Source organism: Suncus etruscus, chromosome 8, assembly GCF_024139225.1.
Source record: "Suncus etruscus isolate mSunEtr1 chromosome 8, mSunEtr1.pri.cur, whole genome shotgun sequence".
NCBI classification, from domain to species: domain Eukaryota; kingdom Metazoa; phylum Chordata; class Mammalia; order Eulipotyphla; family Soricidae; genus Suncus; species Suncus etruscus.
This window is the reverse complement of record NC_064855.1, coordinates 71,492,271-71,564,359: the sequence shown is the minus strand read 5'-3', so window position 1 is coordinate 71,564,359 and position 72,089 is coordinate 71,492,271. Positions and strand designations below refer to the sequence as shown.

General features: G+C 37.5%; 1 protein-coding gene and 1 non-coding gene across 2 annotated transcripts; one reads left to right on the top strand and one right to left on the bottom strand.

The window, feature by feature from the left end:
- The first annotated feature begins 9,592 nt into the window (after positions 1–9,592).
- On the top strand, positions 9,593–9,699 carry LOC126017006 (U6 spliceosomal RNA). The gene has a single exon (XR_007498685.1). It is a non-coding gene; the product is annotated as a U6 spliceosomal RNA (small nuclear RNA).
- Positions 9,700–18,997: 9,298 nt separating this feature from the next.
- Positions 18,998–47,683, bottom strand: OLFM4 (olfactomedin 4). Its single transcript, XM_049778496.1, has 5 exons — positions 47,534–47,683; positions 35,696–35,848; positions 28,809–29,021; positions 27,795–27,960; positions 18,998–19,800 (listed from the first exon to the last, which is right to left on the bottom strand). Exons 1-5 carry the CDS (start codon positions 47,681–47,683, stop codon positions 18,998–19,000), a joined length of 1,485 nt encoding a protein of 494 aa, XP_049634453.1.
- Between the last annotated feature and the right edge of the window lie 24,406 nt (positions 47,684–72,089).

The window sequence follows — 72,089 nt, the reverse complement described above, 5'->3', positions numbered from 1 at the left end:
GCATCCAGAGCAGGAACCTGTGTTCTGTCCCATTCCCACTCACATTTCCATACAGCTTGACTTTTCTTCAGCTTGCCTTGGTTTTTCCTTACCAAATGACTCAAATTTCTACTTGCTACTAAATTGTCATGGGAAAATAGGAACTTGGGTCTCCTTGATGCTTCCTAAAACAAGAAAGAAAAAATTATTAAAAGGGCTGGGATGATAGTTCAAAGGGCTGGAGCACATATATAAAGCTTTAAGTTTGGTCCCCAGCAACACAAGCCATCCCCCATTCACTCCAACATCATCACTGGGTCAAGGTAGCATAGCATCAGCCTCTGAACACTTTTGGGGAACAAAGGATAAAAAAGACAGTAAGAGGGGCCGGGCGGTGGCGCTGGAGCTAAGGTGCCTGCCTTGCCTGCGCACGGACCGCGGTTCGATCCCCCGGCGTCCCATATGGTCCCCCAAGAAGCCAGGAGCAACTTCTGAGCGCATAGCCAGGAGTAACCCCTGAGCGTCACAGGGTGTGGCCCAAAAACCAAAAACCAAAAAAAAAAAAAAAAAAAAAGACAGTAAGAGGGAGAGAGAGAAAACAAAAGAGATTGAAATAAAGAAATAACATAAGAGCTGGAGAGATAGCACAGTGAGTATGGCATCCTCTATATCTCCTGAACCCTCCAGAAGTGATCCCTGAACACAGAGCCAAGAGCAACACCTGGGCACTGCCAAGTATAATTCAAAAACATAAATAAATAAGTATATAAATTAATACATATATACATACAAAGAGAAAATAAAGTGAATATTTTCATTGAGGAATAATGATTGACTGTTCAAACCAGAACCTTCTGAGGGGAAAATCTCCTGTTAATTCTTCTACAGGACAGTAAGCAGCTATCAGATTGGCTCCGGCTGAACTAGATGTGTGGGAAGAAAGTCAGGGAATCAAGCAAGTTCTATTCACAGCTCTTTCCCAGGAAGCATGTAGCTGAGTAGCTGGGGGTGGTATAGGTGGTTGATGTCTTTAATAACACCTAAGAGAAACAAGAAAGAAAAAAGCTACTACCATTGGAGTAGTCAGAGAAGTCAGCAGAGGTCAGTAATGCAAGTGTTGGGGTCGTTATTTTCCTTTTCCTTAGTCTGAGAATTGGCCGGGGTGTCCCTCTCCATCTGTAGCCCCACCTTCTCGATATCTTAAGCTTCTTTGTTCACATTGTCTAAGGAAGGTGTGAACAAAAACCATTTTCAATAAATTCTCTGGGCCAAAGATATTTTGCATTTGAACTTTGAGTAGATCCCTCAGGCCCAGTAATGACTCTGCCATCTACTGGTCAGAAGAAGTCAACCAGTCCTCTGGTAAGAGGTCCTTTAGAGGTGAAAAAAAAATCGCCTGTCCTTTTCTTTGCCAGCAAGCTTGAGGAAAACACTCTAGCACTCAAAAATACTAATTCCCTGGGATTAACTGGCTTTAGGATTTGTCGATTCGGGATCAATGAGAGTCAGAGACAGAGTCAAAGGCATGATGTTTCAGGCTGGATTCCTCAACCATGTAGGAGTATCAAGAATCCTTTCTCCAGTGGGCAACAATAAAATGTCTCTCCTCTGCAGGCCATGATGAAAAATTGTGGAAACCAGAGCTTTGTAACTGGCTAAAGCTATAGTCAACTGACACAGGAACAAAGCAGAGTTCTTCCTCACTTGGTGCATAGAATATGGAGTCTCCTAATGGTCATTTAAATACTACTCCCATTAGCAACATCACTGTAGATCTACAACCCACCTATGATGTGATTGCAGCTGTACCTTCTCCAGGGTCCATTGAAGTTGGTGTTCTCCATCTGCTTCAGTAAGATTGTGGAGAAATGGTGTCCCCTAGGTATGCCCCATCAAGACAGGATCAAGAGGGAAAGGGCATAAGAAGGCTACCATGTGATTTTTGTGAAAGTCGACATTCACAATGAACCACCATTCTGTTGCCGCCAGACTATTTTAGTTTTCTGTTGGGAGAAGAGAAGTTCTCTAAATGTTTTATTCAGCAGGAAGTAGAAGACTGATATTATAAACTTTCCTAAATTAATTCCCTGAACTTATGCTGCTCAACTCCCTCCCCACCACCCCCAGGGCAGCTCTGCTTTCACTCCTTGCTGAGCTCCTGTTAGACATCTGCTGCCAGGTTCCTACAAGCCTGATTTGGGGGTATGGTGGGTGGGGTGTCAGGCAGAGCTGCCTTACCCTGGATCATTTTGAGAAAAGCAATAAAACATACTGTGTGAGTGAAAAGGGAATCCTATGCCACAGGACTTTCAGAGATTCTCTTCAGGAGCAGTTAAGAATCCGTTGAATGCCCTAGGTGTGGGGTAGAGGAGAAGCAGGAAGTTATATCCATACTCATCCCTCAGGTGTTGTGGATAAATCATCACCTCCTGGCAGTAACTGATCAAATGATCCCCTAGATCAATCAAATAGCAACTAATATTTCAGAGGATGATGAATAAGGGAAAAAGGGGTAAGGGATTCTCCAAGTTCTGAAAGTTTCTGGATGGTTCCACAAATAGTAGAGATTCTTACTGTTATCCTCAAAGATGAAACTGAGAAGCCCAAGCCTAAATAGATTCAGCATTTCTATCAGAAGCTATCAAATTTTAAAAGTCAATTCAGAGTAAATGCTGTTGGAGAGGAAATTTATATGATATGGTCTGGAATAATCATTACTGGGCATAAAGATTTTTAAAAGTGTATAGTGATGGGGCCAGAGAGATAGCATGGGAGTAGGGCATTTGCCTTGCATACAGAAGGACTGTGGTTCGAATCCTGGCATCCCATATGGTCCTCTGAACCTGCCAGGAGTGATTTCTGAGCATAGAGCCAGGAGTATCCCCTGAGAGCTGCCAGGTGTGACCCCCCCAAAAAAAAGTGAATAGTGATAAGGATTGGGGAGGGGCACTGTACAGGTATACTGAAAGAAGCAGCACCAGAGACAATGGTAGCAGCTTGTAGAGGGATTAAAGCATTGGTCATCCAATGAGGTCACTATGCTGTAGGTAGTCAATTGGTCTTGGCATTGACTTCCACACTCTTCTGTATCATATCTCCCCTGTATCACTGGGAAAGAAAGTTAGACCTATATTTCCCAATCTCCTGAGTAAATAAACTCAGGATTTATTAAGGCTCAATGAATGAGATTCCCTGATGCTCATTTTGAAAAATGGAAGGCTTCCCAGGTATGCAGGTGGAGAAGTGGGCACCAGATAGTGTGTTGGCTGCAAATGGTTTTATGTTCCATTGTCAGGAACCAATTTTGTGGATGTGGAGATGACATCACAGATAATGGCAAGTTCTATTTCTTGACCTCTGAAGGGTTGACAGGGGTGTGAACGTTTTTTTTAGGGGTGTGACCTTAGAGCCAAATGTTAGATGGCACTGTATATTGATCATGTCTCTAGCTTTTCTTAAACATTTTTCAGCACCTCATTCAATTAATTTCTCCTTGAAATACCAGAGTAGTGAGGCTGACTGATTAGTTGCTCAGCACCCTTTCCCTTCTGCTTTGTCTCCAGTAACTTTTTGCTTCCCAACCTTCTTTGTAACTTGATAAGAACCTATCATTATGAACTCTGAGAACCATTGTATATCTCCTATAGATCACTAATACTCCCCCCCTACTTTCCTGTACTTTGAACAAAGACCTTGGAATTACTCTGTGGGTAAAGTGAAGACACAAGATGGAATGGAATGGAATGGGGCTGGACCCCTCTAATACTGTTTTGAAGAGAAAGTCTCTCCCATCATGTGGCATTTCTGTTGTGTGAACTAGGACAGGAGCAAAATGGTGAATATATTTTTTTCCACAACAAAGTGAAGGGCAGTAGAGGAAGGAAAGCACTTTTTGTCTTAGTCACTGCGATTGTGAGATTTATTTCAGGGCATTCAGCAGTACCCCCTTTAAAAGAAGTCATCTCTGGCCCAGCACTGTTGTCTGGTAACAGCCACTAAGGTGAAAAATAAAACAAATCACAAATGATACTGACATTAAACCATTATAGGTCACAACTCAAAAGCACACATGAACTGTCAGAATCCAATTTAAAAGTGAGGAGATTTTCCAGGCTTGGTATAAATTTCCTGGGTGGAGGTTCAGAAATCAAATTCCTTTGACATCATATACATCTTGGCCTCTGTCCATCATTATAGCTCATCCTCCACTACCATCCTGTACCAAGTTACATACAAACATTCTAAGTCCAAAAATATGGCATGGTGTATCTTTACCATTTCAAGACAGGGCTGAAGTCTGGAAATTGTAATCATAGGTTCCATGATGCCCAGGGGTGGCACCCAAAAAGAAATCCCCTTCCCTCTAAAAAGACCAAAGGCTATCTTTCTCTACAATGGACCTTAATTTCAAAATCTGTTTCCTTTGAACAGGTTCCAGGAGCAGATGCTGATCTCAGAGACAAGCAGGCACAGCCCAAGCTACAGATGTGAGGCTTGGCAACTGAACTGACAACTCAAATAGCATCTCTCAACCATGAGCCAGGCCAGCTGGGTTCTCCCATGGCCTGGGAGCTTGCCTTAGAGTTGTGCCTGCCATTTCATTTCTGATGTGTCACAATTTACCCTTTGTTGTTCCAGAACATTCTGGTACATAGGAGGCTAATCATCCTTTACAGTGAAATGACTGTTTGAGATAATGGGGTACTCAAACCCAGAACCTCCCAACATCATTGTGAAGAGTAGCCACACAATTGTACTCAGTCCATATATTGTCTAAAAATGGACATCCATTTCTCTAAAACTGGTTCATAAAGCAAGAAGAAAGGAAAAAGACATCTTTTATTTAAGATGGAAATGTAAATAAACCCTGAAGGATAAACATATTTTTGATTTTATAAAAGTAGAATAGAAGGGCCAAAGCGATAGCATGGAGGTAAGGCGTTTGCCTTTCGTGCAGAAGGAAGGCGGTTCGAATCCCAGCATCCCATTTAGTCCCCTGTGCCTGCCAGGGGCGATTTCTGAGCATAGAGCCAGGAGTAACCCCTGAGCGCTGTCAGGTGTGACCCAAAAAACAAAAAAGAAAAGAAAAAAAAGTAGAATAGAAATACCTATCGATGCTCTGAGAAGATTAATGTATTCATGGATTAGAGCAAAGCAAAGGAAAGAATTAATGCCTTCAATTGGATCTAATGAAAGCCAGCACTAGGCTTTCAGGACTTAGAAGAAAGGCAAAGCAGTATCAAGTTTTGCTGTTCCAGTCAGTCATTGAGTGTCCCAACATGGAAAACAGCCATTGTAAAGATCAATGTTAAGGTTACAGGTGCAGAGAAGATTTTCTAGCATTGGCAACTAACTCTTGGCAACCGAGGTCAAAACAGTCCCTGCTTAGAGTCATTACTTGTGATATGTCTCAGAGGAGAGAAAATGAAAATGCTCACATTAAAATTCTAGCATATTTTGTCAGCCCAATGGGCCACAGGTTTGGGAGTGAGAGGAAAACTAGGAACATTGTTGGTGGTAGTGTTGGATCATAGTATGACAGAAACTCAGCTATGAATAGCATTGTAAATACTAGTGCTTAAATAAACTTTTTTAAAAATTTATATCTCGGGGCTGGAGAGGTGGCACAACTGTAGGGTATTTGCTTTGCATGTGCCTAACCTAGGGCAGACCGTAGTTCGATTCCCCAGCTTCCTACGCAGTCCCCCACACCAGGAGAGATTTCTGAGCACATAGATAGGAGTAACCTCTGAGCGTCACCGGGTGTGGCCCCAAAACAAACAAACAAAAAACTTACATCTCAATAAAACTGATTTAAAGATAATTCCCTTTTGATTTTTAGGTCTATGTCTGGGTAGAGACAGGGACACTTCAGTCCCTCCCATCAAGCACAGCTGGTCTGCCTTCGGGACTTTCGCAGCCTCCTTCCGTGTTCCTGCACCAGGCCTGATCAGCTGATTCCAGCAGTCAGTTCAAGTCTATGTCTGGGCATAGAGAGGGACCCTTCAGTCCCATCTGTCAACCATTTTTCCAAACCGCACAGACACAATCGCGTCCACGTGAAGACATTTCAACTTATATCATATAGTTGCAGACAGACTGGATCTAGCACTTTTTTCTCTTAGAAGATAAACAGTTCAAAACCCAGCTGAACAAACCAATGAACTAGTTTTCAATATTATTATCATACATAGATAACCTCCCTTATTTAGGAAAATAATCTCTAAAGCAGATATACTTCTAGCCATCTTTTATACAAACAGTTCAATAGATCATTTTATTAAGCACCATGAAACCAGCATTCCAACTCACCAAGTGCAAAAAACAATGGGGAAATGAAGGAACTCAACTGCAGTTGGGTATATGAAGAAAAATACTGGCAAATTTTCAAGTCCACCAAAATGCCTGAGCCTAATAGATAAGGACCTAAAATCAACAATGAATGTTTTAGCAGAATAAATCAAGGAGTTACTGGCCTGCAAAACTAAGAAATCTATAGATGAACAATTCAACCAACTCAAAGAAGAATTCTTTCAGAATATGAGATAATTGGGCAGAGCAATAGTACAGCTGTAGGATGTTTGCCTTGCAAGAGTTCGATCAAGGACAGACCCGGTTCTATTCCCAGCATCCCATATGGTCCACCAAGCCTACCAGGTGTGATTTCTGAGCTCAGAGCCAGGAATGGCCAAAAAAATAAAAATAAATAAAAAAACAAAAACAAAAACAAAAAAAATAGCATGAAATAATTTATGCAAATGGAACTGAAGGAATTAAAAAAAACATGTTAGCAAGCCAAAACAACAGAAATACACAGGTGAAGAATCTCATAGATGAACTTGAAGACAAATTACAAGCCAGCAGTGATAAAGAAGTCAAAATAAAAAGGAGAAACAAAGCATTGAAAAAAATGTTAGGTACTTAATGAACAAAGACAAAAGAAATAATCTCCAAAGTATAGGATTCCCAGAAGGGGAGGGAAAAGGGAAAGGGGAGGAACAAGTAGTGGGGGAGATAATAGCAGAGAACTTTCCTACTCTCTGGAAAGAGGCTGCTGTACAAATCCAAACTGCAAAAATAGTGCCAAACAAAATAGATCCTAACAGAAAAACACCAAGACATATAGTAATCCAAATGGTAATAAACAAAGAAAGAGATGGACTCTTTAAAGTAGTAAAGGAGAAGAAAAACCTCAAGTATAAAGGAAAGAACATAAGAATAAAACCAGATCTACCAATTGAAACAATCCAGGCAAGAAAAGAGTGGTAAGAAATATTTAAACTACTGAATGAAAGAAAATTTCAACCTAGAGTCCACTACCCAGAAAAACTTTCATTTACCTGTGAGGAAGGATTAAAAACATTCTCGAACAAAAAAAATCATAACATTCACTCTAACATAACTGACTCTAAATTACTACTTAAAGATTAATTACATAAAAAATATCCATTGTAACAACAACAACCCTACACAATTTAATGGTGTAACAGCCTTTCTGTCAATAGTTTCCTTAAATGTCAGTGGGCTAAGCTCTCCCATCAAAAGGCACAGAGTAGCGGATTGAATCAGGAAACAAAATGAGGCCATCTACTGCCAGCAGGAAACACACTTAAGAGTTTAGGGTAGACACAGGCTCAGAGTAAACGGATGGAAAACAATTATATAAGCCACTGAAAATACAAAAAAAAAAGCTGGGGCAGCCATACTTTTATCAGACCAAATTGCATTCAGCCTCAAGAAAGTACTTAGAGATAAAGATGGACACTACTTATTGATCAGGGAAACAATAGATCAAGAAGTACTAACTTTGATCAACATTTATGCACCAAATGTAGAACCAGTAAAATAAGTAAGTCTTTTGCTCACAAACCTAGAAAAACATATGAATGGAAATGTGATAGTAGTGGGAGATTTCAACATGCTACTATTGCCACTAGACAGATAGATCCACTAGGCAGAACACTAGCAAAGACATAAGAACCCTAAATGAGGGGGGTGCCAACTGATATGACTGAAACCCAAGCACAATCATTTTTGTAACCAAGGTGTTTAAATAAAAAATATTTTTTAAAAATAAGAGCCCTAAATGAGAAACTAGAAGAAATAAGACTAATGGATCTATACAGGGCCTTAATCCTCAAAAAGCTAAATAACCATTCTTCTTAATTGCACATTAAACCTTCTCTAGATTAGAGCACATTTTAGGACACAAGTATAGCTTACATAAAGTCACAAATATAAGAATTATACCAAACCGAGTGATAGCGCAGCAGTAGGGTGTTTACCTTGCATACTACTGACCCAGGATAGACCTCAGTTAAATTCCAGACTCCTATATGGTCCCCCAAACTAGGAGCAATTTCTGAGTGTATAGCCAGGAGTAACCCCTAAGCTTCACCAGATGTGGCTCAAAAAAACAAAAAAGATAATAATTATACCAAGCACCTTATCAGACCACAATGCCACAGAGATCAAATTGCTTGTAAAAAGAAGAGGTAGAGAAACTTAACACCAGGAGACTAAACAACATGATGCTCAAAAATAGCTGGATCAAAGAGAAAATCAAGGAAGAAGTAAAGAAGTTCCTTGAGATAAATGATAATGATGTTGCCAAAATCTATGGGACACAGAAAAGCAGGAATTACATAGCAATACAAACTTACATTAGGAAAGAAGAAAAAGACAAAATAAACAACCTATGTGGACACCTTAAATATCTGGAAAACCAACAGCAAAGAAAACCAAGCACAAGCAGAAGAAAAGGATTGATAAAACTAGAGCAGAAATCAATAAGATGGAAACAAAGAAAACAATACTAAGAATTGATGAGACCAGGAACTTGGTTTTTGAAAATATAAATAAGATAGACAAATGGCTGGAAAGATACACAAGGAAAAAAATGGAAATTACTCAAATAAATCTAATTAAAAACGAAAGGGGAGAGATTATAACAGAACCCAATGAAATCCAAGACATCATGAAAGCTTATTATGAACAAATGTACTCAGTTAAGCTAGAAAACTTAGAAAAAATGAAGAGATTTTAAGGAAAATATAATCTCCCGATATATAATGAGGAGAAAATTGAAAGCCTAAATAGGTCAAACAAAAGTAGGAAATTAAAATGCTAATTAAGAAACTCACCAAAAATAAAAGTCTGGGACCAAACGGGTCTACAAGTGAGTATCATAAAATATTCAAAGAAGAGTTATTACTAGTGATCTTTAGACTCTCCCAAAACAATGGAAATGGGAATCTTTCCTAATACCTTCATGAAACTAGCAGCATGATTATTCCCAAAGCTGACCAAGAAAGGAAATTACAGACCAATCTATTGATGAATATTGATGCAAATATTATTAACAAAACTCCTTAGCAAAGAGTCCAACAACACATCAAAAAGATTATACATTATAAACAACTATCCCAGGGATGATTCAATATAAGTAAATCAATCAACATCATACACCACATCAGTAAAAGAAGGATAAAAACCACTTGATCATATCAATCGATGTAGAGAAAAAACATTTGAAAAAATTTAACACCCATTTATGATGATAATCCTCAGCAAAATAAGTGTGGAAGGAACCTTCCTCGAGATAGTAACAGATGTGCTCGTTTCAGCAGCACATATACTAAAATTGACACGATACAAAGAAGATTAGCATGGCCCCTGCACAAGGATGACATGCAAATTCTTGAATCGTTCCATATTTAAACAAAGATAGTAACAGATATCTATAAAAAAAAAATCCCCCCGCCAACATTATTCATAAAAGCAAAGAACTAAAGCATTTCCACTAAGGTCAGGTACTAGGCAAGGTTGTCCACTGTCTCCACTTTTATACAATTTTTTTAGAAGTTCTAGCAATAGCAATTAGATAAGAGAAGGAAAGCAAAGAAATCAAAATTGGAAAAGAATAAGTAAAACTATCTCTATTTGCAGAAGGCATGATGATATACATTGAAGACCTTAAAGAGTCCACCGAAAAGCTCTTATAAACAATAAACCAATACAGCAAATTGGCTGGCTACAAAGTCAATACACAAAAGAGAATTGTAATATAATTGCAATATAATATATTGCAAATAATGGCTCAAAGGAGAAAGAGATCAAAGAGTCTATACAATTTAAAATAGTGTCCCAATCAAGTACCTAGGAATCAACCTAATAAGAGAGGTGAGAGACCTATATCGAGAAAATTTCAAAACACTTCAGAAAAAATTGGGGCTGGAGCAGTGACACAGAGCAGTAAAGTGTCTGCCTCCTGGCACTAGCCTAGGATGGACCAAGGTTCAATCCCCCAGTGTCCCATATGGTTCCCCAAGTCAGGAGTAATTTCTGAGTGCATAGCCAGGAGTAAGCCCTGAGTATCACCAGGTGTGCCCCCTCAAAATAAAACATTTCAGAAAGAATTAAAGAAGACCTAAGATGAAATGGAAAAACATTCCATGCACATGAATTGGAAGAATAAATATCATGAAAATGATCATGTTACTTAAAATATTATATAGATTCAATGCAATAACTATTCAAATTCAGACAACATACTTTACGGACTTAGACAATCAATTATAAAGTTTGTGTAGAACCACAACAGACTAATTATAGCCAAATAATTCTGAAAAACAAGAAACTGGGAGGCATCTCATTAACTAATTTGAAGCCTTACTACAAAGCTATAGTTATCAAAACAGTATTTTATTGGAACAAAGACAGTCTCTCAGACCAATGGGTCAGAATAGAATATCTAGTGACAAACCCTTCAAGTATATGATCAATTAATCTTTGACAAAGCCAAGAATTTTAAATGGAACAGTCTCTTCAGCAAATGGTGTTGAAACAATTGGATAACTATGTGTAAGAAATTAAAGATCAATCCACATCTTACACCTTACATAAAAGTCAACTCAAAGTGGATTGAAGACCCTTGAGATTAGACCTGAATCCATAATGTTCATTGAGGAAAACATGGCAGAGTACTCCAAGACCTAGACCTCAAAAAAGTCTTCGATGATAGAATGCCAGTGACAAGAGCTATAGTATCAAACCTAAATAAATGGTATTGCATCAAACTAAAAAGATTATGTATGGCAAAAGAAACACGGGCTAAAATTAGAAGATAGCTAACTGAATGAGAGAAAATTTTTGCACTCAACACATCAGATAAAGGTCTGATATCTAGGATATACAAAATACTCACAAAGGATTAATTCCACAAAACCTAAAAAAAAAAAAACATCAAAAATAGGGAGATAAAATGAATAGTCACTTCTCTGAGGAAGACTAATAGATAGCCAACATGAAAAAATGTTCATCATCACTTATCACTAGGGAAATCTAAATCAAGACAACAATGAGATATCATTTTACACCAGTGAGAATGGCACATATCAAAATTACAGGGAACAATCTCTGTTGGTGGGAATGTGGTGAGAAAGGAACTCTTCTCCACTGCTGGTGGGAATACTACCTAATTCAATCTCTTTGGAAAACAGTATGAAGGATTCTCACTAATTTTAAAATTGAGCTTCTATATGACCCAGCAATCTCTTTTGGGTATGTATCCCCAGGACAGAAAAACACGCAGTCAAAAGATTGTATGCACACCACTATTCATTGTAGCACTTAGTACAATAGCTAATATTTGGAATCAGCCTAGATGTTAATAGATGAGTGGATCATGAAGATGTGGTACATATATACATTGGAATACTACATAGCTGTAAGGAATGATGCAATCGTGCAATTTGCAGCAACATAGTTGGAATTAAAAGATATTATTTTAGATGAAGTAAGCCAGAAGAAGAAGGATAAATGCAGAATAATATCACATATATGGGGTAGTTAGAATAACTGCACAAAGAAACAATGGACTAAATGTTCGTATAGCGAGAAGGAAACAAACTGAGTGGAAGAGGAGAAACACAAAAACTTATATTTTCTTTTATACTTCAAAGAACTGCAGAAATGAATACAGATATTTAGATTGAGTAGATGTTCAATCAACTGCTCTTTATAATGTCTATAATAATGTTCTAATGCTTTTATCCACAGAAACAGGTGCAGAATGCATTTGGAAGCCATGGGCACCCACTACAGTGCTCACTATAAGAATGTTTTAGTGTCTTAACTTTAAAATGTATATAAAAACTCTTAAATCATTTTGTTCACAGTAGTGCTTGGAGATATAAATTTGTTTTCCTAGTTTCACATTATATTAGACTCCAAATACAGTGCTCATTATGATAATGTCTCGACAAATATTCTAATCTATTTATTTTCCATTCGATTATGCTTGCTAATATGATCTAACGTTTATGTCCACAGATACTATTGAAACAGGCAACTGCATGCCATGGACTCTTGCTACAGTGCTCATTCATATATATGTTTTTTGCAATTTATTTTCAATTAAAGTTAGTTTACTATATTATCACAATGCCCATGTTTTCAGTTTTTTTTTTTCAGGAAAGAACCTGGATGCTCAAAACCTGTTAGACGTTCCTTCATGGTAGCCTCTGTTTACAGTGCTCATTGACATACTGCTTAGTATTCTAGTCTTGAAAAATGTATTGTCTTAAGAATGATCTATGTACATTCTAACTTAGGAAACCTTTCTTCAGCAAAGTTTACCTTCGGTGATGATGATTTTCCTAGGAATTAGAAAACCTGTCCATCTGAATTGCTGACTTTATATTTTTTAAGTACTCTGACCCATTCCACCTGGGTTGTTTTTTTTTTTAACTATAACCTATAAATCAATCTTCATTGTATGACTGAGTGTGTGTGTGTTTGTGTGTGTTGGATACCTCTATGTCTGTTTAATGGCCATCTGTATTATACTTAATGTCTATGTTGTATATAGTCCTTACCATTATATATATAATTTCTGCCTTCCCTCTTATCACTTTACAAATCCTTTTCTATCCTTTCATTCCCTCATCCCTGATGTTATTTCTTCTTATTTAACCCTTTTTATTCTCAGTGCTTAACTCCTCAGGAACAAATATTCCCCCACCCCAACTATGTACCAGCAGGCTCCCAAAGCGAACGGACAGCCTCCAGACTTGACTCAGTCCAGCAAGAAGCTGCCACTACCACTGCTGCTGATTTGCTTTAGGCAGCCCCTTTCTACCACTTTCCTTTGTTTTGGACTATTGTTCTTTACTGGATTCAGATTTTGAGAGACCCTCAGCTTAAGAACATTTTCATTTTCTTTTTTGTTTTGTTTTGTTTTGTTTTTCTGGCCAGCCCATTTGATGCTCGGGGTTACTCCTGGTTAAACACTCAGAAATTGCCCCTGGCTTGGGGGGACCATATGGGACGCCAGGGGATTGAACCCCAGTCTTTCCTTGGCTAATGCTTGCAAGGCAGACACCTTACCTCTAGTGCTACCTCGCCAGCCTCTTGAGGACATTTTCTAATCCAAGACTATATATATATATATATAAACTGTGAGCAGTTTTTCAGACTCCACAACACCATGTAGCAGTCTGAAGCTATGCTTCAGGTTTTATCCCCTCAAACTATTTCAAAAGACTTAAAGGTAATATATATATATATATATATATATATATATATATATATATATATATATATATATATATATATATATATATATCCATCTCCTTGGACATTTATATGTCCAAATATACTTTTTAAGCATTATCTAAAAATGTTCTTTATTCTAGAGGGTTCCTAGGAAAGGAAACGAAATACCAAAGATTTGGATGATAACACTCAAATAGATCTTTAAAGTCAGTCTTTATGGACATGACTTTCCATACTGACTCCAAGCCGAAATCACAAACAATTCATATATATTTATTGTATATAGCCCCTGTCATGTATTGCCTCTCCCCTACCCCTGTGTCTCCTGTATTCCCTCATTTTTCAATTCTGATCCTTTATCATCCCCTAATTTAACCCTCTTTACCCTCAGTTCCTAACTCAGTAGGCACCAAGATTGACCTCCTGCCCCAACAAACCACCTTCCAGCTCCTCAGTGAAAGACACCCTCTGGGTCCCTGTTCTCAAGCATTGGCAAAGAACTACAACCAGCATGCCTGCTGACTCATGCTAGATGGCCCCTCTCATCCTCACCAAATCATGGACTGTTGCACGATACAGGAATCAGCCTCAGCAAAACTCCCAGCCCAAAGACACTATATGGTCTTGTAATGCAGAAAAGCATCTCTCAAACTCAATCCAAGGCCTATGAATCGAAAAGTACCTTGGCTTTTACTCCCCACAAGAATATATCAAAAGACTTAATTGGGAGTCTTGTATTGCCTATGGAAGCTCAATACTTGTATAACAATACATCTTAAGATGTGTATTCCTAAATATACAAGTAGCCTCCTCCACCACTTGTTTTATTCAAATGCCTTTTCTTTTTAACTCAGTTTTATTTATTTGTTTTATTTTAATATATACATTTTTTCTCTATCCTTACCATTTTTGGTGCTGCTTGGTACAAAAAGCCTTGACTGGGATAAAAGTTCAAAACAGAACCAGACGACAGAGACTGTGTGTGCAGCCTGTCATCCTTACCCAGAATTGCACCAGCAACACAGTATGACACCATACGCTTTTCTATGGGCACAGTAAAAAAGGGGGAAACCATAGACACAGAAACAAGATCTTATCTTCTAGGGATAAGAACTCACTTTTTATAGCAGAAGGGTGCCTTCCATCCTGAACATGTGTCATGTGGATACAACCAGTCCTCGGGAGATTGGACAGTGTTAGTCCAATCTGAAACCCCAGATCCCCGACATAGAAATGATACAGCTCCGGGCAACACCACCAGGAACTAAGCTCCATTGGGAGATTTATAACACTATTCTGGCACCAACTTGTGCCTGTTTTGATATGACAACAAGGAAAGAAAAACGACCTAAGACCAGGCTGTCCTATCACATCACCTAATATTAAATGGAAATCAGAAGAGCTATCATTCTTTAAACTGTGAAAAATAAGAGCACCAACAACAGAAAACTGACTTTGACAACTGTGACTGAACAGAGACTACCTTGGGACTAATAAAGAAAACCCTACCCTAGGCTGTAGTCCAGGACACATAAAAAACAACAACAACAAGATGTCTTATTGCAGAGGTCCAACTTGGACAACAGAGACTGAGTAGAACCTTTGGATCCATAATATCCTAGGCTTTGGCTTCGGGACTGAACAAAAACAGGGAGCAAGTGTTACAGAAGACTGAACACCACAACAATGATGGATAGGAACCTCTAGAACCTAGAGACTCTATCCTAGACCCTGACCTATAATATCCTAGGCTTTGGCTTAGGGACTGAACGAAAACAGGGAGCAAGTGTTACAGAAGACTGAACACCACAACAATGATGATAGGAACCTCTAGAACCTAGAGACTCTATCCTAGACCCTGACCTATAATATTATAGGCTTTGGCTTAGGGACTGAACGAAAACAGGGAGCAAGTGTTACAGAAGACTGAACACCACAACAATGATGGATAGGAACCTCTAGAACCTAGAGACTCTAGCCTAGACCCTGACCTATAATATTATAGGCTTTGGCTTAGGGACTGAACGAAAACAGGGAGCAAGTGTTACAGAAGACTGAACACCACAACAATGATGGATAGGAACCTCTAGAACCTAGAGACTCTAGCCTAGACCCTGACCTATAACCTGCGCAAACACCAAAATCGCTAGCTACAGTGGCTTGATTTTCTCACACACAACAAAGAGGAAGCTTTCCTGGCATCACAAAAAAGCCTTTGGGATGGGGTAATATATAGAGCCAGGGGTTGATCCCATGATGGTATGCTTCAAGGATGGAGAAACCCTGAATCTCTTAGGCCACGGGAATTCCCTTTCTTCCCCAATGCTTACTGTGCCTATGCCAAAAAAAAAAAAAAAAAGTGGGGGGAATGCCAAACCCTACCACTCCAGCACCCATATTTTTTCTTTTTTTGTTTTGATTTGTTAGTTTTTGACTTTATTTTCCTTCTCTTTTTTCTTCCACTTTTTCTTTTTCACGTTTGTGGTTATTATTTAAAGATTTTATTTTTATTTTTATTTGCCGGGTCCATTTTTTCCTTTTTTCTTCCATTTTTCTTTTTTTTTTCTCTCTCTCTTCTTTCTTTTTTTGGTAGTTGTCACCAAATTGTTTTCTCCCCTTTTTCTTATCCTTTTTATCTCCAATGACGGTGGAATGGATGCTCAATCTACAACAAGCTGTAAAATGGAGACGAGTTGCACTAGCATACTGGGGGGTAAAGGAGGGAGATATGGGATGCATACTGGGAACAGGGTCAGAGGGAGGACAGCACTGGTGGTGGGAATGCCCCTCATTCATTGTCACTATGCACCATAAATGATGCAGTGAAAGATTTGTAATGCAGTTTGGTCACAATAAAAATTTAAAAAAAAGAAACTTGGGATGTAGATTACTTTGTTTTATCTCATATTTATTCATTTTTCTATAAAATTAAGGGAAAAAAATATAGAGGCCAAAAGCCAAGTGGTTTCAGGTACACTGATTGTGAAAAATAAAATGACAGAACTAAATATCCAAACTAAAATCCACAACAATAGAATCAAAAGACCCAAACTATAGCAATCTAAATTTTAAATGGGCCTGTTATATTGGCAGATGTGGGGACAAAGGGCGGTGGTATAAGATGCATTCTTGGGAACATTGGTGGAAGGAGGTCAACAATGGTGGTGGGAATGGCCATGATTCACTGTATATCTGAAATCCCAACTATGAAGGACTTTGTAGATCACATTGTATTCAAAAAAATAAAATTTTAAAATAAAAATAATGCACTTTTTTTTCCCCAAAAGGGGTGCTGGAGGATGCATCTGTAGCTACAACTTCCTTTTATATAACTACACTGCAGTAAATTCTGAAACCTGGATCCCTCAGTCCTTCAAACTTCCCTGGGGCATTTTCTGCTGGCAGTTAGTGCCTTCTGATGACCTCCTCTTAAGGGAGGAAGGTTCTTTGAAGAGAATGTCAGGCAAAGTCTTTTTAGTGGTTTAAACAAGATGCTGATTACTAGGGTTACCTTGGCTTCCTGCCTCCATTACTGCTTCTATAGAGGTCATCTTGAAAATTCAGTAGAAATGTTCATCTAGAAAATTGCCTACAGCCAGATTAAATATAACATCATTGTTTTTAATTTATATCTCACAGCATACTTGTGCTCATCTTTATATATTCTTGCATTTTTAAGGTCATACCTGTCTCTAGACTCAGCTTTGAAATATAAGGGGAAAACTTGTAAATATATATATTAAATATATATATATATTAAATATATATACATATATATATTTAAATTCTAAAAGACTAAGTATTCCAGTTTAGTCTGTTTGTCTATCCAGTTGTAGGTCACCTGTCTCCTTAGCATTCTGTTTGGTGAGAATTTATATGTTCCTCTCCCCAGTGCAGCTATTTGTTTCCTTTTCTGTCCAAGACTTCCTGTTTAGGAAGATCTGGAAACTCATATCCTTTGTTAATAGCTCAGTTGGAAAAGGAACATAAGCCACCCAAATATAATTTAACAATGGAAATAATCAGGTCAGTCATGCTAATTATAAATACATAAGGTCATATCCCAAAAGAAAAGAATGCTGTCTCATAAAACAAAAGCTGCCAGAAAGAATGGATTGTAAAGCGAAATTAAAACAAAGGAACCATTCCCAACTTAAAAAGCTATTGATATTATCCACTATCAAAATAGGAAGTCCTAAACCTGTTTGTTTGGGAATGAGTCATTCTCTGTACCTCACAGCAAGATGTAAACTACCCTATTAAGAGTTTTTAAAAAAATAATTAAAAACATAAATAAGACAAAAGACATCAATTGCTTTCAAAACATATTTAATCATTTAGTAAAAGGGGAGGAACACATATTTAATGAATCACTTTTATAGGTTAAGACTCATGGAAGTCAAAGGAAAACAGAATAAGATCCAGGTGATAATGCCATAAAGCATAGAAACATATACCTGCAAGATTTCAAACTGCACTAAGAATTACTGGGCATTTTCTATGTGTTTTTTTCTGAATTTCCTCAAGAAAAGTTAAAATTTCATTTTTTAAACATTTTAGGCTTGCACAAAAACAAAAATTACATGAAACCACTGATCTAATACAGGTCTCACTATACCTTAAGGGTTTTTATATATAATCAAAAGTGTTATCATTTTATCACTGTCATCTTATTTTTCTTGTGGTCTCAGACTCATTTAGTAAGTTTTACCTTAAATATTTCTTTATTAACTGATTAAACTTTTATAAATGTAGAAAGCAGGAAAGTAGATGGAAAACTAGTTCTATGTATGGTTTTAATTTTCTAAGCTGTACAAGCATTCTAAACTAACTCTTGTATAAATAGATAATGGAGAAAAGGAAAAAAATTAAATGCCTCATCTGAAGTGTCATCTAGAACTTATTTTCAATATTTAAAATGTATAAAAATGCTTTTCTCCCCAAACTCAGCATTTTACAGCGATTATGCAAGCTTGCTAAATTTACTTATCTGCTATGTGTAAGACAGCATGCCAAGTACTAGTAAAAAAAAATAATACTACCATCACCACCAACAAAAATTAGAAATGTAAGCTCACAAAAATTTCAGTTATTAATCTGTCTAACTAAATAATCAGATGAAATTCATGGAGAAGAACTTTGAGCCCTCTACCCTGTATAAGAAATCCACAGAGTCCATTTTAAGTTTCTTAATACCTATATGTCACTTCAGTCAAGGCTGTCTTAAACTCCTTGCATCATAGCTTGCATCATACCCTCCTACCCTAGAAAAATCTGGTTTCAGTAAGGAAATGCATTTTAAAGGTAGACTTCCAGAAGTACTCACCAAATCAAGGCAAATATTCTAAGTTTTAAAAGTAGAACTATGCTTCCAAATATATATATATACTTATATATATATTCTTGAATATCTAATGTGCAGATAAAATTTTTCAATGAATGTCTGTCTAATTCTTAAAATCTAAAATGTTTCTGGGTAAAAACTAAGGTCAAAATTTAGAAGGTAACCATCATTATAAACATAAAGTTTATGGTCAAAAGGATGATAGTTAATACTCTGCACAGTGCTCATTGCTTTTCCCATCATGATGCTCATTTGACCTTCTTTCCCTGTGTTTGTGTCATAGTAGTAGAAAATCTCTTCCATTGTGGTATTCACAATACGGGTGGCATACAAAGTCCCACAAACCATGAAGGTATTAGAAACAGATGGTTTAAATTGCTGAGAATGCCAAGTGTTTAGCACTTCAAGAGTGGTGTCATTGAGTTTACTTATCACTATGTTACCAGCAGCATATTCAGTGGAATAAATCACCCAGAACCCAAACTCATCTACAGCGAAGTCCATATCTTGCCACGCAACATTAGCATATGAAAAGCGGTTATTAAAGACAGCATTAGGGAGAGGTTTATTAAGAGAAACTTTGTTGGTGGTCAGGTTAACACTAGCAATGTTCGGAGTGTTATACCAGTTGATATACATGGTATTGTTGTAAACTATTGTTCCAGCACCTTGACCATATGTAACTTCATACTGATGAGAATATTTGTACACAAGTAAATCATTGAATGTTTGATAGAGTCTGTAATACATGAAATATCTCGCATTTGTCTCCAGAGGTGTCTCCCAATACAACCCTTTGTCTGGATTCTGGGGAGAATATTCTCGACCCCAAGCACCATATTTATACTGATACCCTCTCCAGTTGATTCGAACTACATGTGGATCGCTGATGTTTGCCACAGCACCATGACCACAGCTCCCTAAAAAAAAGAAAGAAAAGGGCATTCTTATAAAAAAAATCAAAGACAGGCTATTTACTTTGTTAAGAACTAATGAACCTTTTGATATTGTTTTGATCAAGATTTAATGATACAAGGAATGCTAATGGAAGAAAAACCAAAACATTCTCAGGGGTTCAGTTGAATAGAAAACTTGCTGTCAGTTGTAGAGAAAACTAACTCTATTTTCATGCATTGGCTTTTAATCTAGCAAATGGGCATAATGAAAATGTTAGGAATCATATTTAAAAAGGTTTAATAGCCCAAAAAGATTAAAAGACTAGGTATATTTTAAAATCTGTTCTTCAATCAAAATCCATTTTATAGATACTGTTTTACTTTTCGCAAAAGGAAATCATGAAAGCAAGATCATGCCAGAATAATGCCTGCTTGGTTAAAACCAGGAAATCCACAAGGTTCAGGTAGAATTATGATGTAGAAAACCTTCCTAAACAAATCCTTAAGTCCTTCATCTTCTGCCATTCCATATCAAGATCCTATGGATCTGTTTCAGACAATTCAGAGCGTGTTTTTTAAGTTTTAAATGAAGATCATTTATAGATGGATTTGGATTTCAAATTTGAGGTGTCATAGAAGTTACTTTAGGCCAATATTTCTTGCTCAGTGCCAAAGTATCACTCAGCACATAGATCACTTAGTGTTCAACTCACAGCAGTAATAAAAATGTGTCTTGTTGTCCACAGTCTCCTGAGCCATTAAATAATTTCCATTTACTTTGACTTACCCAAAGACACTCATTGTCACAGTGTGCATTAAAAGACAGGATAAAATTCACTTGTCCACTGAGTCAATGCTGCCTCTAACATTTAGGTGAATGACTAAAGCTGGAAAACTAACTTTTCATATTGTGATCCCTCTGGAAAAGTCTGCCAATCCAAACTATTTATCAGCTATAAAGAATAAAATAAAATGTATCCAGTATTTTTTATAACTATCTAAAGACTTGAATACACATTTTCTAAGCTCTTAATAATGCCCTTAAAAACTGGTGAAGTCTTTTATTGGGTAATAAAAAAATTCCAACTTCAAGTACAATGAGGTCATTTCCCCTCCTCCAGTAGCCTGTAGCAGAGCAAGTGAGGGAGAGGACAGAACCTGAACTGTAGGATCCAGCTTTTAAAATGCTTGGAGGGAATCAGGCAGCCATGCACATGAGGTGAGCTAGAGCCTAAAGCAAAACTCCAAAGAATTACCAGAGTTTAGCAGCAGTACACTTTGCAGGCATGTGGGAAGATACAGGTAGAACTTTGACCACTAAACCTCTGACTATGGTCAATATGAAAAAACTCATTTCTTTCCTTGCTAAATTCTTTCTTTCTCTTTCTCTTCATACCAGAACTGCTCAAACCATTACTAAAAATCCTGCCTTTATTTTTTCATACTGCTTGGGCTTTTTGATTCGAGAATTAAATATGTGCTCCTTAAATGCTTTCATAAATCCACAGTTGGTGGGAAATCAGCCAACCATACAACAGGTAGAGAAATGAAACCACTCTGTACCCAACCTCAAATAATTTTGCATATCATTAAGCAGAACACAGTTGTGGGTTTATTTTAATAATTCATGCACCATTTCATAAATAAAAAAGCAACGTGTGTTCAGTCAAGAGACTACTTTCCACTAAAGAAATAATAAATACAATTATAAATTATTATTTCTTCTCCTAAAAGTGATCTCTCAGATGAATGCTTGTTTGCTTTTGTTTATGAAACAATGCATGAATTATTAAAATAAAGTTAGTGGTGTGTTTGGTTTAATGATAACAAAAATATATGAGTTTCCATATGCTACAACTGGATTTTCTAGTTAAAATATCTTTCTGTGAACCTATTTATTCAACTACATTTGACTCTCAGGATATGAATGTAAATTACTTTTTCTTGCAAGTTAGAAGATATAAAAAACTCTTTAATTGACTATGGGCTTCATAGAAAGAAAATATTCAATCAAAAGGAACTACATATTTAAGGAACATTTATTATGAATATACTAATTAAGGCATAATTATGGGTTAAAACTAGTAAACAATTCTCACTCTTCAATGTAAAAAATTCTTAGATGTGTAGTAAAATAGAACCCTTAAAATTTACAACTACTATTATTACTATTAATAATAATGGTTCATCTTTTCATTAGTTGACCAGGAAATTGAAATCATATCTGGTTAAGAACACTAAAATTTATTTTCTTATATTTATATTTTTGGTTACAAGCATGTTTGTGATTGGGTTTTAGCCATAAAATGTACACCCTTCTTCACCAGTGCAACTTCCCTGCTTGCAATGTCCCCCAATTCCCTCCTCCCCCAACTCCTGCCTGTCTTTGAGACAGGCATTGCATTTCTCTCTATCATTATCATAGTAGTTGTTAGTGTAGTTATTTCTCTAATGGCACTTACCACTCTTTGTAATAAGAGTTTAATAAGGTTGGTCCTAACTAACATTTCATAAAATTTTAATTTCTTGCCTCACCTCCCAACAATTCATAAACAGTCTCCTGTCCTTTTAGTTATCCATTCATTATCCTCTATCTCTTTAGGGCCATTTTTAAGATCCTGACTAAAATCAAAGGAAGTGAAAAGGGAGATAAAACATTGTCATTAATACAGATGTGGGTACATGAGTGACAGCCCAGTAAAAACAAAACAACAACAACAACAAAAAAAAACCAGCACTATAATGGACTTTCCAGAATCCTGCTGCAAACCTAGAAACAACGTTGAAGTTGACCACCAGCTTGGTGTTTGCTGTTCATCTAGACCAGCCAGAGTTCCTATTACCCTTAACCCATCTACACTGAGCTCGCAGCCTTCATTCAAGGTTTTAGAATTACTCCATCCCTACCAAAATTTGCTTTGTCAATGTGAAAATAACTCATTGCCCTCATGCACTGAGAATTACAAAAAATAAAATCTTGTTGCAATTTCTGATGAGAATATATAACACAGACCCCCAAGAGCAAAGTACCCTTTTAACCACTCCACAAGCAAGGAGGCAAAGATAATCTGGTGTTAATTAAATTGTGAGTTGGCTTTGCCTTGTCACACCAGGAATCACAGGTGCACTTCTCTATTAGAGCATTTATAGAAGACAGTTGCTCCAGTGAAAATAGTGCCAGACAGATTCCAATTCAAATCATGACTCCAATGTTTACTAGCTATATGAGTCTGGAAGTTAGCTGTGCAAGAGACCTAATTCTTGAATAGATTACTTAGCCTTCTGTGCCTTAGTTTCTTTATGTAAAAATAAATATATTACTTATTTTGAAAGATTATTAGAAAGAAACTATGGTAATGTAACTCAAAACATGGTAAGTTTCCGCATTCTAATCACATATTGTATTACACTAGAGGGCTTATGTGATTGGCTTATTTCCTCTACAGTGATTTTGGTATTTCCTGGTAACCTCATTACTCAAATAGGGCCAGTCACATATTAGTGCCAAATTATGTTTGTGGAATATAGGAATGAAATACTAATCCTCATTTATAAAACATTAGCCCTCTACCCTCCTACTTATCTAAAGTTTCCAAAAAAAAACCTTGCTATTCATTCCACAGAACTTAATGTAAAGAAGCCTCCCCCAAAAGTACCACTAGTTGGCAGTCTCTTCAACAAGCATCTCATTAGATATTGCCATGATATTTTGAATATATCCTAGAAATCCATGTAGGGAGACTTGAGAATAATCTACTTTGACTTTTTAAGAGTGTTGTGGTTTTTGCTTTAAGTCATATGTTCTATGCCTACAGAGATAAAGCTATGAGATGAAAATCCACACTCACTGATGGCTGCCTTGCTTCCCAGGTAGCTAGATCCAGGCTGATATCTCGCATTCTCAAAAAGTGGGTAGTGGGGGTGGGGACGACAGACAGCCTGTCGGCATGAACCACAGCAGCCCAGTACCACATATCAAATCCTCCAACAGAAATGGCCCAACTTTCAGACTGAAATCAACTAATAAGTAAGCTAAATCCTCTCACATGGGATAATACTACAGAGCTAAAAAAAAAAAAAAACAAACAAACTTTGGGATTATTTTTTGAAAGAGATCTGGGTTGAAGTCCTCCACCTACCAACCCACTCCTCTACCAGAAAAAACCAGCAGCACCCACCCAGTGCCACCATCTTCCTGGCAAAAGCTGTCTGGCTCCTCCACCAAGCTCTCAAAGAAAATAATGGCTGTTGATATTTCACAGGTAGCACAATTCAGACTGATGCCTCTGTGGCATTCTCAGAGAGTGATGGAGGGACGGGTGGGCAAATTCCCCTTTCTGCATGAACTATAACAGCTAAACAACACACTCCACACCCTCCGATAGCTAGAGCCCAGCTATGTGACTTAACCTTATTAAATTTCCAAGCCACCAAACTTGGTTTAGATCTATAAATGCTGGACCTCAATATTTTATAGTGATGTCCACTCAATATTGTAACAGGAAATCTGACAAGAAAGTTACACACAGTAATCTACCAAGCTCAGAAAGCTTAAACAGTAACACAGATATGCTCAACTGGCACAACCATAGCCAGTAAATCCTTAGATACTGACGTTAGTAACACCATGGAGAGCTATAACAATCATTTCAAATTGACCCTTTTTGATCTAAGTTTTTATAATTTTATTTATTTTTGTGTATGAAGTAAATGTTCCTTCATGGTGGTGGGCAGGAAATTGAAGGCACTGGCGAAGGGAAGGTCACACTGGTGGTAGGATTGATGTGTGAACATTTAATGCCTGAAATGACTGTATGATGAACAACTTGGTGAATCATGCTGTTATGATAAAATTGGGAAAAAAACAGAAAATGCACTCACTCACGGGGCAACTAACTTAAGTCAAAGGACAAGATATAATGGACTAATAAAAATTCATCAATTAAAAGAGTCATAATAAAAAACTAAAGAGTAAATGATTCATATGCCTCCAATACTGATTTTTTTCCTACTTATTGGATCTGGCAGCTCAATCCTTAACTTTCATGCCCTAGTCAATCATAAGTCACTTGCTGAGTACCTACTGTATCTGAACAGAGCAGAGCACCTCCAAGCACAATAGTGACTGACCCCAACCACTGAACTATCACATTTTGCCTAAGTGTAGTCCTTTAGATTCAGGAAAATCAGAGAAAGGTTAAGTCATTATTTTTCCATAGAGAAAACATTTAATGAGCACAAGGCCAATTATTTCAGATTAGCACATTCTATGAAATGGAAATGGAGCAGAAAAGGATTCCATTTGCAGCATAAACCAAATATAAAGCACATTTTATTGAATTCTATATACAAACACTGGTTCTAAGAGCAAGCTGACTACAGGGATAGCAAGCTGCAGCTACAAGAGAGGGACCAAGAGAGTTCAGAATTACTTTAGAGCTAAGACTTGCACAGTCTTTTTGTTCTGCAGTGAAGAAAAGCAGACAGGCCAAATTTTAAAGTCCCATAATAGTGAGTAACTTTAATTAAAGTCTCCACAGGCTCACAACTTTGTGGTGCCTGGGGATTTTTCCATTTCTGCATTATCAACCAATCCAAAACAGAAAGAGAGCAAGTGAAAGAAATTGATTTAAAAACATGACAAAAAGTCAGTTTAATATAAACATCATAAATATAATATGAACAAAGTTGGAGGAGGGCCAACTGGTTTGGCAGAGAGCCATGAACAGCCAAGGTTGTGAGAAAGTGAGAGGAAATCTGGGTCCAATTTACTTAAACAACACAGCTGGGCTGGAATAGTTCATAAAAGTCTAAGTGTGAAGACCTAAGGGAAAGTTCTAAAAAAAAATGTCAAACAAAAATAATCCCCCAATTTTCCTTGTTTTCCACCTAAACATTAACTAATGAGCTTTATCCCTCCACTACCATCCTCGGTCACAGTCACCCAATATGCCAGGCATGCCTGGCACTTCATCTATAGCCTTACAAACTAACACCCTAGGTGGCCTAAAAGCAACTCACTGCTAAGATTCCCCTCCTCTGAACATGATGATCTTGCGTATGACAATCTGAAATTTTCTTTCCTGTTCTAATATGTTCTTATTCTTAGGGACACACAAAAAATAGTGCCAGAAAAATACGTTTCATGAAGCACATTAGCTGAGGTTAACAAAGAAAAGAGAGAGGAAAAGAAAGTGGGTTGAGATTATCAAGAGTTGGCATTGCATCAACTCCTACCTCAAGGGGCTCTCAGAGGCCCAGCTGCATAGGTGTTTGTTCCCAGGGCTCGTTCATATCATTAACCTCACACTGGATTTAGCCTTTGAGGACTGCAAAGGACAGAGCATGGCCTTTGCCCTACACTGCCTCTGCATGTCACACTATGATAGATCCCCAACTGCAGAGGGAGAGAAGAGAGAAGAGAATTCTCTGAACTCCACCAAGAACTATGCCAAGAGCTAATTTAAGCCTCAACAAGCCAGCTTCCCTGACAAGGATTCAAAAATGTATAAATAAAAGAAAATAGGTTTTGTGCAAGAAAAATGAATGAAAATGAGAAGTATGATTTGATGAAAAGATGCAGTCCTACTCAGCCTGAGATGTTCAGGCCCTACAGATCATACTTCTCAAAAGCAAGCTATCTCTAAAGCTCTGGGCTGAGCCCTGGAAGTGAGAGGCTCCTCTCAAAAATAATAAAATAAAATAAAACCCTTAATGAGGGAAAGGAGCCACTTTTCTTTGCAGCCTAAATTTCACTCCACAATCATTATTATTCCTTACAATTGCAAGTGTGTAAGTGAAAATCATAGAGCTTTACAGTTCCCTAGTCATATTTCATTAATTACCACAGAAACCCTCCAAGGTGTGGACAATTTCTCAAGAATTAGATGAAGGATCTCTGTGCTGTGGCTCCATCAATAGGAAGTTAGGTCTGTAGGAGTCAAAATCAGGGATCTGGAGTTCCTTACACTTCATTGTCCCCATGCATGAGGGTATTAACAGGGCTCCACCTCTATATTATATTTTGAGGATGGTTATTTGAGAGTTAGATGCCATCCCTGCTCTTCGAGAACTTCAAGTCCACAAGTCATACCCATAAGCAAAGTTCCACGAGGCAGCTCCCTAACCCTCACTAAGTCCCAAGCAATTCTAGATAACAGATACTCAGCACTCATTTAAGGAAAGCATAAGAAAAAATAAAGTTGGAGAAAAGAGAGAAGGAGAGAAAATTTCCAGGCATGACCCTAACTAATCAGATAAATGAGCCAATCAGTCCTTACAGTCCATAAGACATTAAAGATGCCATGTAGATGCCAGAGAGCTTTTCCATCCCCAGAGCAAACTCAATCACTATAGAGTTGTTTGCTGCTTTAAAAAAGGCAAAAAAAAAGGGGGGGGGGCAGAGAGATAGCACAGTGGCGTTTGCCTTGCAAGCAGCCATCCCAGGACCAAAGGTGGTTGGTTCAAATCCCGGTGGTCCAAATCCCATATGGTCCCCCGCGCCTGCCAGGAGCTATTCCTGAGCAGATAGCCACACACACCGGGTGTGGCCCAAACCCCCCCAAAAAAAATATTAAAAAGGCAAATATATATATATATATGATTACTATGTAGATTTTGTTTTATACAAAACATTTTTGTTCATTGTTGCTACTTTCATTCTGTGAGTTCCAGAATGTAATAATAGAACTGGGGTGGGTAAATATAAAAAAAGCATTGACAAATAATTCAAAACAGCAAAACTCCTTTGCTTCACTACAGCATTGCAATCCCGAATCCCTTGCACCATTCCACTCTTCTTCTCATAGGCAGAACTAAAGTGGTACAAATACAATATACTCGGAACCAGGGATTTGACTCAAGGTCCAACACATGCCTTACCAAGGTAAAGCCTTGGGTGTGGTTATGTCACACATACCCGCAGGTACTGCTGAATATAACCTTGGTGGGTGGCCTCTAAACACTGAACACTTTTAGAAGCTATCCCCATATATTATATATAGATATAACATTCTCACCTGGAGGAGGAGGAGGCCGAAGTTGATGATTAGAATCACTTGCATTTTGAGAGGCTTCACAGTCCTTTAGCTTTTTCTTCAGAGCCAAGATTTCTCGACGAATGGCAAGAACATTGTTTTTATCTAGTGTCTCAAGCTCCTCTACCAGGAGAGTCATATTCCTTATCTAAGGAGATAAAAATTCAGAGCAATTTATATTATTGTGCAATTTCTTTCATAAACATTCAGGGGTTGAATTTGTCACTTAGTGAAACATTGCTTGAGAATACACCTGAGAATCTTCTGAATGGTTTCATTTGGAAGAATACTTTTTATGGCTTAGCACGAAGGCCTGTCAGATCTCAGGCAGATGTGTGTGACAAGAAGGAAATGGCAAAGATTTTAACTACTTTAATAATGCATCCACAATGTCCATTAAAGTTCATTTCTCATAACCTTCCCCTATAAACTTGTGTTTACTCCTGTTGCAATATAATTAAGTTTATAATAAATAGTGAGTACCAGAAAAACTTCTAATTATAAAATATATAACTAGAATTCTTCATTAAAACCCATGTCATGACTGCTAGTAAATTTTTGTCAATATAAATTACCCAACCATGACATTAATTTGATGGCCTTTATCTATAGAGCTTAAAAAGCTTTACTAAAACATACACAGAAGAAACGCCATTAAAGAAGATAATTTGTACATAGAAAAATATTTCAAGTGGAATAAAGAATTATATGGTCATTTAGAAGGAGAAATACCAACTCCAGCCAGTAAACTGGTGTTCTAGTCCCATGAGGAGAAATCAAGAAAAATACCTGCTCTAGCTTTGCAAGGAGTTATGCTGATTTATTTCCTTTATAGACATGCTGAAAGATTATTTAGTTATGGACAGCACTATGCCTCAGAGTCATTATAGAGTACAGAATTAGAAATATGAAGAGATAAATTCATACCCTACTTAAAGATCTTGCTTGTTGAAAATAATTAATATTAATACAATGAGAAGTAGATTCATTCATTACCTCCGATTCAAGCTGCTCAATAATTGTTGAGCTTCCAATGAAAGTATTCTTCATCTCTATGATCAGTTTCTCCATCTCCTTCACTTCTAGCTTGATTAGCTCAAAGTCCAATTCAGTGTAAGAAATTGTGTCCTTTTCCATGTTCTCCACTCGTAAAGTTAGATTTGAGAGTTTCTCTTCATACACTCTAATTAATTCAGCATATTCCTTTACCTGGACCATCAAAAAGTTCCAGTTATTATCCACAATAATATAAAATAGCCCTCCTCCTTTAACAAGCCTTGTGGACAGTTTGATTGTTATCAGCCTTTTTGATTTATTATTTTTATGAGAGAGCCAAAAAAAAAACTGGATCATAGTCTTATTTAACTAGACTTCAATAAATCTGTTGACAAACTAAAAAGAGTGTATTACTATACTAATGGGGTAGGAATTTTGTTTGCCTTGAACCAAAAACCATTTTATTGCAGAATCATCATTTGTGGATGCAGTTTAACCTCCTTTTCAATTTTTGAAGATAATATTGCTTCAGTATGAACGAAATTTGTTTCAAAAGCATGTGCTGCAGTCCTCTGCACAAAGTACATCCTTTATGTCAGGTAGGATTTTCCAGTGTCAGCATAACTAATATTTGGGGTTAGATCATTCTCTCTTGTTGAGTGGTTTTCTGTGTGTTGTAGTAGGTTCAATAGCATCCCAAGCCTCTAGATGCCCAAAGTCCTCTTCCACCTTCCTGTTACCACTGAAAAGATCTCCCAAAATTGCTACCTATTTCCTAGGCACACAATATTTACATCACCATCATCATCATTCCTTTGTTTAAACTACTAATCCGTCAAGATGAAGGGAAAATGTACTGAGTAGATAATCCTTTCTTGAAACCCAAATGCAATGAGACTTGAGCACCTCTGCCTTTTGCAAAGTAGCATAAAAACCCAATTTACCACACAATGTGTGAGTGCATGTGCAACTGGAAGTGTACATTTCATTAAGTGCACCCACATTTATTCCAAGACTGATTATTGCAATCAGACCTTTAAATTACATATTTGTTGCATATATTTGAATGTCTGATCATTAAGTTAAAATACTTCCAAAAATTCCCTTGGTGGTTTAGTTTATAATTGGAATCTCCAAATGGATATTTCAATAAACACAGTTGGTGGTTCTTACTGTATCTGATCTCTAAAAGAAGTGGCATGGCTTTTTAAAAGACCAGCTCATTAAAAGTTGCTGCTTTTGTGCTGTTTTAAAATTTTCTTTGGACAGAAGTGTTATTTTTTTGCAAACTGTGCTAATGTCAAGTAGCTGTTCCATAGTGCCTGATGAATTCAGAGCCAGATGTTGGCCTCTAATCCTTCTAATACCAAAGGCAGCCCTAACTTCTGTCATTCTAGCCCTTCCACTTAACCCCACTGTGAAAATCAGAGAAGACTCTTAGGCTTCAGACCTAAAGGGCTAGGGCTTCAGGCAAAGAGGATTTTAATGAAAGTTGAAAATGCAGCCTTTGGCACTGTTAGTGTATCTCCTCAGGCAATTGGTGCTCACTGCCATCAAATATGCCATCACTTGGAAGTTGATAAGGCTGGTGATATTTTGATGGATAAAGAAGTTAAATGTCAAATGCATACACACATATGGTACAAATACAGATGTAAGGAAGCCAAGTTTTATTTATTCATTTTTGGTTTGGGGGCTACATCTGCCAATGCTTAGGGGTTACTCCTAACTCTGCGCTCATGAATTACTTCTGGCAGTGCTCAAGGGATCATATGGGATACCAGGGATCAAACCTAAGTCAGCCACATGCAAGGCAAAAAACACCCTACCCACTGTCTTATCTCTCTGGCCCCAGGAAGCCAAGTTTCAATTTCTACCAAACCGAGGCATAAAATTTTGCCTGTGATTAGAAGCCATAATAATAAGTTCCAATCTGCTACAAAAATGGAAGTTTATAAAATAAAATTTTTATTGGTATTTTGCATTGCCAACTAATGAAACAAATAAAGCACTCTGAGTTTTCTTGGAACATTTTAGTGACACCTTGCTCAAGATGACCTATAAAAATAAGTAACTCAACCTTCATCTTTGCTAAATAAAATTTAGCTCCCCTGTTGTGTCCGAGCTAGCAACCCAGAGATAGGACAAAAAGACCACTCAGTAATACAAGTCACAAAACGGGGTTTATAAAGCCAGCACTGGGGTCAAGCCTCTCCTGTCACAGCAGGTTTGGGCTCGACCCCGAATCTAGGGGAGCAAGGGTGTATATAGCCATCGCCAAGCGTGTTCATGCATCAGAGCTGAATGTACAGCTCCAGGAAGTACATTAAAGGGATGCATAATTCGAATAACACAAGATACACAATTCAGATTGTTACAAGACTGATCTGTTAAGGCTGATCCTGAGTGCATGGACATGGGCAGCCACAACCGGGAGGTGGATGTAGACAATAGCTTCCAAGAGTACCAGAGGTTATTTGCCAGGCTTTACATCCGGTAAGGACAATGGTCAGGGTCAGGTGGAGTTACGCTGTCACCTTAAAGAAGGCCAATAGTTTCATTTCTCAGACTAGCCCAGTCTTTAAGAGGGACGTGGGAGATGCAAAATGGATGCCCTATGCTCCAGGGACTAGCCAGTATCTTTTTTCATTCAGTGGCCTTCCTCACATAGGTATGATGAACCAGGGGCCAATCCCATCCAAATTAATGGCTGTAGGCCTAGCCATCAAGACCACGTACAGCCCTTTCTACCTGGGCTACTGGGCTCAGTGTCTATTCACCCATACCCAATTCCCCTGGGTTAATGCCATGTTCCAGGTCTTGTGTCTCCCTTTGTCTCCAACTCTTATCTGAAGGTCACAATCCCACGGGAGTATACGGAAGCAGTTTTAGCAAAAGCAGAAACTTTCACGGAGAAAGAAGAAACTTTAGGGTCCTACACCCCAAGTTTAACACTAAAAAACAAAGCATAATTTGGAACTTTCTATTGGTAATGTATGGTGTGCCTATTATAGTTCAGTCATAAAATGAAGATTCTCTAAATACATGTTTATGGAAGAAAACCCAAGATTCCTTCAACTGATGATTGAAGGAAAACACAAAAATGTTCAGAAAAACTGGATCATCCATAAAATTAAAACAAGACTGAAAGATCACAAAAATGTGTAAAGTTTATTCATTTAAGTGAATTATTAGATTTAACCCTACACATAGATACACATAGATACTACAGTAGTATTGGGTTGACACTTAAGTTTTGAAAACATTCCCTTGAATACAACTCCTTGGAAGTTGTAATCTCAGAAGAGTTAGAAGAATGTGCCTGGAATGTGTAATAAGCCATGAGGTAGCTCTGGGGAAAAGGGAAATTATACTTGTTTCATTATGAAAAAACTCCTTATCTCTGCAAATTGAGCTTTAAAAGACTCATACATGGGGCCGCAGCGGTAGTGCATTTGCCTTGCATGCAGCTGCCATAGGCTGGACTTCAGTTCGATCCCTCCTGAGTCCCATATGGTCCCCCAAGCCAGAAGCTATTTCTGAGTGCATAGCCAGGAGTAATCCCTAAGCATTACTGAGTGTGGCCCAAAAACCAACAAAACAAAACAAAACAAAACAAAACAAAAAGACATATATATTTTCCTTTACGCATCATCCTAACACTAAGAGCTTCTGTTCTTTGGTTTGTTGTGTATTTATTGTGTCACTGATGAATCTAAGAATCAAAGTTTTTTGGGGGGAGGGGTGTTCTAGGGTATGTGTTTTACTGTGTAATTAATGTGGTCTTATTATCAATAAGAGTATAAAACAGCATATTGAGTTAAATAATTACTCTAGACCATGTTTTTGCTAGTTCCTCCAAAAGTATATTATAGCTATGGCCAGATAATTTAAAATCAGAAATTGTATTTTAAAACACATATAAAAAACATATATGATGTTATTTAAATATGCTTTTACAAACAAATTAAGGGGGCAGAAAGATACTACAGCAAATAAGGTACTTGCTTTGCACACAGCCAACATGGATTCAATTCTGGCATCCTATATGGTCTCCTGAGCATTGCCAGGAGTGATTCTTGAATGCAGAATCAAGAATAACTCTTAAGCATTTCTGTTGTGCCCCCCACAACAAAATAAGCAAAATAAAAATTACTAAAAATAAGTACAAAAAATTAATTTATCTTGAATTGATCACCAAAACAATACAAAGCTTGAAGGTGGATCTACCTAAGCTCCAATAAGACTTTAGGACTACGAGAGTAAATTATTTCATTTCTGTAAGTCCTGTGTCCCTTCTCTAAACTTGGTACCATGGTATCAAGCTTATAAATGATTGTAAATTAGGAATCATGTATATTAAGTGCTTAGGATAATGGATGGCTTCTAAATAGCCAATTATTAAATAAGTACTGATTTTTGCTTTTTTCAATCTGACCTTTTAATCCATTATATTTCATAGTAAAAAACATTATTCAATCACTGTTGTTTGTTTATGGGTTACTTAAATGCCTCCCAAGATGCCTTTTTGCCAACCCCTTCCTATGAATAGTCACAAGAAGACAACAGAAAAGTACAAAACACTTTCAGCATCATATGCAGAGGCAGCTTCCAGTCTTTGTTGTGCACTGACAGATCATGAATTAATGTAAGGTAGTCAAAACCCTTTTCTATTTAATTTACCCAAATAGACATTTCCCCAGATCCCTAAATAAATGGTGATTTCCCAGGTAACCAAAGAACAGCTATAATAACTCATTTGGAATTCAAAAGCTCTCTACTGATGAGATCGCTTTGGATTTAAAGGCATTACTGACCTACTGCTTCTTTTCTTGGGTCTGCAATAGGAAATGAGAACATCAGGACTTAAAGGAAATAGAAATGGATGATTCCCAAGACCCAACTTCCTGTCCTGTCTTAACCAGTCAAAAAGGGCAGTAACCTTGATGTATCTGTCCTTCTGACTTCATGTCCTTCAGTCTTCCTATTGCTAAAGAGGGAGAGAACATCTCATCTGAGCCTAGTAATATCTGGGTTCCTTGAGGGTAAACTAGGAATCCCAAAATGCTTATGAAAAACACCCCAAAATTGTTTTTACTGTTATTGCTTGTTATTGCTTTTACTGACCTGACATAGTGATCCTATTATGGAAATCTCAGTCTGGGGCAATCCTGTTCTGAGGCCTTGTCACAAATTTTGTTGGCCTCATTACTGGACATTTTCAGAAGTCAGGATTTCCACCTGCCCCACAATAGTTCTCTGCCAATTTTAGCAATGCAGATGTTACCTACCCCCTCAGGATTGAAGTGAAATGTCTCATACTGTCTCACAAGGCACGCAAGCGACATATTCTCCCTGAAGCAGTGTGGGCTTTTAAACTGTCCTTCACACTCCTGACAACATGCAAATCACTAACTTCCACTATTTCTACGCAAATGACTCTAACTGAAAAGATCTTTACCTAGGATTTTCCTCCACTTGTTATGTTTTTATGCATAACTCCTTATCTGTACTTGATTATGCTGGAATAAGGCTATGAATATTAATGGATGGAATTTATAATTTAGTGCTGTGCCTTTTCTACTGATTAATTCAAGGACATTTTATTTCTTAAGAAGCTAAGTTCCTAGAGTAGTCAAACACATTTTTCTGGACACTCATATAAACTTAGAATATTTATCGATCAATTCAAGTTGAAAATAGGGTCTTCAGCCTCTCCATCACTTTTGTTTTAAAGGACAACTACACTGGATGTTGAAGTAACTAGGCATACATTTCTGAGAAACTTATTTTGTATTGGGTCATGAAGCCACAGCTCCTTGTAAATTAATGGAGTTGTACTAAATAATGCATAATAATAAATAATAATGCATGCATGATTATAGCTTAGACTTTACCTGAGCATAAAATGAAAGACTTTCTATTGATTTTTAACTTAAATTAAAGAGGTAATGAGCAGTGAAAACTGGACTGTAAAGGCACATTGCTTCAGCCAGTTTAAAGAAAGGCAATCCCTACAAGAAAACTTCCCTTGGTTAGAGGAAAGTAACTATCAGGGATTCAAGTCAGGGTTTTTTGCCAATTATCTACTGCGCATTAGTCTTGATTCAAATTCTATAGGAAGTCTATTTTAATCTAATGCTAAACGCTTCTAATATTCCTAATGAGACAATAGAGGAAAACTGCCTAGAAAAAGAGAAAGAAAAGATAATCTATTAGGAAATAAAGTGGATTTTAAAGAAGGGTAAAGGAGTTAGAAAGGGGAGATGGAAGAGGAGAGGAAAAGAGAAGAGAGGAAGAAAATAAAGGGGATTGAAGAAGAGGGGAGAAAATAAGGGGGCATGGGTAGTAAAAAAAAGGGGGGATGGGGCCAGAGCAGTGGCACAAGGCGTAAGGCGTCTGCCTTGTGCACGCTAGCCTAGGATGAACCACGGTTCGATCCCCCAGCATCCCATATGGTCTCCTCCCCCCCAAAAAAGAGGGGGAAGGAATTTCCAAAAATTCCCATAAGATCATAAGAGGATAAAGGAGAAAAGCAAGCCTAAAAGACCAAATGTGACAGGAAAAAAAATCAATAATATAAAAATTACAGGGTTGCAGATCACAGTAATAACTCAAGGCTTCTTTCCAAAGACAAGAATTCTACAACACTGAAATGACTTTTTTCAAGACATGCATAATCTCCTTCTTCCTGGGACTTTTATTTTTCCTCTTATAAAGAACTCTCTAGGAATACCGTAAAAATAAATGCCAAAGCCTCTATAGGACACAAACATGCTGTCTTTGACACAGTGAGGAACAACTTCTTAGGAAAATCCTGAATAAAATCATTTGTTTTGTTTCTTATCAAGTATAACTTGAAGAAGTGGAGTGATAAAAATGCTTACTTTAGAAAGCTCAATCTCGAACTTCATGGTGAGATTTTGAGCTATGATTTCCAAGTATTCCACTCGTTCCACAGGAAAGTTGGTGTCCGGCAGGATAACAGAGCATTGGCAGGTCCTGTGTTCATCCAAGGAGCCAGTAAAATTAGAAAACCACTGCAAAGAAAAGTAAGTTCAATGTCAGTATTAATTTGAAAAATAATCTTTTGTGCAACCGTAGTGATAGAGTCTGACTTATCAAAAGAGTTCTCAAAGGTTTTCTATTTATTTATATATAAATCTTAGAAAAAGGTTGCTCAAAGCACTATTTTCATAGGCAGTAACTTCACTAAATGTTTAGGCATTCCCCAACATGTTGAGTGAGCCCATTTTTTCTTAATGCAAGATTCTCCTTTTCTTAAAGAACATTAGCACTATCTCTACATGAGAGAAGGGGAATAAAGAAGTGATGAAATTTAGGGTCAGTGCAATAACACAATGGGTAGGTCATTGCCTTGCATGCAGCTGAGCCAAGTTAAATAGCTAGAATCCCATATGGTCCACCTAGCCTGCCAGGAGTGATTCCTGAACACAGAGCCAAGAGTAACTCCTGAACAATATCAAATGTGCCCCCCCACAGAAAAAAAAAGAAATGATGAATTTTAAGCTTGATTCCAATTCTACCATCTATTAGAAATGGCCTCTCTTTAAGTCTTTTTCCTCTTCTGGCATAGCCTCAAGGTTATTCTCAAAATTAATAATGGGACTGGAGAAACAGTGCAGTGGGTAAAGGGTAAGGCACTTGTCTTACACACAGCCAATCTGGATTTAATCCCTGGAACACATGCAGTTCCCCAAACACTGCCAGATATGATCTGAGTCCCTGAGTGAAGATCCAAGAGTAAGCCCTGAGCACATTGCCCTCTCCTCCACCCCACTTCACCCCCCAAATATTTAGTAGGTAGAAAGCTCAAAAGGCTTTGTATATAGAATCCTTGGTTTGACACCATACATATATTTACCCAAGTCTGGCTCCTGAGCAAAGAGCCAGAAGTAACCCCTCTAAAGAAAACAGTGGGTGTGCTCCCCTCAAAAGATTACTAATGACATAAACCAAGTACATGGTAGATGACCATAATTCTATTTTCTCTTCTCTTCTACTTACTCATTTTATCTCCTCAATTTTGCCTCATCCTCAACCCAATAGGAATGTGAAAAGCTTCAAGAGTAAGGGTTATAGTGAAAAAGTGCATAATGCAAACTTATACTCTCTTCTCAACCAGATAATTGTATAATAAACCTAATAAACCTCCTTAAACATGAACACAAAACTACCATTTGTTAAAAGATGAATAGTATATGAATTTGAAAGTCTTATGCAAATTTTAAAAAAAGTTTTCCAGCTTAATACTTGCAAAAGAGTCATTCTAAAATATTTGATGTTTCTTTAAGATATTCAGGCTCACACTTTGATACCACTGCATATTTTAAAATGACAGGATTGAAAGATCTTGTTTTTCTTTCATCCTCTTTGAACTTCCCCAAGGGGATCTTGACAAAATTAACTTTATTAATACCATCATTATTTGTTGTTATTATTATTATTATTACTGTTCTTGCCTTACACAGGAACTAGTAGTCAACTAGCTGTGCCTTTTGATCATCTCATCTGATGCACAGCCAAAATTTTTTTTTTTTTTTGGTTTTTGGGCCACACCCGGCGGTGCTCAGGGGTTACTCCTGGCTGTCTGCTCAGAAATAGCTCCTGGCAGGCACGGGGGACCATATGGGACACCGGGATTCGAACCAACCACCTTTGGTCCTGGATCGGCTGCTTGCAAGGCAAACACGCTGTGCTATCTCTCCAGGCCCGTCACAGCCAAAATTTTACCCATTGAACATTGAAGGACATTTTAATGAAAATTTCCAGTGAGGACAATAGTTTTCATAGTCTGAAACAATAAAGGTGACACCCCCTAAAGGTTTAGGAGACCAGCTAACTGTGGTGATAGATTTAGGATCTGCACATATACTCTCCTAGTCTCCCTAACTCCCAAACAAGCTGACTAAGATGATATGGATATATACCATCATCTGCTTCTAAACAGTGCAAGCATTTTTTGGTTAATTTAACCTACATTTCTTTTAAATGAGCATAAGCAAACATGTATTGACCCAAACTTTCTACTCCAGGTAAGTTTTTTGGTTTTTGTTTCTGGGCCACATTCTGCTTTATGTTTAAGTGTCATTCCTGGCAGACTCGGAATCCAACCCAGTCTGCTGTGATTAAGGCAAGCATCTTACCCACTAGACTGTTGTTTCTGTCTCTATTCTAGGTATGCTCTTGATAGTTACTTTGCTTTGCTTTTCCAATAACACCCCACACTTACTGAAACTGAGGAATAAGAAGAAGAAATAAACAGGTTAATATTGAATATGTGAGCTAAGAGGGGAAGTGGAAGGGTTTTTTTCCAGGAATGAGTATATGAATGAATGAATGAATGAATGATATATCAGGAGCCTGCTAGAGAAGCTAGGTTCCCTTTAAGTCAGCTTTTGCAATTCCTCAGAAGATAGAAAGACTTCAACAGAAGCATGCTACAGCTTTTTATTTTTTTACAGGAAAGACCCATATGTCACAGACTTTTGAGGAAGTAGATTTTTATAATAACCATCTTACAAAAAATATCTTGCACCGCATTTTGACAAGAGGAGGTTAATTAGCTGCAAAAGACAGGATTGGAGCATTTTTAACGTTTTTGGAAAGGCTTTGTCAACTCAAAAATCAGTGGTAATCATCAAACAGTCTCTAGACAATCAACTTGAAACCATAGCTAACAACTTTTAGTCTTGAAGTTCACCTGAAAGGCAGGCAAATAATTATGAGCCCTATGACAGTCATTCCACCAAATTCTATTGAATAGCTGTCCCAGAACTGTGGACTCCCCAGCTTCCCTCGTGCTTATCATCAGTCCAGTGTGCTTGGCTGACATCAGAATAGCCCATAAGTTTGATCAGTGTCTCCCATTAGAGATATTTCTGCCTCTCACATTCAAAGACAATAAAGCTAATGGTGATGGGTCTCTCTGCTCTGACTGCTTAAACTCAATGTAAGCATAACAGGGGATGGGGGTCAAAGACAATGGCTCTTCTCTTAGTTTCTACAACGGTATGTGATTCACCCTGGTGGAGAGCAAATAAAGTCTTGATCTGTGGCCATGTTCCCCACAAGTCACCTTTCACAGGAAGGTTTCACTCACTCATCATGTGCTCAATTAACATTTAATGCTGTCTACAACCATGTTAGCTAAAGAAATAGATCCCAGATCCTGCCAAGTTCATCAGGTCTGTTGTAATGATACAAGGCTTAGTGTCCTACATTTAAACAAGCCCCTTAGGCAGTTGACAAAAATACATGACTCATGGTCTAGATTTGAACAATAATGGGCAAGCAAAATATGAAGCTTTTTCTGACTATAAAATGAGGGCACAGAGCAGTCCCTTTCTTTGGGGTGGGGGTTAGATGTCTGAGGCCTGCAGAGAGCTCAGAATGCTACAGCAGAAGGTGCAACTTACATTTGTGATTTAAGTTTGCAATTGGTTCTAATTAGCAGCCAAGTCTAAGTGCTTGTAAAGATTCAGAGCATAAAATAATGGTACTCAACATTTTCAAAGCACAGAAAATGATACGTTTGGAACTTGCTCAATGACAGTTATAAAGGGGTTTTCCACCACTTTCCAAAGAGCTCATCAAGCTGACAGGCAGCCTTAGAAAATTGGGTTTATAGTGGAAGTGACACCTAGTCTGCTATAAAAAATGAAGTTGGAGTTGTGATATTGTCTCACGAGAGGGAGATAAGAAAACCAGAAAGGAAATTAAAATCCCTAAATACAATTTAACTACTATTCCTTATCTACTTTTAAATATTTAATTTTCTTCCAGACAATGGACATTTTGAGCATTTCTGTTTCTTGACCTAAATTTTCTTTTTGTATATAAGGAACACTTTGGCTCAGAAGTGCTCAGAAGCCATTTCTGATAGAGTTCAGAACAGATAGCCAACAATGGTGGTGCATAGAGCCCTGAAAGCCATAATCAACAGTGTTTGGGGTGGAAGGGAGAGGCACAGTACTATAACTGGAACTTTTGAGGGGAGCTATCCTGTATAGTACCAGGGTCCGAATGGTAGTTGATCCCTGGACATTGTCACATACTAAGCATGTGCTCTCTCTCTCTCTCTCTCTCTCTCTCTCTCTCTCTCTCTCTCTATATATATATATATATATATATATATATATATATATATATATATGTATCTGTGTTTTAATTTTAATTGGTCACTTTACCCATCTTGTTTGTTTTCTGATTAGTGATGATGCTTCAAAATAAATTACTATAGAACTGAAGTGAGATCAGGCGAGAGTGTGGTCAGGAGAGTATACACTCACACTGCAGCAGTGGGAGGGGATGCAGACTGAGGGCAGATGTAGACTAAAAAGCACCATTGTGTGCTGTAATTATGTGAGTAAAGAGTCCACAACTCCACAATGTTCCAATTTTCTCTATGACCACACATTTCTTTTAGTCAAGGAGCCCTACCACACCACCACTACAAAGTTTGCAATGAGAAAACAACAAAGAACCCCACCATCACTAGTGAATGAAGATGGTATTTCTGAAGACTCAACTAACATAAGCCACCAATAAAGTCTCTCTGATCAGGACTTTAGAGATAACATGTTGAGATTGTTCAGAGAACTCAAAGAAACAATGGAATGAATAGCCTACAAGACTCAAAAGAATATGAGAGTAGAAATGAAAAAAATATAAAACCAAAAATTAGGACTGAAAAAATAAAAACCTCACTGGAAAACCTCACCAGCAGAGTAATATTGAGTTGGAAGATTAGCTGCATAACACAATCAACAGAACAAATTGGAACAGAGTCTTAAATTAATAGAAGATGAAAATATTCTTAAACCAAGTGAAGAGACAACAATAGACCTTTGGAATAAATTAAACAGGACAACATAAAAATCTTGTCCCAGAGGGCCAAGAAGAAAACCCCTATAAAGAAGCAACAGTCAAAGACATCATTACTGAGAAATTTCAAGTGCTGAATAATTCTTATACCAACATACTGAATGCCTGAAGTGAACCATCTAGAAGAGATAAATAAAAGCATGCTACGGCAGATCCTAGTCACAATAATGAAAATCATAACTAGTGATAGGATACTGAAGATAACAAGTTCAAAAACGAAAATTATATACAAAGAAGCAAACTTAACATTTTCAGCAGATTTATCACAATCAACCTCCCAGGCCTGAACACAGTGGTAAGATATAGTGAAAAAACTCAATGAACTGAATGCCTCACAAAGAGTACTTCACCCAGCTAGACAGACTTCATCTAGGTTTGAAGGAATAATACACAACTTCAGAGATAAATAACAGATCAGATATTTTATAGACTCAACACCAACTTTAAAATCAATACTGAAGGGTATACTTTAATGCAAAACAAATACCACAATCACATAAAACTTCTTCAAAATTGTGGCACACAATCTCTTAACAATCATCTCTCTCACTATTGATGCATCAGTTAAGAAACAGTGTGGCAAAATGGATCAGAAAAATTAAATCTAGCATTTTGTTGCCTTCAAGAAACACTGAACAGTCAAAGTAAACATAGGTTCAAATTCAAAGGTTCTAAGACAATTCTTCAAGCAAACAACTTCCTTAAAAAGGCAGGAGTGGCCATACAATATCAGATGACATAGACTTCGGCTTAAAGGGTTTTAAAAGACAGATATAGTCATTTCTTAATAATTAAGAGCTCTGTGAATCAGGAAGAAATTACACTCCTAAACATATATGCACCCAATGAGGGGACAGCAAAATATCTAAATTTCTAAAATATCTAAACAATTGCTAATGGAATTGAAGAAAGACTTCAATAGAAAAATAATAGTAGTGGGAGACTTTAACAATGCTCTGTCACTGCTTGATAGATAAACCAGGCTAAAACTCAACATGAATAGATTAGCTTTTAAGGAAGAAATGGAAGAATGGCTTAGTAGATATATATAGGATTTTTCACCTACAGAAGCTGAATGCACCTTCTTCTCCAAAACACATGGGTAATTCTCCAAGACAGACCACATGCTGAGCCATAAAACATACCTCCAAAAAATCAAGAAAATAGAATTTGTATCAACTATCTTCTCATACCATAATGCACTGAAAATATAAGTGAATTATAAACAGAAACAGAGAAATTACTTTAACACCTGGAAATTAAAAATCTCACTACTGAACAATCAGTGAGCCAGTGAAGAAATCAAAAGATTCCCAGAAACAAATGAGAATAATGACAACCATTCATTGGGAAGGAAGATAGGGCTTACAGAGATAATTTAATGGCACAGCTTAAGACATTGGAAAATGACTGGCAAAATGAGTCAGAAGCAGGCAGGAGGAAACAAATAATAAAACTAAGAGCAGAAATTAATAACCTGGATACCCCCCCAAAAATTCAAATGATCAATGAAAACAAGAGTTTGTTCTTTGAAAAAAAATAAATAAATAAGATTGATAGACTATTAACAAGATTCATAGAGAAAAAGAAAGAGAGAAACATAATAAATTAATCAAAAATGAAAAGAGATGTCATTGTAAATACTATATAAATCCAAAGGGTAATCATAGAATACTTTGAGAATCTTTATGCTACAAGAGAGAAAGAAATGGATAAATTCTTGTACTCTTATAACCTCCCAAAATTGAACCAAGATGATGTGGAATAACCGAAAAGACCTATCACTATTGAGGATATTGAAATGGTAATCAGAAGTATTTCAAAAACCAAAACCTGGGCATAGAAGTTTCACTAGTGAATTCCTTCAAACCTTACTTTCACTTCTTTTCAGGCTCATACAGGAAATTGAAGAAGCAAGAGCCCTCTCAAACAGTTTCTATGAAGCCAAATTCACCCTGATACCAAAAGCAGACAGTAATACCACAAAAAAGAGAATTATAGGACTATATCCTTGATTAACACAGATTAAATGATCTTCAGTAACATACTAGCAAATAGAATCCAAAATATCATAAAGAAGGTTATCCTACCATGACCAAATAAGATTCATTTCAGAGATTCAAGTATGGTTTAATATAACCAAGTCAATCAATATAATGAAAATATCAAAAATATATAAAATCATATTATCATAGCAAAAGATGTAGAGAAAGCATTTGACAAGATCTAGTACCCACTCATAATAAAAAAAAACTCTCAACAAGATGATTGTTATAGTCAAAGCCATGTACCATAAGTCCATTGCAAGCATTATGCTCAATGGAATAACCAAAAGCCTTTCCTCTAAGATGTTGCACAAGACAAGGTTACTCCTCTAACCATTTCTATTCAATAGAGTATTGAAAATACTTTCCAGGCTATTAGTCAAGAAAAAGATATCAAAGGCATCCATATAGGAAAGGAAGAAGTCAAGTTCACACTGTTTGCAGATGACATACTATATTTATAAATTCCTAAAAACTATACTAAAAAGCTTCTAGAAACAAAAATGTATAATAAAGTGTAAGGCTACAAAATTAATACACAAAAATTTATGGCTTTTCTATATATAAATATTGAAAGAGAAGAAATAGATATTAAAAATATTCCCATTCATGGGGCTGGTGAGGTAGCACTAGAGGTAAGGTGTCTGCCTTGCAAGCACTAGCGAAGGAAGGAACGGTTCGATCCCCCAGTGTCCTTTATGGTTCAACCAAGCCAGGGGCAATTTCTGAGCACTTAGCCAGAAATAACCCCTGAGCATCAAATAGGTGTGGCCCAAAAAAAATATTTCCATTCAAAATTGTGCCTTAGAAAATCAAGTCCCTTGGGGTCAATTTATCTAAAGTATTGAAAAACATGTACAAAGAAAACTGCACAGAATATTAAAGAAATAAAAGAGGACACAAAGAAGTGGAAACATATACACTGTTCATGGATTGGGGGGATTAATATCATTAAAATGGCAATATGTCCCAAAGCACTATACAGATTCAATGCAATTCCTATAAAAATACCCATTATATTATTTAAAGAAATAGATCAAACTCTCTTGAAATTCATATGTAGTTGAATTTGCTATTTACTGAATGGGCCATGTAAACATTGAACTACCACAGCTGGTTCCTTCCTGTATGTGCAACAGACAGATGACCACAATAATGAATGATCAGTTAGAAACATATTATAAATGTGATGTCCTAATCTATTCCCAAAAGTATTGTTTTCCAAAGGAGTGAATAGAACCCTTGCCCAGAACTCTCGAATCTGGAAAAGCTGGAGCAGGCAAGGCTGGACTGTGACCACTGAATCATGCCAGGGAACATTTTTTCCAATGGAGTCCAATTTCAATTGCTTCTGTGCAATAAAATCAAGTGCTTATCAAATAAAAATAAATAAAAAATAAAATAAGATAAATACATAATATAAAAAATAAAATTTAAAATAAATAATAAATAAATCTCCACAAATAGCTAAAGTAATTCTTGGAAAAACAGAAGATGAGAGGCTTCAATTTCCCCAACCTCAAACTATACTATAAAGCAGTATTTATTAACACAGTATGGTGTTGCAATAAAGACAGATTCTCAGATCAATGAATAGACTTGAATATACTAAGACTACTGCTTAGCTCTATGAACAAGTAATCTTTGATAAAGAGGCAAGAAATATGAAGTGAAAAAAGGAAAACCTCTTCAACAAGTAGTAAATTGTTGGTAAAATTCGTCATCTACATGCAGAAAAGTAAACTCAGATTTCTCTTTATACCATGCAGAAACATCAAATCAAAATGGATTAAAGACCTTGGTATTAGACATAAAACCATAAGATGCATTGAGAAAAATGTAGGCAAAACACTGCATTATATTAAAGCTAAAGACATCTTCAAGGGTAATACACCACTGGCCAAGCAAGTGGAAGAAAATATAAACAAATGGTATTACATTAAACTGAAAAACTTCTGCACCTCAAAGGAAATGGTGACTAAGACACAAAGACTACCCACAGAATAAGATAAGCTATTCACCTAATACCCATCTGATAAACTGGTAAATCTTAGCAAGAAAAAAAATCTAACTCTATCCAAAAATGAGATGAAATAAATATATTTTCTCAAAGAAATTCAGATGGCCAAAAGACATATAAAAAATGCTCTGCATCATTAATCATCAGAAAGATGCAAATTGAAAGAAAAAGATATCTCTCAGACCACAGAGACTGGTACACATCACAAAGAACAAGATAAACCAGTGCTGGTGCAGCTATGGAGAGAGAGGGACTCTCATTCACTGATTGAGGAAATGCTGACTGGTCCAGCTTTTTGGAAAATAATATGGATAATCCTCAAAAAACTAGAAATTGATCTTCTGTATGAACCAGCAATTCCACTCCTGGAATATAACTTATAAACCAAGAAGCACAATGTAGAAAAAACCCTCTGCAACCCAATGTTTACTGCAGCACTGTTCACAATAGCTAGAACCTAGAAACAACCCAAGTGCTGGAAAAAGATGAGTGTATAAAGAAACTCTGGGTATATCTAACACTAATCAGCTATTAGGAAAAAAAGAAGTCATGAAATTAGTTTATACATGGATTAATATGGAGAATTTATGTTGAATGAAATAAGTCAGAGGGAGAGTGACAGACATTGAATAACCTCACTCATTTGTGGGATATAAGGGAAAAAAGATAGTATGGTAATAATATCAAAGACAATAGAGTTAAGGGCCAGCAAGTCCAATCCATGGTATGAAGTTTCCCACAAATAATTTAAGAATGCAGTTAGGGACAAAATATTATTGTCAGTATGACAATGATAGTTGCCTTGGACAAGAATTGGGTCCTGAAAGGAGTAAAGTGATAGGCAAGATACCCCTCAGTAACAATATTTCCAAATACAGTGTTTAAGAGGGGGGGAAGAGAGAGAGAGAGTGAATGAGAGAGAGAGAGAAGAAAACTATCTGCCCCATAGGCAGGCAGGCAGGAGGGCAGAAGGGAAACTGGAGACATTGGTGGTGGGAAATGTGCACATTGTATGGCTGAAATTCAATCATAAATAACTTTGATTCTGTGGGAGAAAATCGTATTATGAGCATTCTTGTATCCATGGTGTTTAAATAAATTAATTAATAATGAAAAATAAATTACTACTAAAATCCTCATTTGAAAAAAATAAGAAGGCTTAATAATTCTAATTGCCTCCTAGAAATAATGTATCTGGCTCTGACTACAGAGAATGATTTTGAATGTTCATAACTTCTAAACCATTCCCCTCTTTAAAACAAACCATTTTTATCCCACTTCCTGAAAATAAAGAAACATAATGTGGTGAAGTGGTATGCACATGGGATGAAACTGAGTTTGAGCTCTATAACTTGCTAGCTTAAGGACTTAAAGTCAATGGCTCCACTTCTCTAAGCCTGAAAATAGATAATAATATATTATGTACTTAACCTAATCCTGGCATTTATTATTCAATAAGCATCATTGCTGCTGTTTCTTTCTGTATTATATCCAACCATTTGTTAATCAACAAATTTTCATTAGCCTCTATAGTTCTGATGGCAAAATATACCAACTACTCACCAAAGTCTTCTCCTCTTCTCTGGCTGGCCCTGCCATTCAGATACATGAGGGTGGCAGCAACCCACCCTGTCAGTATTACAGGTGACAGAATTGCCATAAAAGGCTTTCAGCGATGTCCCAGTCCCAATTCACACCTAGGAGGGAATACTAGGAGCTTCAGGGCTCCTCCAGAAAGGCCTGGAGGGTCATGTGACTGACATGAAAAATCGTTTCTGGCCCTTTTATATCATACCCTGCAATGCCTCTTCCAATTTTCTCAGAGTGTAAAAAAAGATTCCTCCCAAGGCACCAGATTCTCCTGTATAGTGATAGAGCTTTCTGGACCAGCCTCTTCCAGTGTAGGGTTGCTTGCTTGTTTGGGTTTTTTTTTGGGGGGGGTGAGGGGGAGAAGATGGCGGGCATCAGGTGATTTTCAAGTGCTATTCCTGGCTCGGTGCTCAGAGATCACTCCTGGCGGTGGGTAAGGACAATATGCAGGACCTCATGACCTAAATATGTGTGGATGGCTGGGGTGAGGTGAGAGAAATTGGAGGGGGAGAGAAATTAGGGGATTTTAAGGCAGATGCCTTACCTCTGTACTATCTGGTTCTTCTGCTGTCATTCATTTTCATTGATAATGACTGTAAAAACTCTTTTCAAAGAAGAATGAAAGATTCAGCACTCCACCAGGGGAAATGTCTGTGCATAAACATACTTTCCTGAAGCCAAGGCTCTTGGCCTTCTGTCACTCACCTTCCTCACAAACAGTGCTCAGAGAGGCAATAAGGCTATATATCAGAACATTGGATGTATGTCTTATCTGAATGGTCATAGTTCAGCTGTGAATCAACTAGACAAACCTTCCTGGGGGTCCTGCTGTAAGGGGTCCCTTTTCTCATACTTCTCATGAAGGAATACAACCCTGATATCTCTTCTTTGTAAACGCTCCCCACTCAGAAGCCCCAATATGCTAGAGTTCAGTCAGCTTTTAGAACCTCTCTAAAGATCTCAGAGCCTGAATGTCCTCTCTCTTGCTAACTGTTTGATTATTTCACCCAAGTTTTAATTCATTTCCTACAGTTAACAAAGAGAGTCATAAATCTTGTAGAGTGCCCAGGCCCAGCCAGCCATGAAATTATATTCCAGTCCCAAGAAGCACACGAGGCAGGGATGGAAAGCAGCTCTCACACTCTAAGGGGTTTCTTACTTACCTGGGACTCAGAAACGAAGTCAGCACTGGATCTGCTTTTGTTGGAACTAGAACGTGGGGTGAAATTAGCCTTAGGAAGGAGAGCAGTAGGAGGATAAGAGTGAGAACTTGGGGAAGAAATCTGCATTTTCAAATCCCTTGAGTTCCCCATGGCTAGGCCAAAGAGAAGCAAAGGCGCTAGGTGGTAGAGGAAGCCTGTCCCCATCTTGTCCTTTGAGCTGGAGCCGCTGCTTCCACCCTAAGCCAAACGGCTTCTTATTAAGCCGGATGGGGACTTCCCCATTTTCCATCTGGGGAAAATATGTGACCACTCCAGGAACCTCCACACATTGCGTAACCTCCACACCTTGATACTGGTCTTAGCCTTTAACCTGCAAATCTCCTTGCCAATTTACTTTTCTTCCTGCCAAATATTAACTCAACTGTGATTTTCTAGGTCTAATATATGGTTTCCCACTTGATATTTCCTTGAAAGAGATTAACTCAAAGTAAGTATCTGTAAGAAAGACAAATAGCAGCCTGAGGGGGAAAAGCACCTTTCCCGTTTTACCCAATGCTTCCTTCTAAAGAAAACGAGAAAACTGGGCCAGAAACTGCCAATCTACCTGGTGATTCCTCCTTCCACTGCTTCTTCCTACGTGGTTTCTGACTTCTCTCTTGCTGGGTCTGATTTGGGCCAAGTTCTTTCAACAATAAGCTCTGAAGAAGCATCCCTGAAGGACATAGATGGAGGAGGAAGAATCCCAAACAGGAAGCTGCTGCAAGTTTAATGAAGGAGTCCACTGTAAGTGAAGCTGATGATGTTGAGCGAGTACAGTGCTTACAGATGCTTACAGATTCAAAAACTATCCACCAGCCACTTTCGGGGTGAACAACTCCAACAACCCATTATTTTAGGTGGGGTTAGAATATTTATAATGTGTCTCAGCCAACCAGATTAGGAAAAAAGGAAAAGGAGAAAAACAGAATGTGTGTTGTATTTTTTATAATCAAATAATTTTTATCTTGACCAAAGTAAATTACAAATCTTTCACGGTAATATTTTAGGTACATAGTGACATTAAATCAGGAGCATTCCCACCACCAGTGTTGTCCTCACTCCACTCCTGTTCTTTTAAAGAGAAAAACAGAAAGTGTGTTCTGTTAGGGAGAAAGACAGGATATATGCTTTGTCTAGAGAAAAAAAAAAGGAGTGTGCTCTGTTAGGCTGTGTGTCCATCATGAATAATATCTTCCAGAAACCTCTATCATACACCAGATTCCAGTCCCTCTTATGAGCTGGCCAAGGCTTATTTCTTAAGAAACTTAGAAATAGGAATGATCCTCAAGTTGCATTGGCTCTCCCCACCATATAACACATCTACTGACCTCTGCTTCTCTGTCTGTGAAGTGAAAAAGGTTTTGATCTGGATTCAAAACCATTCACCATTGTCACACAGTTGTTGACCTTAGGCAAATCATTTAGGCACCTGATGTATAATTATCTCTACACTTCTGGAATTAAATGATACATGAAAACTTGTTTATTGGCTTTGAAATACCATATACATGTTTTGAATTTTTTTTATTATTTTTAAAAATGTCTTAAAGCTGCCATATTGTATAAATTACTTGATTACAAAACATGGAGGTATGGTAGAAGCACTAAATCTCTACTCCAGCTTAAGGCACCTTGGAAGAATACGCATGATAGTTCTTTTATCTTATAGGCCACACTTACCCTCAGAATAAACACTGCACTTGTGTGTATTTGGTATACTATTCTGATACTCAACAGAGAGCATGAATAAGAGACTTATAGATGGACGGTCAGAGGGTGAGGAAAAGTGGGGGAGGGGGAGAAGAAGTACAAAAAAATGTATCTGTGGTTACCCTAGCCTAGTAGGCTGCATCAAAGCTCAATATCCACACTGCACCCTAATCTAAAGAACTAAGAGGATGCCCCACCTAAATAAACGGGTGTCCCCCACTTTCCTATCCACAGTGTTGCAGCAATACAGGTGGCCATTGTTGTCTACACTGAAACAAACTTGCTGTGTAAGGGCATGCTAACAAAGAGGCCCAACCGGGCATAGGCCTGGTGATTACCCATGCATGTCTTATTTCTCACATTTCTCTTGAAGACCAGGCTAGCTTAAGAAAAGACTCAAACTATTACTCTATTTATCTACATCTGTTCTTCCACATCTGTACATTCAGGAAGTGCCTTGTCAAGTCTGGCCTGTACCATTTGAATTATATTGCTTGTGTTATTTGAATTATGTATCTCTTGTTATCTGCTTCCTGGGGCTGAATGTCCAGCCCTGATGCATGGACATGCATGGTTATATTAACTCTGAATCTCTTACACTCAGGGTTGAACCCAAATCAAACCTACTGCAACAAAAATGGTTAGACCCCAGCATGCTGGCTTAATAAACCCTGCTTTGTAACTTGCATTGCCTTGTGGTCTCTTTGTCTTAACTCTGGGCTGATAGCACAGGTCTAAAAGCTGCAGTAGAGTGCCATCACAGGCCAGACTTCTTGTTCTCATGTACCCATAGAAATTAGGGATAGAGACCTGAAAATATGGCTTGTGCTCTTGTTCATTCTTTCTCTTTTTCTTCTTCCTTTTTCTTTATTTTTTCTTTCTTCTCTCTTTCTTTCTACTTTCTTCCTTTCATTCTTTCATTTTCATTTTCTTTGTTTACTTTCTTTCTTCCTTCTTTCTATTCTTTTCTCTTTCTTGCTTTCCTTCTTTCTTTTCTTTCTTTTTCACCTTCCTTCATTCTTTTTTCCTTCCTTCCTTCCTTCCTTTGCTTTTCCTCTCCCTCCCCCTCTCTCTTTCTTTCTTTCTTTCTTTCTTTCTGTTTGTGGGCTAAACCAAGCAGAACTAGGGGCTCAGGGATCACTTGTGGCAAGCTTGAAGACCAAATAGGGTGCCACATATAAAGCCTGGGTTACCCATATACAAGGCAAAATGCACTGTCCGTTACCTCTCATATTATTACTCTGGTACAGGACAGGAGCATTTTACCAGAAGCTTTCTAGAAAGAACAGCCTTCATGAACATTATCTGCTTCAAAGACTATGTATTGGAAAGACCAAGGTCAAACAGAGTCCCCTCTGTTAGAAAATGAAGAATTCTAAAGCTTCCCCTTTTAGGTAGAGGTGTCATATTAGCAAATATAAGATACCCAGTGCATTGAAAATTTCAGATTAAAATTTGTCATTTTCATATATTTTACCTTGCAGTATTTCTAATATACTTATATTAAAGCATGTGATTTATTAATATTCAAAGTGAACTATATGTCTTGTATTTATATGGAAACCATGCTATTATTGAAGACTGCTTGAGCAGGATGTACACTGTGATGTTCACTGATCTCTGTGGGAAGCAATACAGCCTTGGCCTCTTTCACTGAATGTTCTAGACAAGCACTCAGTCCAAAACTGGAAAACCAGAGGGCATATGTGAAAATGAAAACTGGTCCACTGAATCCATTATCCTGAGTTTGAATGCTATGAATATGGATATATGAAAAAGCTTTTCTCTATTCTCATTACAAGTCCCCTCTTCTGATTCCCACCAAAGCAAAGGACAAACTCTCTTCTCATTTGCTAGTAGCCTCTGCCTGGGGCTCTAATGAGCTTTCCTTGTCCCCCTTTTCAAGGAGTATGTCAGTGCCCTCATCAGAAATAAAAATCTCATGCACAATGGGAGCCCGTAGTCATGACTACCTCCAGGGACTTCTCTGTCCTGTGCTTAGGAGAATCCTTCCCAGGGGGGCTGCATTCTTGCAAGAATGAGGCAATGTTCACCCCCAAAGCAAATGTGCCTTATCAAAGAAAGAACACCCTGCATATACATACACGCACACTCACATATATGCACATCATGCACATAAGCTGCTTTATTCCTCTGTGCCTCCATAGTTCTCAGAATAAAATTTTGACATATTTTGTAGCCACGTAAGCACAAAAGCACTGGTGATGCCTCCATAATGAGACTGTTAATAATAATAGTTGGATTAGTTCCTTTGCAAATACCATTGTCCTAAGAAACAAGCTTCCTGGTTATCTGACAGCCTCAAGGAGAGGAGGAAATTATCAGTGCTATAAAGCAAACAGTATATTATTTATAAAAATGTGTTCCAGCATTGGGGTCCCTCTAGAACAAGGGGTCACTGAAATTCACTTGAGTAATACAACTTTCCTCACAGCCTGAAGGAAAGTTACTGTGTATATACTTCATTAAAGAGAACTCCCTGATGCTGTACTTGACAATTGCAACACACAGAAAAAAATACCCATATAGAGATAGCCTCATTAAAAACCAATGTCAGACATGCCCTGGAACTTTCAGAATAGAGGGTATCTAAAGAATATCTAATATGTAAAAGGACAACAGAGACTGTTTTTAGTCAACAAAATGATTCTTGAGGTTGTATTTAAGTAACCATTTAAGTCTAGTGATTTCACCCCAATAACTCAAATCCCTATTAGCAATGTCATCAATCATGTACAGAAATTTTAATAAATTGACATCATTCATGAATCCTTGTGAGAAAATAAAGTCTGTGTATTAGACTCTCATAGTGCCAAGTATCAGACCCTATGAGAGTTAGAGAGAAAGAATAAATATTCTTTATTTCTAATGAAAATGTGTAGTTATTCAAGGAAGATAGGTCACTTTAGAGACCATACTAGGAACATCAACAACAAATGGAATACAAACCCAATCATATAAATGTTGACACACTTCTGGACAGACTGTAGCTAAATAGAACCCAGTGAACCAGTCAAAGTGGGTTAATATAAGGAGAATTTGCCAGCTGGTAAGCTTTTCAAGGATGAAGACAAAGGTCCTCTTGATTTTGAATCTCTAGCACCTAGTCCAGTGCTTGTATACTGGAGGAATATGGTAAGAAACATGAGTAACTGAAGGAAGGAGTAAAGAAATAGGTTGATTTAGCAAGAAATATAAAGAAAAACATTATTATTGTGTGGGAATTCATCCTCCTAATGCCCTCCCTTATGGGTGCCCCTAGGTACAATAGTTTAGGTTTCAGAATACAAAGGATTTGCAAAAGTTTGCCCAAAAAGAATAGAATCATTAACAGGGCAAGCAAAAATAAAATCAGTAAAGAATACTTTAAGTATTTTAGGGTCTCTTGGATACTTGCTGATTGGCTGTGTAGAATATCCCATTTTCTGCTCTTTGTGTAACTATTGGTAATGTGCTTATTAACTGTCCTTAATATCTCTATTAACAATGGCTCACATTTTGGAATCCTGTAGGGGTAAGGGAGTGATTTGCATTAAATAAATGACCTGTCTGAGAGACCTGTGACAGGTGCCCAGATGATCCTCAATCTTAAACAATCTATGTGTATTTTTGTCTGTATTTGTCTCACATATGTTTTTGTCTCTGTGACTGACCCCCACAGACTGAGGGTTGAAGGTGCAAATAAAATTGGCTTACTTGACACTATTGGAAAAAATATTAATTAAAAAATTAGTGGTGGCATAAAGGCAGGGAATTCCAACCAATAGAATTTGCTTGAGTAAAAAAAAAATATTCAGGCAACTTAAACTATGTCCAGAAGAAAACTATACCCAAACCACTGCCATCTCATGTAATCATTTCTAACAATTCATCCTAAGGTTGTATCACATTTTGACCCCCAAAATCCCAAATAACATTCTAATTCTCTAAGGATATAATTCATGAAGAACTGTATAAATTTAGCCACTAACTAGAATTTAGAAACTTGAATGTCAAAATAAGTATTTTCCAGGCTGGGGCATTGGGGAGGAAGAGGAGCAGGAGGAAAACTGGGGACATAGATGGCAGGAAATAAAGGGATGGGTATTAGAACACTGTATGACTAAACCAAACTTTTAACTTTGTATCTCATGGTGATTCAATAAAAATTATTTTAACATACCAATTTTCTGGGGGCTGAAGAAAGAAAGTGGGCAAGCCAGCTTAAATTAAATTCCCGTTTTCCAAGCCCCACCGGGAGTAGCCCCATCCCTGTATGCAGGGTCATGAGTAAACCCTGAGCACCAGAGGGTGTAGTTCAAGCAAAACAAAACAAAACAAAACAAAGTCTCCCTGCAAAAAAAAAAAATCTTCATCGAATTTTCCAACCAAATTCCCACATTTTCATTTAGCAGCAAAACCATCAATGTGGACAAAGGCAGAATAAGATGTATGAACAGTGCAATTAGTGGAAACCAGTACAGAATATTATGTAGACACTGTTAGGGCCCAGAATCCAAGTTACCCCCACAGGACAGAACTCAGGAACCAGCCTCAATAAAGTAATAGCAAAAGAGAGGTTTATTTTCCAGCTAGCTGGAATCCAAGCCTGTTCAACACAGTGTACTTTAGACAAGGACCTTGAATCAAATATTCAAGCAATAAACATAAAGGTTACAGTCTTAACATTCACTTTTCATTTCGAGAAGCCATCTGGTATCTATGTTAAGCAAACTTTGTAGTTTTCATTGGAACCTATGTGATGTCATGAACTTAACCTCCGATTCTTTAATTATCTTTGCCATTGCTGGCCATATTGGTAGGAACATCCTCCCCTAGATGTTTCTGAGGGTTGTTAGCCCACATCTCAGGCATATCTTGGTGGAAAAATTCTGTGCTAGCCCCTAATTCAAAAGGGGGGGGGGATTAACAACTGCTTATTCTCACAACACTAAAAAGCAATAACCACACCAAAAGGTTAAATCTAATATGCACTAATTTAAGGAAAAAATAATTTTGCCTCCTCCACAGAGATAGTTTAGACCCGTATTTCTCCATCTAGGGACATCTGACCCCTTGTGAGCTTCCAGGATATGCCACATGGGTCACAAGTTAAAAAAAAAAATCATGAGGGCTGCACCCAGAAGACTCCACATGCCAGTTCTTCTGTTTCTCTTCAGTTGGTATGTTGGGGGCTCTGAGCAGGACAGCTAGCCATAGGCCCCCTGGGCTGACCACTTAGTCCAGGGGACTGAGATCCCCCCAAGCCAGATAGGTCTTCAGGGCTTCGGCTGGTTAATCGAGCCCTGTGGGGAGGGGAGGAAATTCCTCCCTATGCATCCACAAACTACAGAGGCAGGGTTGCACCCAGAAGACTCCACATGCCAGACCTTCTGTTTCTCTTCAGCTGGTATGTTGGGGGCTCTGGGCAGGACAGCTAGCCATAGTTCCCCTGGGATGACCACTTAGTCCAGGGGACTGATATCCCCCCTCGCCAGACTGGACCCCATTCAGGAGTTCTCTTCTTACTCTTATTCATTTTCAAAAGTGTGTGGGTGCATTTGCACCCGCAGGACATATATACTTTTTAACAGCACCCCAAAATATTCTTAATTCTCCACTATTTTTAGGGGAAAAAATGGAATTCCCTAGATTTGGAGGATCATATTCAAATAGGTCTCTAAAATCAGTGTATATGTAGACTGACTTCCTATACAGTGGTCCTCTCTTACTGCCAAGCCTAATCTATAAACAATTCATCTATACAATGTATATAACCCCTCTGATATATTTCCCTTCCTCCACATAGAGCCCCTTCTACTCCCTCATCTCCCAATCCAGATTCGTTATCTTCCCCTTAATTAACCCTCTTTACCTTCAGTTCTTTAATTTGCTAGGCACCAAGACCGACCTCCTGCCCCAACAGATTCTGCCCTTTGGCATAACCCTACGAAGCTCATTATTACTCCTTAACTCTTCCACCCCCAACCATCAGTACTTCACATTTACCCTTTTTAACTTCAGTACTACACAGTTCTAATCACAGACCAAAGTTGTGCATTGGATTTAACAACCCCCAACTATTTCAAAAGACATAAAATGAACACATATGTCTTTTGAATATTTTATGTGTATTTTCTTTAACAGCTATTACTCTTTCTAAATAACCTTTTACTGTGACGATTATACCCACTGTTTATCTTGTCTTCTCTTTGTGAGCTGTTCAATAAGGAATTTTGGTGGAAGAGTCCCTCAGTTTAATGCTTATGATTGAACCATGCCATGGGGATTGTTGGACTTGTTCTTATGGCCCCCACATGTGCCAATAATGCCATGTGGCATTGTTCCTTGTTTGCATAGGCACATTAAAATGGGAAAATACTTTACATACAAATAAGTTCTTATCTAATAGAGATTGGAACCCACAAATCTCATAGTGCAATGAGGCCTAACATCCTGAACAATGATCTAATGACCTGGCACAGGCCTCAGAAGAATGGGCATCCTCTATTCACCCCTGAACCTGGGAAGCTATCTACGAAACATCCAAGGTTTTTTATAACAACTCCTGGAAGCAATCCTCTACCAGGGAAGACTCTACCAGGGCTCTAACATCGACCTGCTCAAAAGAGATTTCCCTTAACACTAAGAAGACTTGACAACAACAACGACCTGCTTACAGGACAGGGTTCTCTGCATTGCCCTTTAATTGTGAGGTGAAGCGAGAGGACGCTCTGCACCATCCTGACTGCAATATAGGATGTGCAGATTCCAGGATCTTTAATACAGAAACATGATACCAACAACAGAGACTGTGTGAAAAATAAAAGTATTGGCACTACAGACAGTGACCTGGATTGGACAAACTAGTTTGCCTGGAGCCTAGAGTTGGTCTTATGCCAGGAAACCTCAGGGGTAGGGTCTCCTTGTATTTAGACCAGGCCTTTCCTTTCCATGTCCCTCATATTTTGGTGAGCCTATGCAAACAATAATTGCCACTCTAACACCATTTTTTACTGTGCTCCTTTGACTCTAATCCTTAAGAAAAACAACCCACTTAAACTTTTCAGGTTAACTTAAACTAATATGCATGTGCATGGAAATGTAAAAAAGTACTTTGACTTCAATGTTTAAAGAGTTAATAAGTTTTATGTCTTTAGATTGCTTTGTGTGCTGCTAAGAAATATTATGTACTACAATCTGGGGACTTGAGGGACAAAGTAATTGTACATGGGATCTGTTTTATTTTTTTTAATGTTCTTTGGCTGAAAGTTCAAAGTTAAGATATCAGCAATGGGACTACTGAGATTTCTGTTTATGAGTGATTGTCCTTTCACTGTAACTTTACCTTGTCCTCTTTATTTGCATCTTTGTTCTGATAATTAAAAATAAAAAATTAATTTAAAAATCACATAAATGGAGACCAAATCATGAGGGGGCCAACTGGTAGGACAGTAGGGCAACAGGGAAGAAACAAGCTCAGATGGTGGCCATAAACAAGAAAAGAATAAGAAAAACTGATTTAGACTTTAAGCCACAAAAGGCTCTGAGCCTTTTATTATGAATTATCTGTGTAAAGTCAGGAAACATTCATCTCCACCAGGATAGTTCTAGCAGAGAGAGACTCTACTCACGATCTCTAGCTCTGCCCAGACCAAAATCTGTCTTCTACATTCTGCCCACCTTGAGATACATCCTTATTCCATATCCATCACAACAACAAAGCATTCAACCTGAGTTGGATGCATCCAGTGATACATCAAAGGTATTGATTCCTGAGATATTGGTTCCTCCATTAGTGTTGGCGGTGAGGATACTTTTCCCTCTTGGTTATATGCTCCATTGCATAACTTTTGTTCACTTCACCTTCAAAGTCACTCGGATAGTAAAGCATGGGTATCTTCAGCTCATCCTCTTTTTCTTTCCTTTTTAAAAAAGTATTTATTTATTTAAGCACCATGGTTACAAACATATTCATAATTGGGTTTCAGCCATTAAATTCACTCTTCCCTTCATCAATGCAACTTTCTTGCCACGAATGTTTCCCATTTTTTTCTCCCCCATCCCCTGCTTATCTTTGAGATATTGTATTTATCTCTCTATCATGTCATGGTAGTTGTTAGTGTAGTTATTTCTCTATACACTTACCACTCTTTGTGGTAAGCTTCATATCTTGGGCTGGTCCTTTCAGTCCTCACCTCTATTATCTCTGGGTATTATTACTATAGTGTCTTTTCTTAAATAGCACAGGTGAATATGACTATTCTGTGTTTATCTTTCTCCCTCTGACTTATTTCACTTAGCATAATAGTCTTCATATTCATTCATATATAGGCAAATTTTATGACTTCATTTTTTCTAACAGGTGCTTCGTATGCCATTGCATGCATAGATGTGCCGCAGTATCTTTAATCACTCAACTGTTGTCAGGCATCTTGGTTATTACCAGATTTTGGCTATTGTAAATAGCATTGCTATGAACAGTGTCTTGCAGAGGGCATTACTGTATTGTGTTTTTGTGGTTCTGGGAGCACAAAAGCACACTTAGGAATGGTATTGCTAGATCATATGGGAGCTCTTTTTTAAGAACTATCCATATTGTTTTCCAGAAATGTTGGACTAAAAGACTTTCCAACCAGCAGTGAGTGAGCATTTCTTTCTCCTCACGTTCACACCAGCAGTGGTTGCTCTTGTTCTTTGTGATGTGTGCCAGTCTCTGAAATTCATTTGGAACAATAAATACCCCATAATAGCTAAAGAAACCCTTAGGAAAATAAAAGATGGGAGGTATCACTTTCCCCAACTTTAAGTTTTACTACAAAGTAATAACCATTAAAACAACATGGTACTGGAATAAAGAGACCATCAGATCAATGGAATAGACTCAAAAATTCAGAGAATGATCCCCAGAAATATGATCAATTAATTTTTGACAAAGGTGCAAAAAAATGTAAAATGGAGCAAGGAAAGCCTCTTCAACAAGTGATGCTGGGAAAATGGTCATCCATATGCAAAAAAGTGAATGCAGACCTCTATCTAACACCATGTACAAAGGTCAAATCAGAATGGATTAAAGACCTTGATATCAGACCTGAAACTATAAGGTATATAGAAAAAAATGTAGGCAAAACACTCATGACATTGATACTAAAGGCATCTTCAAGGAGGAAACACCACTGCACAAACAAGGGGAATCAGATAAACAAATAGGATTACATTAAATGGAGCAGCTTCTGCACTTTAAAGGAAACAGCGACTAGGGTAAAAAGGTCACCCACAGAATGGGAGAAACTATTCACCCAATACTCATCAAAAAAAAAAGGCTAATAGCTAAAATATACAAAGTACTTACAGAACTTAAGAAGAAAAAATTTAACCCCATCAAAAAATGGGAAGAAATGAATAGACACTTCCTCAAAGAAGAAACACAGATGACCAAAAGGCTCATAAAAAAATGCTCCATGTCACTAATAGTCAGGAAGGTGCAAATCAAAACAACAATGAGATATTATTTCAAGCCTCTTTCTCTTGTAGTTAGTTGCATACATCTCCTCTCAGTCTCTACTCACTGTGACAAAGAAGCCAACTCTTTCTGTCTCTTTGAGAAGTTGTCACCTGGAAATTCTGGATGGGACCACTGCTACTACTATTGCATTATTACACAGCATTTTCAGATTTAGTGGTGTTTTAATTTTTCTGTTTTCATTCTTTCCACCTAAACTTTTTCAAGTTCTGTAAAGGCCAAACTCAAGCTAGGTGTCAGAATTATGTCACCTTAGGGACCAGCAAATGCCGTGAGAAGGGCAGAGTCTAAAATAGTGAGCAAAACTATGTCAACTAATTTCCCATGTGGATAGTTTTGGTACATAAGCAAACAGGATTTGTCAAAATTAAGCATTATACCATTACCAAGACTATGTGTGGTACTGGAATTAAACTAAGGTTGGATGCATGCAAGGCAAGAAATTTAAGACCGATTCTACCTCTCTGTAAAGAATAACTTTAATTATATGTATGTGTCACACTTTATTTTAGGACACATTGCATTATTAGACATGATGGAGAAGTTTCTGTAGGGTAGAGAAATATCAAAAGTTGTACCCAATAGTTCTTTCCACTAAAAGAAGTTTAGCTAACCAAATAGGTTGCTGTCACTGGATTTCAAATTTAACATTTCTTTATAAATGCTAAATGTCACAAAATTGTTTCTAAAGAATATCAAAATGAAATTACAAAACCCCCTATATCTTAAAAAGCTTATATGAGAGAAAAGAAAAACAATTCAAAGCTATTTGGGATAAAGTGAAGAAATCATGTTAAGAATTACTTCTCAGAATAGTCACTGGCTATTTTATTTGAGCCCAGATTTTTTAAACCTCAAAGATTTAAACAAAAACATTCTTTTTTTGGAGTACCTTGCAGGAGGGGGGTGGCAAAAAAAAAGGCTCTGCTAATAGACCTTTCTGAATCAGTGAGCAGGAGGTCAAGACAATGTCCCTTAAACTCACACAATAACTCTCATGTGATTGATTTGTTTAGCTTTTCTATGCCTTTCAGATATAAAATTACTGTTCCTAAGGCTTCAGATTTAGTAATCCACCTTTTTAGAGGCAAAATTTTTTCTAAAAAAAAAAAAGATTGTGGCAGATTGGATATTGCATTTTCCCAATTTTATCAGCAGAACTGCATAATGTGAAAATATATTACCAAGGATTACATGCCATATCACTGAACTTAGACTTATGAGCATGGGGAAACAATCAGAACACACTGAACAAATTCTGAAACTGCTATTAAATAGAACAAAACTTAATGAATCATAAAATGAAGCAATAGCCAAATATGTGTAGGAAATTTATGCAAATATGATCACAAAACTATCAAATAGCTCAAGCTCATCTATGATGAATTAAACATAATTGAACTTGGTTATTGGTTTGTCCACTCTGGGGTCTTACTACTCCTCTTTCATCACCCAACTGATTTATCAATGAGACCTGCTTGCTCTATGCAAAACCCATTGAAAAAAATCAAGTGTGATTGTCTTATTAAAAAATTAATTAAAGGGGCTGGAGAGATAGCATGGAGGTAAGGTGTTTGCCTTTCATGCAGAAGGTCATCAGTTCAAATCCCGGCGTCCCATATGGTCCCCTGTGCCTGCCAGGAGCAATTTCTGAGCATGGAACCAGGAATAACCCCTGAGCACTGCCGGGTGTGACCCAAAAAACACAAAAAAAATTAATTAAAGGGTTTGGAGCAATATCACAACAGGCAGGGCATTTGCCTTGCATGCAGCTGACCTATGCTCGATCCCCAGCATCCCATGTAGTTCCCCAAGCCTGCCAGGAGTAATAACTGAGTGTAAAACTAGAAGTAAACCCTGATCACTGCTGGGTGTGATGCAAAACAACAACAAAAAATAGTTAAAAACTAAGTGAGTAATGATAAATAACTAAACCAAGTCAAAAACCTTTTAAGTGTGGGGCTCTTGGGACATTTGCAGGAGATGAAGCCGGTCCTGGATATAACCAAGGACAGCTAATCAATTCTGGAGGAATTAATAAAATCTTCTAACAGGAGGAAAGATCCCAAATGAGACCTGAAATGTTTTTTCTAACCTTATCTAAAAGAAAACTAATAGACAATTAGTAACCAAAACAACCCAGATGAGAGGAACCACTATTTCTTAGATTTAATTCCATTTTCAAGAATTCTGCATTTATTTTGCTATATAACACTTTATAATTTTAACTATTACTTAATGTATATAAAACTTGCTACTATACGTAAAGTAACAATGACTTTGATTTCATAAAAATCATTATTTAATTAAAATTTAAAGATTATTTTAAATTTTTATCATTTACTTAATTGTTTAATTTTATTTTTAAGCCAAAACCAGCAGTGCTCAGGGATTATTCCTGGTTCTGTGCTCAGGGATCACTCCTAGAGAGACTCAGGGTAACTTAAGTGGCACTAGGGATTAAGTCAATGTCAGCTACATCTAAGGCAAATTTCCTATCTGCTGTTATGACTCAGGTCCCATTCAGATTATTTTTTAACAAGTAACATTTATGAAACGCTTACCTAGATTTCTAAAAGTTTTTGGCTTTGTTACAACTATCTATTTACTAAACCAAACCAAATATAAGTAGCCTATATCTAATCTTAACCCAGAGCCCTTTACTTTTCTTGATTAAAATATCCTAATAATTTTATACCTGTGCTTGATTAAGCTTTATATCATATGAGTATGTGACTATATACATGTGAACGCTTCCTTCACTGGACTAGTTTTTGGTGGTCTTTTTTAAAGTTCCAAATTCCTCTTGTAGAAAAGAGAAAATAATCATAAAAATGCTTTGCAATACTATTATTTATTTATACTATTTAATGAACAGATCCAATGTGATAAGCACTATTTTTGTGTGATAGAAATGAAAATAAAAATCCCTACTCCTATGAATCTATTATGAGATAGATAATAGACCATGCAGGTAAGTAAAATATGTATTGGGTAGTGATAAGTGCCATGGAGAAAAAAGTAAACTCGGAAAGGAGGGACAGGAGCGAGAAAGAGAAGCCTGGGGGAAGCCTTCCAGGGAAATCTAAATGCAAAATTCCAGGACACACACTCACCTGCACTCCATAACAAAGCATGAATGCCAGGATGGCTGACCTAGAAGATGAAGAGAGTTGTCACTGGTGTCAGAGGCAGCGTCATGTTGTACTATATCTTAAAGATCATTAGAACATGACATTGGCTTATGGTCAGAACAACTGGGAGTCATTTGAGTTGAGAAGTTATAAGATTTTATTTCTGTTTTAGCAGAACTTCTCTGCCTGTTCAGCAGAGATTATACTTTGCTATGCAAGTTGGAGAAACTACTGAAATGATCCAGGCAGAGAAGATGGTCATTCAGAGTAGAATGACTGCAGCAGAGATGGTAAGGCCTGTCTACATTTCTGAATTTGTTGGGGAAAAGATAAGGATCACACTTCGTGGTGTTCAGTGATCACTCCTGATGGGCTTGACTAGATCATATTTGGAGCAGGGTATCAAACCCCAGTGGGCCAAGTGAAAGGCAAAATCCTACCTGCTATACTATCACTCTGGCCCCAGATGCCCAATTACATTCTGGATAAAGCTTGGTAGTAGAGATGAAACCATCTGTTGTTGACTAAAGAGAAGTTAGGCTGGAAAGATAGTTCAAAAAAATGAGGAATATATAGTTTACATTTGTGAGCCCTCAGATCAATTCCTGGCACCATATATATTTCCTTGAGTACTGCTAAGATTGATCTCTGAGTACTGTGCTGGTTGTAGCCCTGAAAACCATCCCATGTCACCATCTCTCCAAAAATATGCCACCTCCCAAAAGGAAAAGAGAACAAAAGTGAAGTGGCAAGGTTATCTCTAACTTCTTTTCTCTTAATATATGGGAGGATGACATTAAAATTCACTGAAACCTAGGAAATGAATGAAGGATGAAAACTAGGAAATGACAGAAGAAACATGATTAGAGGAGAGTTTAGCCTGGGAATATAAAGTTAGAGATATGTTTTAGATTTAGTTATGTAGGTTTTTGGACATAAGTATCTGTAATTAATATTTTAAATAAATATTTAGGTAATATGAGGATGATATTTAAAACCATGAGTTAGTAAAATTATGAAATGATTCCATATTTTTAGAAAAAATGATCATTATCTCAGATCTAAGATTTGGAAATTTTGAAGGTAGAGCAGAGAATACGGAGATAGCATCAAGGAGATGAAGAAATCCTCTATGACGCCAGAAGAAAGCCAGGCAAGTGAAGCACTCTCAAAGCCAAGTAAAGAAAGAATTTCAAGGAGAGAGCTATTGACTGTGTCACATGATTCTACAGGTTAAGGAAAATGAGAAGTCAGAGAATTGATCGCTGGATTAAGTGAGTGTGTGACAGGCAGATCCTTTATGAGAGCACCTTTTCAGATGGACCTGAATATATGACTGCAGAGATTTTATAAATAATGAGAAGAAATGAATTATTTACAGCAAGTAATTACGATTATGATGGAGACAACTTCATCAAAGCATTTGTTTAAAGGGATCATCAGATATATCTAAAACCAAAAAAAAATACTATGTATAAAAGCACTTTGAAATTTCATATATACACTTCATATGCAAATGTTGCATGTGAAGGAAAGAACCCAAACCTTCGTGTTCTCAGAATATACTCTCTCAAATATCAGCCAGATCCAAGAATTTCTTGAGTTTAGTTAGTATTTTAGCTCCTCAGAGGCTCATGCCCACACTATTCTCATGGCTGTTCTAAGTTACCACTAAAATCTTAATAAAAAAAAAGATCAAAGTTTGGGACCAGAGAGATTGTTTAATAAACTGAGCATATGCGTTGAATGAAGGAAGCCCAGGTTTGATACACAGAATAGCAGACATCCTATCACTCTGAGTACAAAGGGCCTCTAAGCATGAAGCCAGGAATAGGTGTGCCCCCCATTGAAGAAAAAAAAGCACCTTAAAAAAGATCAAAGTTCAATATATATAGTGTACTATTTAATTGCAGTGTCGTGGTATCATGCAATGAAGAATTTACAGTAAAATAAGTGCCTTCATCTATTGCTACTGAGAATAAAAAAGGAGGTTATCACTGTTTAAAACAAGCATCTATTCTGTCCGCAATTAAATGTCAAAGTTATCTTTTATTTCTAGAGTTATGAGCAAGTCATGCTGCATGCCTGCAGAATTGGTTCTGAAGGCAGTATGTTCCTTCCTCTGTGTTCCAGAGTCCACAGAAAGCCAGATTTCTTTGCTCAGAGTTGAAGCATGAGAGGGCTAAGGGATCACACATGGAACACAAGCATCACTTCACACAACATGTACTAAGACTGACATAGGACAACAGTCACCTATCCCTTCCTGTAAACCCATTTACTGAATCATTAATACAACATATATGAGAGGCAACACATTCCAGACCAGGCTGATAAGCCACACATGCAAGCCATCTATAGGATTTTAAATTTTCTAGTGACCACCACATTAATAAGAAACAGAAAAAAATTATATTAATTCTATTTATTTAACCTAATAGAGCCTAAATTTTATCATTACAACAAGGCATCAAACATTAAAAATTATACATAGATACTTATATACATTTTCCCCACTTACTCATCAGATTTGAAGTTGCAGAGTCTGAAAGATCTATCTACTTCATGAAGTACGTGCAGTCCTAGCAGAGTCCGCAATAGTAAGATTCAATGGGAGAGAGAGGCAGGAAAGAACACAAGAAATGTGATGAAATGGAAAAGCAACATCTAGAAATTAGAGAATATTGCATACTCTGAGAAACCAAGTCATTGCTTATGTCATTCCAATGACACCAAGTCATTGCCACAGCCTAGAATTTGAGAAAGAATGTGAGAATGGGGTCCTCGAGATAAAGTAGATCAGATGACAAGAAAGACTTAAGAGTCTTAGAGGTTGAACTTCCTGTTGAGGGTAATGGAATCCTTAATGAATTCTGATGGGGAATATGTGGTTGTCTCATTTTCAAGGTTCATCTACTTCAATGCCATTTTTGGTTTGTTTTTTTTTTGTTTATTGGTCAGTCATTGATTATTAGGGTTTAATTTTGACTCATGCTTAGAAATCACTTGAAGAGCCACGTTCTCTAGGAAATTGGTTGAGGTTTAATTCCCACAGAGCTCCCAGACAGGAAAGGCAGTTCCCATTTCCCTGTTGGATTAGGCCAGGGGGAACAGTTCCAGTTGTAGAAATCCACAGGAAATAATTCACACAGTGAAGAGGTACAAGAATGGGTTCAGAAAATCCAGTACTAAAGCAAGAAATTCAAACCACCAAAGCTTTCTGCTTCTAAAATAGAGTGCAGCTCAGTGGGAGAAGACCAAAGAATGAGCCCCTGCCTTCCTCAGATCCCTGCTTTCATTGACAAGAATCAGGTCCCACCCTAGGGTGGGAAAAGAATACCAAGTAAGGAATAATCCAACATACTATCACCAGATCACAGTCTAGGGTGGAGTACAATAATTGATTAGGCTAGAATCAGTAACCCAACAGTCATTCTTGGCAGGATTCAGGAGACTATATGAGGTGTTAGATCCAACTTAGATTCAGCTACATGCAAGGAAAGTTCTTTACCTGTTATATTATCTCTCTGGAACCAAGGCTTTCTTTTTAATTGAATCAAGAAGATGAGTAAAGTTCCTCACCATCTGGTGCAGTGTTGAGACCAGAACCCTAATTGTGACCCTGCTTCCACAAAATCTTTTTATTTGCTCCCAAAAATATAACACAAATATGTCCATGTAGAAGAGAAAGCCATTATTTCAACTCATAGAGGATGCAAAAGAGGTGTTTATAAGAAATGAAACAAGGGATTACAGAAATTGAGGTTAAAAACAACACAAATTTATTTTCCTACATGGTGTGTGGATTTTTTTTAGGGCTTCATTCCCTTCAGAGTCTCCAAAAGTGAATTCAGATCCTTACCTTGTCCAGTTACTAAAGGCTGCCTATATTCCTTCACTTGTATTTGCACCCTCCACCCTTAATCCAACAACATTGGATCAAGTCTTACCCATGTTACTCTGACACTGGATCTTCCCTTTGCCCTAATCATTCACTTTTTTTTTCAAATTGGATGTCACTTTTTTATTGATCTAGTCTTTCTTTGATTCACTTTTAAGGATACATGATTACATTGAGTTCATATGGGTAACCCACGATCGTTTCCTCACCTCCAAATTCAATAATTAGTAACCTTATTCTTTGTTGTATATAACAAACTATTCATGGGCCCTAAGGATTGGGATGTGGCATCTCTGGGACAGGTGGAACATTATTCTAAGAATAGCAAAGAGAGTGAATACTTGCATATAAAATGAATATTAACATAACTAAGGGCCAAAAGATCATAAGTGCTTCAAGAGTCTAGAAGTGAATGATTACTTTCTTTCTGAGTCCTCAGAAAAGTTTTCCCAAAACAGTGAGCTCAGGGCATATGGGAAGTTCCAGGAGACTCCATGAACTGAAAGGCTTGAGCTCTCTGATCCCTCTCATCTCTCCAGCATAAAACATCACATCCCACAAAAGCAGCAGCATTAAAAGCAGCAAGAATGGGAAATGCTGATCTAAGTCTGAGGGCAGCTGGGGAAATCATAGATCTCTACTGAGATGAGTTTCTGAAAATGGGTCAAAAGAGGGCTTGGATATCCAGTTAGTGAGCTACCAAAGGCTGGCTTTTAAAAATCAATCTGATGATGCAGGGCATATGGGCATGAAGATGAGGAGACAAGATGGGCAGCGTATTTGTCATCCAGACTGAGGTTAAATGGAAAGGGTGATGGTCATAGCAAAGAACTGGGAAAGAGTCACAAGTCTTATAGTTATTTGGTAGTGAGAATGAAATTGACTGGTGAGTTGTGAATTGATGAACAATAAAGATGGCACTGTGATGGTGGGGCAGAGAAAAGACAGACTTCTTAGAAGCTGAAGCCTGAAGCAAAGATAAGATCTCAAGAGGAAAAGATGCTCTAGCAGTGGAAAGGCATTCTTTCAAAGCGTCTGGTATGCACTAATGAAAGATGTGAAAAAATAATATCTGTGATGGAAAGCAATGTAATAAAGAGGGGGACCTTGAGGATTCAGCTTTGGGTAATATTATATTTAGAGTCTGGATAAGAAAAGAAGCTACCATAGACGAAAGAAGCAAATAAGCCCCGGGCTGGTCCCACTGGAGCAGAAGTAGTATTTAGCGACTTATTACATTGGGAAGATATTGCACCTCGGCTGGAGAAATAGCTCAATGAGCTGAGCACATGCTTTGCATGCAGAAGGCCTGAGTGAGATTCCAGAGATCACACAGTTCCCCGAGAACCACAGAGAGAGATTTCTGAGTACAGAGCTGAGAATAGTCCATGCTCAGGTGTAAAAATAAAAAGAAGAAAGAAAAGAAAGAAGAACGAAAGAAAGAAAGAAAGAAAGAAAGAAAGAAAGAAAGGAAGGAAGGAAGGAAGGAAGGAAGGAAGGAAGGAAGGAAGGAAGGAAGGAAGGAAGGAAGGAAGGAAGGAAGGAAGGAAGGAAGGAAGGAAGGAAGGAAGGGAGGGAGGGGAGGGAGGGAGGGAGGGAGGGAGGGAGGGAGGGAGGGAGGGAGGGAGAGAGAGAGAGAGAGAGAGAGAGAGAGAGAGAGAGAGAGAAAGAAAGAAAGAAAGAAAGAAAGAAAGAAAGAAAGAAAGAAAGAAAGAAAGAAAGAAAGAAGAAAGAAAGAAAGAAAGAAAGAAAGAAAGAAAGAAAGAAAGAAAGAAAGAAAGAAAGAAAGAAAGAAAGAAAGAAAGAAAGAAAGAAAGAAAGAAAGAAAGAAAGAAAGAAAGAAAGAAAGAAAGAAAGAAAGAAAGAAAGAAAGAAAGAAAGAAGAAGAGAAGAAAGAAAGAAAGAAAGAAAGAAAGAAAGAAAGAAGAAAGAAAGGAAGAAAAGAGGAAGGAAGGAAGGAAGGAAGGAAGGAAGAAAGAAAGATATAAAGGAAGGAAGGAAGGAAAGAAAGAAAGAAAGAAAGAAAGAAAGAAAGAAAGAAAGAAAGAAAGAAAGAAAGAAAGAAAGAAAGAAAGAAAGAAAGAAAGAAAGAAAGAAAGAAAGAAAGAAAGAAAGAAAGAAAGAGAGAGAAAGAGAGAGAGAGAAAGAAAGAAAGAGAGAGAAAGAAAGAAAGAAAGAGAGAGAGAGAAAGAAAGAAAGAAAGAAAAGGATTATCAGCATCTTATCAGAGGGGTGATTCAGGAGGCTACAATGCTTATCAGCAAACAGTAAAAAATCAGCAGTTCACAAAGAACAAAGAGGCCTGTGTGAGGCTAGAATAGGTGTATCATGGGTCATAGAATATCTGGGACTAAGCATTGGCCAGGAAGGGAAAGTTCAAGCAAATGTATTTCCCCCACAGGGCACTTAGAGGGCATCTTTAAGGGGATGAAGCCAGTTCTGAGACTGCTGAGGCAGGTACCCTTCCAAGTGTACCCCCACATGCCTCTAGGTTATTTTTCTATTAATGACTATTGGGCAACTATGTGCAGCCACAGCGTTTGACAGTGTTCCAGTTAGAAAACAACTATGTTCACTGTTCATAAGAAGTTATGGAATGATGGACTTGGAAAATGTCCAAACACCTATATCTCCACATAGAGCTATGCTGTGGTGAAAGAACAACTGTACTCTCCCACCAAATAAAACTCAAAATAAAAGCAAAACTCACTTGGTGCTGAAAATGATGACTAGGATAGAAAAACTACCCACTTAATGGGAGAAATTATTTACCAAACACCAATCTGATGTGGGATTATTATCTAAGATTAGAGGTACTGGTTGAACATAGCAGGAAAAAATCATTTTATCTCATCCAATATTGGGAACAAAGAAATGAACAAAGAATAAATTCATTTCTCAAAGAATGAATACATATGGCCAAAAGGCAATGAAAAAAATGCCTCACATCATTAATTGGGGAGATGCAAATCAGAACTACAATGAGATAACATCTCACACAGGCACACATCACAAAGTATAAGAACAACCAGTGCTGGCATGGATATGGGGAGAAAGAGACTCTCATTCATTGCGGATGGAAATGTTGACTGGTCCAGACTTTTTGAAAAATAACATGGCATTACTCAAAATTACATATGATCCAGCAAAGCCACTCGTTGAATATACCCTTGGAGCTCAAAAAAAAAAAAAAAAAAAACACAATATAGAAAAGGCTTCTACATTTCTATATTCATTACAGAACTATTCAGTACTGCAGAATCTGGAAACCTAAGTGCCTGAGAACAGATGAGTAGATAAAAAAACAAAACAAACAAACAAACAAAAAACTATGGTACGTCTACACAATGAAATACTAGACAGTTGTTAGGAAAAATGAAGTCATAAACTTTGCTGGATGGATATGGAGAGTATTATGCTGAGCGAAATGATTCAGAAGGAGGGGGATAGAAATATAATAATGGCAATCATTTGTGGGATATTCAAAATTTAGTATGGTAATAACATCCAGAGATAATAGAGATGAGGGCCCGGAGGACCAGGCCACAGCAGAATGTTTGCCACAAATAGAGGAATGCAGCTAGGGTTGAGAAGGAACACTATGACAATGATAGTTGGAAAGAAATGGGTGTTGAAAGGATATAAAGTGATATGCATGATACCCATTTGTAACAGTATTGCAAACCAGTGGGGTGGGGGGGGGGAGAGAGAGAGAGAGAGATGGGGGAAGGGTAGGAAAGAAAATGACATTAGTAGCAGGAAATGCGATGGTGAAAGGTATTGTACATTGTATGACTGAAACTCAGTCATGAACAATTTTGTAACTGTGGGGGGAAAGCCAGATTATGAACAACATTGTAACCACTGTGTTTAAAGTAATTTAATAAAATAAAAAATAAACGACATAACTAAAGATCCAAGTCACAGAGTCAACAATAATAATTTAATATTTTCATAATATCATGAATTCATAATCATGAAATCCAACCAAACTTAAAAACATGCTTGTTATGATGGCAGTCTGGAGTTTGGGGAGGGGTGTATGAGATGGACTCTGAGAACATTGGTGGGGGAAGTTAACAATGGTGGTGGGATTGGTGCTGAAACACTCTATGTCTAAAACTCAACTATGAATAACTTTTAAATCATAATGCTTTAAATCAAAATGTTAAGAAAACTCACCTGGTGCTAGAAATTAATACAGGCATAAGCCCTGAGAGCAGGGGCTAGGTGTCAGGCTCTGAGGAGTGTGAAAGCTCTGTTCTTGCCCAGGGAGTGTTTAAATGAGAAGACTTACTGTGTGTAAATTCTTTTTATTGTGTTCCTATAGTTCATACATTTTATTACATCAATATTCTATGTATATAGCACAGTTTGCTTTTTTTAAATGCTATCATGATGCCAGAAAGCTATCTCGAAGGACAGAATGCCCACATTCAATCCCCAGCTATACATGGTCCCCTGAGTACCAGCAAGTGAGGTCCAAAACCTAAACTTTATAACAAATAATTTTTTACAAAAGGCCATATTAATTTAAGAGAGCACTTCATTGACTCCTGGCAGTTATATATGTCCATAAAAACTACTACCATAATTAAGACATAGACTTTCAATCTCCAAAAGATTCTTTGCAATGCAAGAAATACATTATTTATTGTTCTGTTTTTAGTTCCTCTAGATGTGTTTTTTTATTACACATTTGAGCCTTTCCTGTTTCCTGATGCAAATCTTCATAGCTATAAACTTGTTCTGTAGTACTGCTTTTGCTGGCCCCATATAGTTTGATAGCTTGTGTCTTCAATCTCTTTTGTTTTCAGAATTTCATTTCTTTCTTCTTTTATTTTTGTCTTTGGTCCAAGTGCTTAGGTATCTGGGTTTCTCCAAGCTTTAGGTATCTGGGTTTCTCCAAGCTATAATTTCATGGTTGGCTTTTACTTACACAACATTATGATCTAAAAAGATACTTTATGTAACAGGGGTGGCAAACACGCGGCTCTTGAGCCACATGCGACTCCCAGAAAATGAATGCGGCCCTTTGCCTCTTATCATTCTTTTGTATACTGTAGCTCTTTGCCAAGTTTGGATTTAGTTCTGCTGCTTCTGAGGAGAGATCTCCGAGCGTGGAGTCCTGCCCCCAGGCAGTGTCATCCCGTCTCCCATCCCTCAGAAACAACTGCACGGGCCAGCGAGTGGGGTGACCCGTGTGTCACATGTGGTGTCACATCTTGCCGTGAGTTCTTAGTGTGGAGGACGCAGCACACCCTCATCATCACTGCAGGATTTTGACCCTCACTCAAAATGGCAAAATGCAATATGTTTAATATATTATTGTTAAAATTAGAGGCTTTTGTGTGAGTGTCTGTTTTGGCAGGTCACTGCGTGGTGTGGCTCTCTGACTCTCACAGTTTAAAATTTTGGCTCTTTGTGTCTAACTTGTTGGCTACCCTTGAGCAACACTTTTATTTGTTTGTCTGCTTATGTTTGGAGGCTACAAGTCATAGTGCTCAAGGTTCCTGTCTCTTTACACAGGAATCACTCTTGGCATGCTTAAGAGACCATAAGTTTCTGGGTAATTCCCCTACCTGTTGTGCTATCTTTCCAGATCTCAAGGTTTTGGCTACTCTGCAGTAATATTTAGGGGTTACTCCTGGCTGGCTCTGTGTTTAGGGGACATTTCTGGCATTACCCAGTGAACTACCCAGAAGCTGGGCCTTCTGCATGCAAAGCTTGCATTTGGCCCATTGAGCTTTCTTTCCCATCATTAAAGCAACAATCTTAATGAATTATTTGTGCTGCAATGAGGAAATAAATAGAATAGTAATGATAAATAGAAAACATATGCAGAACAATCTCAAGGGAAATTATTGAATTACCAAATATGGTAGAACTGAAAATTGCAAAAGAGGGGCTTAACAGGAGTAAAATATCAAATCGGATAACATAAAAAATATTAAAAGATGAATAAAACATAATTGATTTATGGAACAGTATCAAGTATAGCAATGTTTAGATTAAGGATTCCAAAAGGTGAGGCAAGAAATAAAAAGAATTATTGGTAGAAATCCTGTGTTTGTCTTTCTTCTTCTGCCTTACTTCACTTAACATCATATCTTCCAGTTCTAACCAGGTTGCAGCCACTCTCAGAAACAAGACAAATACCCAATTACTCAGAGTTCCCAACAGAATAAACTCAAAAAGAGAAACATAAAGACTTACTTTAATTAAAATGGCAAGAGCCAAAGATAGAGA

Excerpts from the sequence above, each read along its gene's own strand:
- OLFM4 (XM_049778496.1), bottom strand. The coding sequence starts at position 47,683 with ATGGGGAACTCAAGGGATTTGAAAATGCAGATTTCTTCCCCAAGTTCT. Across the intron at positions 35,849-47,533 it reads ACTTCGTTTCTGAGTCCCAG|TGGTTTTCTAATTTTACTGG; the intron begins GTAAGTAAGAAA and ends TTTTCTTTGCAG. Across the intron at positions 27,961-28,808 it reads TTGAGCAGCTTGAATCGGAG|ATAAGGAATATGACTCTCCT; the intron begins GTAATGAATGAA and ends TTATCTCCTTAG.